We start from the raw sequence: 70,282 nt of genomic DNA, 5'->3' as shown, positions 1-70,282 counted from the left end.
AGCTTCTTCTCCGTTTGTTATGATAACATAGGTATCGTCTATGTCATCGTCAAATAATTCAGATACATATTCCTGCCATCTTTTCTTGATGTCGTTTTCATTGAATAACATGTTTCCTTCTTTATCTTTAATGCATTCATTGCCTGTAGATTTCTTTTTGGTGCCCTTTATTTCTTTGATTTTCTCGTGCATTTCTTGATGTCTGTTCATTGCTTCCAGTCTATATCATCGCATTTATTGTTCCACTATTTCTCTTTAGCTAGTTTGCATTTTTTAGAGATATCACGATCAATTTCTGCATGAAGCACATCATTATTCTTCGCCTGCTTTCTTTCATCCATCATGTCTAGAAATTCGTTCGTCATCCAACTTTGTAATGCTTTTCTCTGTTTAGCTGGCACTGAATTCTTCCCAGCTTCAGTTAGAGCGTTAGAGCAGTCTTCACATCTTTCCATTCTTCCTCTAGGTTTTGAAGCTCTTCAACATTAAGACTTTGAAATCTGTTGTTAACTTCGATATTATATTTTCTCTAATCTGTGCGTCTTTCAGCATGTTCCAGTCGTATTGCTCTTTGTACTTGGACTTTGGTTTACGTTTGAGTTTCACTCTGATTTTCATCACTACTGGGTTGTGATCTGATTCAGCATCAGCTCCAGGATATGTTTTAACATTTAATACAAAATTTGTATGCATGTTGTTAATCATGATGTAATCTTTCTGGTTGCGCACTATGTCCCCGGGGCTCTTCCATGTGTATAGGTTTCTGCGGGATGTTGGTACATGGTGTTCATTATGATAAGTTCTTTGCCTTTACAGAATTCCACTAATCTATTCCCTCTTTCATTTCTAACACCAATGCCGTATTTTCCATTTATGGGATATTCTTTCATATTTCCAACCTTTGCATTGAAATCGCCCATCAACATTGTTATTTCACTGGACTTCGTATATTTGAGAATGGCTTCAATTTCATCATAAAATGCTTCTATCTAATTGTCACTGTGGTCCGACGTTGGGGCATAGACTTGAATTAAGTGGATATCGAAGGGTTTTGCTTGTATTTTAACCATCAAAACTCTTTCTGACATTTGCCAGAAGCCTATCATAGAGTTTGCCTCTTTCTTCGAGAGGAAGCATCCGACGCCATATTGATGTTTTTTACCTCCACAATATACAATAGTGAAGTCTCCTTCTTTTATCTTTCCACTTCTTGTCCATCTCGTTTCGCTTATTCCGAAGACATCAAGGTTCATATTCTTCATTTCTTTACTAATATTATCAAGCTTTCCTGCTTTAAACATTATCCTCACATTCCAAGTTGCAAATTTGAACACCATTCCCCTGGCTTTCAGGTGACTCGCAACAGCTGCTGGCCTCCCAGGTGGGTTTTGGCCAGCAGTTTCATAATGAGTATTCCTATTTGCAGGTTCTTGGGCTCCTTCCCTGTAATTGTTTTAGCGTCCCATCGCAGGGATGCCAATGGGGTGGCTCATATCATTGTCTCTTCTATTTTCACACATTCTACTATATCTGACTATGGGATAATTCTTGGTAGGGCCCCAATCCTTTCCAAGTTGGCTGATCACCACCTTTTTATGCATCCTGGTGTGCCCTTCCGCGCGCCACACACGTTGCTTGGATGCCTTTGAAGTCGTTGTCCTGTAAGAGATCTTCCGCCTTCTCTACCACTCAAGACTTTTCCTTGGTTGGATGTACCTTTTGGATTGGTAATTTTTCAGTGTTACCTTCACCCCTGGATTAGTCTAAATGACTTTTTTACAGCTCTTGTTTTATTGCTGCTGGGTATCCAGGAACCCCTCCTCATCAGCTTAACCCGGCGACGACCCGGTCATGATACAGGTAGCATGGTTTACATGGTAACCATGGCATCAATAATTGATGACCTGACGAAACTAAATTTGATTTTAACAACAATCCCTTATGGTTTTTAATGTATATTAACAAAATCAGACAGCTGTAAAACTATAACTGCAACATATTGCTTACTTCACAACATTGTGTTAGATGTTTTATGAAGACATAGAAAAGTTGTGTCCCTGCAATGAGTACATGCTAGCAGTAAAGGGTCTTTAAACAAAGACCTTAATTTCTTATCTAGGATTAGAACAAAATAGAAGAGTAGATGCTAAATTTGTTGTACTTTAGCATAATTCCTGCCCTTTTGTGTTTCCTCTGACTGATTAAAAAAGCAATCCTATTTTCAAGATTCTATGTCCCCGAGTTCTAGTTTACAGACCACCTTTTCTCAGAGTTTTTCGGAACTCACATGTAGACCAACTGACTGAGCCCGCCGGGATCAAATCTAAGGAGAGTTAAAAACTTGTTTCATTCATAAGACTGATGAGATAAACCTAATCAATGTCGCAGAATGAATTTTCTATGGCAGTGAAAATGTGTCAGCACCTTCCGCCGATTGCGTAAAGATGACTTAAACACAAAATTTTGTAGCTTTTAAAAAATACTCCATGGAGGCAAACAAATTTATGTGTATAAGTGGCAATGGGAAGGCGCGACTACCAAGGGGGACTAAATTGTATATAAAAGTAAGAAAATTAAAATCATTATTGGAAAGGGCTTTTGATAATCATAGAGACTGAAACTTTGCTTTGAAAGGAAGAGGGATTGGAATTGACTTTGATATATGAATAAGAATTCGAAAATTCCATTTAGTTCATATTTTGGGTCGGATTCGTTAGTATTTATTGGTATAATGCGCCTGCCACGATGTGTGCCTGCTTCTTACCCTGGGCGTAATCCACCTACAATATGCAAATTATGAGAAAAATAAGTACAGTGTGTTGAAATAGAGGTATATCATCATAGATAGAAGTAAGATTTACAATCTAAAAAAAATTGAAGGCCATGAGATGGGAAGCTATACAAATAATTATGATCAAGAGTGCGTGGTCCCTAAATGGAGTAAATAGCCATGTCTGCTTTCAGCGAAGATAGTTCTCATTATGTCCAGCGTGTGTCATTATTTTTATAAATTTCTAAATTACCATTAAATCTGTAACATTTTTTGCACTTACTAATGTTTCGGAAAAAGATATTCGTGCCCCTTTTGTTCGTTTTGCCCCCCCCCTTCAAACCTGCGTCTGGCGGCCCTGAATTTTACTTACTTTTTTAATTGCAACCTTCTCCCAAACGACGACTTCTTCTTCTTTCAAGTTTTCGATCTCCGTTTTATCCTTTGTCATCTTATATTCCTTTGTACTTTTGTATCTTATCACATGAGTGCAAGTTTCATCCATGCTGCATATATGGAAAATTGTAGAACATCCAGCCTCAAGAAGAATGTCGCTTTCCTCTCCGATGATCAATGTGTAACTTGATGCAAACATTTCGATTGCAAGGCAGAAGTTTGCCAACGCCTGCAGTAAGCATAGGAATTTGCAAGTGCGCATCGTGTTTTTTACACTGGCAAGAAAATTATGCGACAGTTTTATATTGATGAAGATTTAATTCCAATTGTCAATTTCCTGTGTGTATTGCTTTGACACAAAAATGACTAATATCTCAGGAAGGATTCATAAATATTAATGCTGTTAGAAGCATACCAGTTTTGAATTACTTTCATGACATCTAAAGACGAACCACACCGCAAATTGTATTTTGAAGCTATGTCAGAAAGGATTTGATTCAATGTTGCTATAAAATCAAAACGCAATGTGCACCTGTCCAAGCGTCTTTTGAGCAATGATTTTGATTAAAAATTTACAATATCCAGAGATTTATTCAGAGATGTATTGGTCAGAACATAACATATACTTTTATTTTAGCTTATATTGTACTCTTTGTGATAATTTTGTTCCTAAGAAAGGCTTTCTATTGTTCCTTGGATAAGTTCGCAACTTCTTTCACATTAAAAGCAACCGCCTTCCTTTTTACTATTGAAATTCTAGATCACATATACATCTTGGACAGCTGTGTCATTAAACTCAGCAAACACTCTTTCTCAAGGAGATCTTTCAAAGCCAGGAGATGGTATCTTGAGCTTGAGAAGGCTAAGCTTATCAAACTGGTGTGCCTCTAGAAAGTATAAAGTTTCTCGTTTGCAATAAATTCTGCATAACCTTTTTGAAAAAGTTGTCTTTGCTTGAAGTGTATTCATAGTCTTCTAGCATGCGATTTTATTTCTTTCCTGTTGGCACGGTTGCTTGTTGTAATAATATTATTTTGGCAGTTAGTCTGAAAAATCTTCTAAAGGCTGTTTCTGCCAGTGTTGTTGTAATATCAACCGCATTCTTTGGACATTCTTGTTACCAAGTCAGAAATAAAAAATGACATGCTGATTAGATTTCCCATTGATAACAGCAAATTTTTTTCATACAGAACCTTTCTTTTGCAATATTCAAAAACGTAGGCAATTTTCTCGCTATGAATTTCCCTTCCATCTGTTTGCATGTACAGTATCTATCATTGGAAAGCGATTGCCTCTATTTCACAAAATAAGCAAACAAATTATAAGTAAATAAATGATCTTTTAGGTCTAAAGACACCGTTAAAACAAGCGATTCTGCCATCGGACACTTTTAGATAACCCAGATTGTGCCAAAGTCTATAATGAGGATATGCTTCAGATAATTGACAGAGCCCGATCGTCTTCTCATCTAGCACTAGCCGTTTTTGGAAACGATCTGCATACAAAGAAAGAAGCAGTAGCGTTGCGCCCGCCATCGCCCCCCCCCCTCCAATGCTAAGAAAAATGACTTGATTCTTTGTTCCTATTGTTATCAAAAAATGGTAGCCACTATAGTTAGTGTATAAACTGATATATCGATCGAAGTTATTTTTTCTATCTTCTGATACAACTATATTTCTTTTAAAAGTTTAACAATTTTTTCTCTATATGACGAAACTAAATTCAGTAACATGACATAATTAAAATTTCTATGCAGCCCTCGAAGTAATTTTTTTATCATCTCATGGTTAACCGGTCAAGGATGACACCAATACCTATCGGAGTCTTTTATACCCTCAGAGCATGAGCAAAGGTTTTCCCTGAATGATTGCCCTTACTTTACAACCCCTCCTCCGATGTGTGGTAAGGAAGGGCAACGATAATATAGTTAGCAAATAAATTTAGTGCCAGAATGAGAATATAATAGTTTGATTGTTAAAAACACGTCACTTGATAACGAGTACATGCTCGAAACGTCGTGTTTTTAACAATCAAACTATTATATTTTCATTCTGGTACTAAATTTATTTTCTAACTATATTATCGTTATTCTGGATGAAGTACCACACGCAACGTACACATTTAATTGGATTTTTTAAGGAAGGGCACTACACAAAATCAGTACCGTAGGAAGAATAGAATTATTGGAAGGGTAATAGGGACAAAAGGGATTGTTTGTTGAAAACAAATGATTTAAATGATAATTTTTGGATAAAAATTTTCATTATTTTTACATGAAGAACAATATTCGCTATTAAATAGTCTATAGATTGTACCCGATTTCGATATTTCAAAAAACGAAATAAAGGTCGCAGCAGAACTATTGTGTCATAAAAATTTTAATATAATGCTGGAAGTTTTAACTTTTACCACATAGATGAGTACCCTGGGTACCAGACTCAATATAGTGAGTCTGGTACCCAGGGTAATAGATGAGGGAACACTATCAAAAACAACTGATAAATTAAAACCAGTTAAAAATTTAGATTTCAGATGAGTCGTGGTTAGCTGATTAAACAAATTTGGAGAATCTTTTTGTGGTTTCCTTTCAGACTATTTGGTCCAAATTCAAAGATTCTAAAGATACATACTTTATGACGTCATCATGTAAAAATTTTTTAAAATTTTCACGTGAATAGATTGTGAAGATTCACGTTAGAAGAACTTCAAAAATTTTACAGCATATATTTTACAAAATTTAAGGGTGGAACATTTTTTTTTTAAATTTGGGCGTTACAATGGGAATGCAGGCTGGGGACCCCCTTTGATGCGGCTACAACAAGACTCTCTTTGATGCAAAAAACCGCTGACCATAAGGTGTGTCTTCTCTAATTTGCATTGCAAGGAAAAGAGTTGTTGTCCTTGCGTATTGAAATTTCTGCCTAAAAGAGGAAACGCTAATAGTATTTGACATTTACATTGAAATATCGCTCAGATAAAATATTCAAAATGTAAGTATTGTGACTTTAACTGAAGTATGTAAGCACCCGTTCAGATGAATGCCTCACTACTATGTATTAGCTGTCGTGTTCCTTGAATGAATGTTTGAGGCCCGTCCCTCCTACATTCGAAGCTGCCCCCTCGATAGGCCTAGGCTATCTTAAATGCGACATACGAACTTATTGGCTTTTTAGCATTTATTTATCATTCAGAGACATGTAGTTTTGGTACATGGTGCAAATAATAGAGGCTTTTGTTCCTTATCTGGAAAGGTTACTTGATATACACCAACCAGTGTGAGGTTTACCAGTCGACTATAATGAAATCGAAATCAGACAGTCTTTTACAAATACAATGTAAACATTTTTACTCTGTCTATCATTTAAGCTTAGAATATAGATGTGTTGATTATTTGTTGAGTGATCACATTATAAGTTATCACAGTGCAGCCTACAGGATATTCTTTGATAAGCTAAATACACCCATTCATATACAGACAGACATACTTTATTTGATAAGCATGTCTTACTAAAATGGTTGCATGAAGCGTATGTGGGCCTGCTTCTTTAGCCCATTTAAAGCCAAGGGCTATCTTGTCCTTGGCCTTCATTAAAATGCCCGATTTCTGGTGCAGACAAATTTAACATGTTGCATTGGAAGCTCGGTGCAAACGATGCACTGATAGTTGCCCTCACTGTGTTATAAATGAAAAGTCACTTGCTCCTTTCTAGCCAATAGCCAACATAACTTAAAGCAGTAAAGGCACACTCGGTTATGGAGTTTTGTGACAGTGCTTTAGTTGTTGAAGATTTGAATTGAACAATCACACTCTTTAAATGGCAATCAGTGGCGGTTTTAAGGGGGTCCAGGGGTGCAATGGCCCCAGGCCCCGTGCTTATGGTAGCCAAAAGGGGCCCCACACCTAACAAAAAAGATGGAAATTGTAAAGAACAAAGGCGCTGCAAATGTTTTTGGCCCTTGGCCCTGCAGTCCCTAAAACTGCCACTGATGGCAATGGATACAACCAGTAAGAAATTTGCCAAAATAATACAAACACCACTTTAGTTGGGCCCTGTCTGTACAAGATAAGATCTTTTTTATATGCTTGTTAGCATTCCTTTCACCAAGAGATGACCAACACCATTTCTATCCTAGAAAAATTGGTACTGGAAAGCTTCAATTGCCATTGTTGCAGATCATGCAATGACCTTTTCTTGATAGCTTATGTCCATTGGATATGTTTCAGTCAGTAAAACATTGATTTTTTGTTTGATCAATGTTCTACTTTGTGTTTTTTTGACTAGCTATATTCCTATTGTAAGGTTTAGGGATAATTGAAATATTCATAACATCGATATATTTGAAAATTATGGTTTTTTCAAGGTCCAACCAGAAATTAGTAACAACCCAGAAGCAGGTGGATGAGGTAGGTTGAAAACAGAGTACCTACCTTTTATGCATAATTATAATCAGAACTACCTTTGCACTGTAATAAATACTCTTTTTTATAAAAAACACTCATTGCTAAAACTTGTGATAAGGTTTCCTGCACTTGTCTATGATTATAGACATCTTAGATTTATTTGAGTTTGTTTAAAGCTACTTAAAAAATTGTTTTCTTGGCTTCCAAATTGAAAAATGTGCCCTTTTGTGATTGAAACCTCTGACTTCTCTTGTGCAACTTTACTTGTCCTTTTTTGAAAATTGCTCCACAGTTACAAGAGCAGCATTTCAAGACGTTTGAAGAGTCTTTCATATTTTTAAAAAAATTTATTTATTTTTGAGTCATTAAGGTTTCCATTTGAAGTCCTTGCTGGACAAAGAGTTTTGAACCCATTTATTGATTCAATTCAGACCAAATATATTCTTTTGAAGTGAAGCATTTACATTTTGCAAAACATGTTAGCATTTTCTAGGATTAAACCTTTACTATAATTGCTTTAATATAATCTGGTTATCAAGAGTTTGTACTTTTGAGATTGAGAAAGGAACTACTAGGTGATCTAAAAATTTCTTTTATTTTCAGATAAATGCTGCAAATATTTGTTACATTGTTTAGCATTTCAACATTTTATTTCATTTCATTCCATCAATCATTCAAGAATTCCTCTGTAGTATTCCTTTGTAGTGTAGTATTGCAGCTTAGGAATGCTACTTGGATCAAGTCTGTGAAACATGTGGTGAACAAAAATGATGTTTCTATGGTTAAAACACCTTTCTGCTGCTAGATAATTGATTCAATCTATAAAAATGCAAAGCTGGCGGTATTTCTTTTTGGGGTTATTCATCTATTTTTTGGTAATTTTAAGTGGGCTCCCCATTTATTGTTATGGATTTTCCATCATTTGTAATAAGAGTGCATCAATTCTAGGTGGTGGGTATTATGAGACAAAACATGGACAAAGTTTTGGAAAGGGACAACAAACTTTCAGATCTAGATAACAGGGCAGGTGAGCCTCAAGTCATATATAACATTATAAGTGTTTGAATACATAGCCAGCCAACAGATGTAGTATTTTGTTAATGTTACATCTGACTTTTTGTGAAGAGTGAAGTATATTTTTGTCTGTGCAAGGACTTTTTAGTCTTTAGATATATAGCCCAATTCCCACTCTAAGAAATGAAGTTTCAAAGTCTTTGGATATACATTAGGGTATCAAAAGTATTGCACCACCTCAAAGGAGGAGAAATGGCGCATTAATGATCAAAAGCTATTGTTATGCAAATTAATTCTGCTTTTAATTGGCGAATGGCAATTGGTCGAAAGCAAAACAACCACCAATCAAAGCTTCAATTTATTAACAGCATTCGTTTGAAAAATGACAGTACCAAATGTCTTTTAACAGTTTCAAATTGCAATATTTTGCCGGGCAGCTGCAAACTTTTAAAACCACAATAAGCCTCCTTGAAATTGATGCATACATTTGGTCAATGTATCAAAAGCCATGTGGATCATGGTTTGTAACATTTTTCACTTGAAGTCAAACTTTTTTAGTGATGATAAAATCATGATTTGATTCTGCCTACGTCAAGGCTTTTATTCCTTTTGTTTGGAAACAAATCTTTTTGTAAAAATGGTTTCTGTTTTTTCAGGTAACTTTTTATTTTGTGTTTCTGCATTCTGGACAGATTTTGAGCTACAAAACCTTGCTCATCGTTGAGTTTCATTTCTTTTACTGCTTCTAGGTATAAATGCAGTGAAATACAACCGACAATTTCTCTCCCCTCTAACATCAATCTTTTTGGTTGCCCAGTTCTTGGTTTCTTTGCTACTGTAGCACTCTCCGGAAATCTTTTTTTGTTTTCTCGCAGCTGTTGTGTGGCTGTATCTAGCTTGGTCAACATTTTTTTAAAAATAAAAGACCACTTCCCTGTAAATATTTTGTAGAGACTGGTCTCTCATTTCTCTCTTCGGCATGGTCTACATTTTTACAACAAAAATGTTTTCACGTAATTCATGCATTTCTAACTAAATTTTCTATGACATCAGCAAAAGTTTCAAAACTTTTCCTGCTGAAATTTGCTATAAAATACGCCTATTTCAACTGATTCATGCACTCAAATGTTTTGTATTGTCAACAAAGATGAAAAAAGTGTTGCCATTTTGAGCAAGGTGGTGCAATCCATGTAAAGTCTTTGTAAGTTGCTTGATGTTCATCTGAAAATAAAGACAGGAAAAATAAATCCTTGTAGATGGCATTCAAAATGTGTTTAATTTCTTGGGACTTTTAGGCCTCGTTTGGATACAAGTGCTTGTATTAATAATATAGTTATATAAAATATAAAGCGACAGCCACAAAATGCAGCAAGCTTGTTGTAACATTGCATTTTTGCTGTGTCTAGAATCGTTGCAAGCTGGTGCTTCACAATTTGAATCCAATGCTGGTCGGTTGAAGAGAAAAATGTGGTGGCAGAATTGTAAGGTAAGAAAAATTCACTAAAGATATACCAATACCTGAATTACAAACATGCTCAAGTTCGTGTTTCACAGCACATAAATTGGCTCATAGTTTTCTGGCTTTTGCTAATTATTCAGGCAACTGGCCTGGCCATGCTCCCCTCCAGGCGCCCTTCAAATGATGGAGGGGAGCTACATATTGCTCTCTTAAAATGCTCTAAAAAGCAAATTTCTCTTCTTGAAATCAATTTATCATTTCTTTCTTTTTATATTTATCTACAAACAGCTGATCTGGAAATTACTGTGAGAGCTGTTTACTGCTCCACTGCTAAAAGTCTTATGGCCAGGCCTGAGTCAATTTGTGTTCCTTGAAGCTCAGATAATCTGAACTGTTAATAATTTCAAATATTGTCTTGTATTTTCTCTTTTGTAACATGGAAATGTATTCATTTTAGATGTGGGTGATCTTGATTGTTGTTATCCTTGTCATTATAGCTGTCATTGTCAGTGAGTATTGCTCATTTTGAATCTTCTTCAGAGTTGAAAGTGTTCCCTTCATCAAAGAAACATAAATTTTTGAAAACTGAATATGGTCTCTAAAAGCATCAAGGATTAGTAATTAATCCTTGGTTGCTTTTTAATCTGCATAGTCTGAATTACCAAACTCTGGCAACAGGGGTGGATAATTCCAAAAAAAGTTGATCGGCTGGTTGTTACCCTGTGTAGTGATAAGTGGTCTCCTGCAGATAAAAACCTGTCGTCCCAGGTGCAGGGGAGCCTGAATTTTCCATCCCTGCTAGTATTTTATTGGAAAACTTAGAATGCTGATTTGTCACTGCTAGTTTTGTTTGTGAATCCAGTCACTAATTTTTCATACAAGATAACCAAACTGGCTGTGCTTTCTTAGATACAGACAAAATATCTTCCCCATTACAGATATCATTAATATTTTTACAAACATTTACACTTTTTATTAACTTTTCAGTTTGGGCAGTTGCTGATAACAGTTCGAAAAAATCATAGATCTACAAAGAAGATTCAAAATTCCATGACAGTTGAATCAGCTCATGACAATGCAATATTTCTTGTTATAATTTAATTTCATAGTAAACCACCAAAAAGTTTTTTCAATATGCTTAATTTAAGTACAAGTTTTGATGGGTCTTGGTAAGTTGTACAGGGGTCTTTGTTCTTCATCTTTACTGAAGGATTCTAAATGCAGTAAAGGCTAACTAAATTCTACATACAGTTGTGATTTGCCTTTTTCTTTTTATTATTTTTGTGTCACTAAGCCCTCAACAGATGCATAAGAAAGGCACATTAAAATGCTCATTTGATTGCAGTAGTGTTATATATTTTGGAACACAGCACCTGAAAATTGTATTTTTATGTATGTCTGTGAAACAGTCTCTGCCCTACATTGATACAAAATTTTATTCTTTGGGCCAGTTTCTCTTTTGATGGCACTGTTATAGTAGATGTTTACTTAAAAGCTTTACATCATTGTTGTTCTAGGATAACATAAACATGCTTTGCTCAATTTGGCTGCACTGCATATTGATTTTCCTCTATATTTAGCTACATTTCAGGACTTGCTTTTGCATGTAGTGATTAGCTATTTTTTGCAACATTTCTTTGTTGTAATTATGTTAAGTAATGTAATTCTTGATTTATACATTTGATCAAATTAAACCACTCTCTTAGTTACCAGACATTGTCTGTATGCAATTTTTGACAGTATGCACTGCTTTACATCAAATCAAAAGTTAGTGTGCCATCAGCTAAGAAAGAAATTTAAAATTCACTTGGTTAATAGTAACAATGAGATAGAAGTGAAGATTAAAAGTAGAGTAAAATGGAAAACCATGTTTCATTGTTGTCATAAGGATTGATGGACAAAATGGATGATTTTAATGAAGCAATTTTAGCTATAAAATTTGTAGAGAGGGCATGTAGCCTATCAATTTATCATGCAAATGTTTGCTTTCTCAAGGGATTCATGTAGAAGGGGGTCCAGGCTGTCATAATCTGCCAGTTGACTATTCGAAACCCCTCAGATTGATGACATCTTTATACGGTAAAAAACCGACAAAATAGTCACAATCCTTTGTTCGTTATTCTATGCCGCTTATCACATCTTCTGTGCCATGTTCGTTCTTCTGTGCCACTTATCACATCTTCTGTGTCATGCTCGTTTCCTTGTGCTTGAAAAGAAGCCTCCGCTGTATATCTAACAGATCTTTTTGACTTCATCAGAGTTGTGAGAAATTCTTTTCCTGTGAACCATTCAGGCGTCAAAGGGTCAAGTTTATCTTCGTAATTCCAACTACAGGCTGTTGGGTCAGGTCTTATAGTACTTACATGTGAACAGCGAAGCTAAATAAAGGATGTTGAGTTTACACGCTTCAACTCTTTGACTTCAAGACAGAGTCCAGAAAAGTCCTCAACCTACCTCCGGTCAAATTTTTCCCCGTCAAAACTTTCCTCCAATTTTTCAAGCAATCGACTTGGACAGGGCGTGGCTGGGGAGTGGCTACGGAATAAGGGGTGACAGACACAATGAATCGAGACAAAGTTATGCCTTTGGGTCGATGGTAATTATCGCATACGATAAAACTTTGCTAGAATGCCAATCACATTACAGCTCAAGAATAAGTTTTCCTTTTAAAATGTCGAATAATGAAAATCGATGAAAACATGATATGATATACATTGAAAAATTTCACAACTATGAAACACGAACAGCATTTTCTTTTCAGATGCGTTGTCTGGCAGTAAAAGGGCGTGGCCTAGAAATTTTGCGTCTGTTCGTGCCACCACTATTCAACTGTGCAAACAGGGCTGCCAGGTCTCAAAATTGGCCAAAGCCAAATCTTGTGTGTCAAAAATTCAAATTAAGCCAAATATGAAAACGAGGTTTTAGAACAATAGAATCGAAGAAATGAAAACGAGGCATTTAAAGGTTTTGCAAGTTAATGTTAATTTGACAGTATCCGACAATTGCTCTCGAAAATAAGGTATAGTTAATAGAATTCATATTCTTTGCATCTCTTTCTGATTTCTCGTGCTTCGACAGATTAGATGCTTTTGGAGCAATTGCTTGGTGATATAACTTGCAAAAAGTGTTTCGTGTTCAATCAGAAGCTTGTTTAACCCATGAATATTTGTCTTCCTATGACTTAGCGTAACGCCGCCCATTCTCGTACAAAGATTTCCATTTAGACATGATTGCAAGAGAACAAGAAACAGCGACGATTACCCTATGCTAAAGGCTGGTTTTCATATCGTAATTCCTCGGCGATGGAAACCCGAAAGTCTCAAAGAAATGGACTAAAATGTGTTATCCTATTAAATTGAAACAGCTGTTAACCGAAATATCTGTTTAAAATTCAAAGGTTCAGAAAATTTTGAGAATTTTTCATATAAATCCAAAATAAGCCAAATTTTTGGCCAAATCCAAATCATATTTTGAAAGCCAAACAAGTTTTCATAAATCCAAATTTCTGGAATCCAAATCCAAATAAGAAAAATCCAAACTGGCAACCCTGTGTGCAAAATTAAAAAACAAGACCGCAACAAAGAAACAAGTGCAAAATAAGTTGTTTTATTTGTCTTTTGAAACTCTATTTTACGAAAACCTTCCTCCAAATATCTATTGTTTCTCAAACCTTCCTCCGGTCAATGACCGTGCAACCGTAATGACCGTGGGACCGACATCGTGTAAACGGGGTCTTAGGTTCCATTCACCATACGCCCTATACCCTATACCACTCTTGTCAACGCATGATCGAAATAGTTCTTCTTAAATTTGCTAAAACTGTAGTCGGTTTTCAAGATTTTTCCCTGTCGAAAATATCACCATTGCACCAAAATAAGGCAAAAAGGAGTTGTTCATGGGTTACGCTCAGGGGCGGATCCAGACAAAAATTTGACATTCTCAAAATCCATTATGACCGACGGACCACGCCCATTTCTCAGATTTGTCGGATTTCTGTCTTTTATGGATGCAATGATTAAATAAAATTATCGTAATTTTAAAAGGAGAATAGAAACAACCAATAACCAATAAAAAGTGGCAGACACCCAGAGGGGATGAAGGGAGGCAGTTGTGCCCAAACATTTTTGGAAGACAGTGGTTTTATATTCTAAAAAGAATGGACAAATGTGATGTCATCTTATCAAAATAATAGGCTTGCCCCCTCAAAATATTGCCCGAAAATAATGATGCAACATTAAAGAATTTCTCAATAAGCATAGCAACACTAGTAATTGAACATTGGATAATGCAGCAAAAAATAACACAAAGATCAAGACAAAATGTGTGTGGCAAATTGAAATTGGTTTTCTAATGGTTTAAGATGTATAATTTTATAGAAAGAAGTTTGTGGACATCCAAATTTTTGATAAAAACTTAAGGGCACAAGACTAATCATAGAAAAGAGTTATTAACGAAAGTTGACCAATGAAATTACTAAAAATACAGGCACTTTTCAGAGTAAACAAGCCATAGAAACTTGGACAAAGAATTGGGTAAAAACCTTTTCTAGTAACAAAAATAGACTGCTAAGGCTAGTCAACTTCTTTCTGGATTTAGCTCCATTACTGTTTAGAATGTAGGAAATTACCATTAAATTAGTACAGATTTTCTGACCATTATTCTTCTTGTATGTCATGCGCGGAGACGTTTATACTCTTCCAAAATTCCCTATCTTGCATCTTAAAATGTATTTATTCCCATCTGTTTCGATTTTTCAGTAGAAAATTCTTATTTTCTATGGTATATGTTCTAACAAGATAAAAAGATTTTTGTTTCATGGCACAGAAAGGGTGTTTCTTCTTAAAAGGTCAATAAATTTTCTCTAAGTATGCTTTGATTTTTTCAAGTGCTCAGCAATTAGGGCCATATACCGTAAATCCTCGAACTAGCCCCCTGGGGCTTATTTATTTTTTATATTTTTGGATTGGGGCTTATTCGAAGGGGGGGGGGGGCTTATACGAGGGGGACTTATAAAATTATTGTAGACATTAAGAAGACATTATTAAAAGATCTCGTTTATTTTAGCAGGAATTTCTTTATGAGCATTAATTAGTTTTCATGCAAAGTATAAGTTTTGAGGTAATTCAATAAAACGCAAAAGACAACCTCAGATGCCCAAAAGTCATCAGATTTAGGGGGGTCAATTCAAGGATTTACAGAAGCAGTAGGGCTTATTCGAGGATGGGGCTTAATAAAAATTTTTAATTCTAGGGTGGGGGATTATTCGAGGGGGGGGGGCAAATTCGAGGATTTACGGTACGGGGCTGGCGAAACGTATTTGAAAGTGGCGGGGCCAAAATGTGAGGACTGTAGATGGGTTTAGTGATGGCCAATGGCTGGTTGCCAGTAGCGGAAGCTCATTTTTCAAGTAAGGGGGGGGGGCAATGCCCACAAAGCAAGCAAATTTGCTGACAGATGACATAATGTTACCAACAAAACCGACAATTTCTCCATTGCAATTTCCGCCACTGCTGGTGGCAGAAAAATCTTGTTCTAGAAATAATTTATTTAATGATGCTCTTTCAGGTTATGGGATTGAAATTCAAAAATTCCAAAAATACTATTTTTGTGACGTCATATCTTTGGTACTCTATATAGCCTGTGTATGGGTCTGGACACACCGGCTATACTCTATATAGAATCTCAATTTCATGGTTTCATCCTACATTTACCACAAACAATTTCGTCAAATAAATTTTCGGCGGATAAATTTCGTCGAAAATGTTTTCGGACAGCTTTTCAAAATTTCGTCGTGACAAAATTTCGTCGTGGATTTTTAACACAATGATAGCAACTTTTTACCAAAATCTTCAGAGGCAAAACAATACAGGTTGCTTTGGTTCAACACACCAGGCTGCTTTTTTACACAGAACAGCATGTCAGAAAAATCAAATTAAAGCGGTCAAAAGAGACGCTTTCAGCATTCAAAGATTCTCTACTCCATATTTATACGGCATGAAAGTTTATAAACAGAGTATAATTAAAAGCATTAGTGTGAATATAAGTATAAGATTCGGAAAGCATAAGACCATCTCCAACAGGAAAAGTTGGTCTCGTAATTTTGTTTTCTGTAGAGTTCAAAATTTGGGTTGAAATATGCAAATACCTTGAACGAATGAAAGAAATAGTACAGTTGAGCATAAAAAGACAGTGGGCGACAAAAGACAGTTCTAGAACAGGTAGCCAGGGTGGTAAGATTTGAGGGGGAGGGGGGGGGCAAAAGCGAGTTGATCAAAGGAAAATTGGAGTCCACACGCTTTTGAACGCCAAAAACGCCTTTTTCAAAGATATTTTTTGCTATGGGGGGCACCCGCCCCTCTTGCCTCCCTCTCGCTACCCCACTAAGTTAGAACTATTTTTATTGAACAATAGTTATAATGAAGATAATTCAAGAACCGACAATGATGATGATGATCATAATAAGAATAATCATGAAGACGATGTAAATGAGGAAAAGACATTGAAGAGATAAAAAGGATACAATAATTTGATTCGTCACCTCATGTAAGAGTTTTTCTATGCGAATTCTCAAATATCTTAAATGCAAAAAATTTCGTCGTGACCAAATTTCGTCTCATTTTGAATTTCGTCGACGAAAATTTCGTCAAAATATTTGTCCGAAATTTTGTCACGACGAAATTTTTTGTAGTTAATTTTGTCAATCTTTTTGTTGTTGCTGTTGTTTTGGTGGGAAACGCGAACGCGATTTCAAAGATGAGTCTATTCATAAACATATGGCAGGAAGCTTCGAAGCGAATTGAGAGCAAACAAATTCAAATGAAGGATTCTATGCTTGAAAATACGGAAAATGAGAAGAGCAAAGCTCAGGTATGGTGATGGAAGTCTGGAGAAAAATACATCACCATACAAAGCTAGAGTTATGTCCAATCTGGGGAAGCTGGTTAGGCCGAAATGCGGCTTGACGATGACATTTATTTTGTGCATTTTCTCAACAGCAACGTTGTTCTTAATTGGGACCTATTACAGAGGCTCATTTTGGAAAGAAGAGGCTTTCAAAAATGTTGAATTTGATGTTAAAGAGGTTAAACAAACTGAGGAATTTCGAGATGTTTTGAGCGATTCAAACAGAATGCCTTCAATCAAAAGTGGTAGGTTTCAAGATAGGATACCCCAGAAGTTATCTCAAGAAAATGATAAAGCTAAATCTTTTGAAAAAACGTCCGAAGTGGAGAAGGATAAACAAAAGATCGTAGTTGCGAAAAGGAAAACAGAAAATGGAGAACAGAAAGTTAACACTGCAACTGAAAATGCAGAATATTTTGTTTTGCTTCAACTTGTCAATGCTCATAGTGGAAGTAAATTTGCGGATAATTTCTACAATTGTATTAAATCAATAATGAAAAGAACAAAGCTAGATTTGAAATTTTTGCTGACTGTTGACGATGTTAGCAAAGCTACAGCAGAGAAAGTGTTTCAAGAAGTTGCCCATGACCTGAACCTGAAGAAAGAGAAAATGCCAAACAGGACATACTTCCCAATTGAACAAGTGAATGAAAAAGTTTTCCCATACACAAAGGCATTGCAGGTAACAGGTTTTGAATTCAGCAGTATATCTGACAGGAGTAAAGGGTGTATGAAATCCAAATTGTTCTGACATTTTGCTTGCACCATCTGTTGTTGGTTGACAACAATCATTGGTCTGGATTTCATGCCAGTTTTCGACGAGATCTCGGGAGTGCACAAGCTATTACCTGGGAGTGCAAGAGGGCATTTGTGATAAGTGTACACATTTCAGTGTGCATCAAATTTCTCAGTGATTCTTGAGTGTGTGCATATTTTGTGCGGCACTTTTCCTGTTTACATCCATTTCACATCTCTGGGAAATCCTGATTTAAAATTGAACTATGCTTACCTATCACCACCATCAATGGCTGTTATTAAAATTCCTAAAGATTTGGCAAGTAAAGAGATAACTTAAAAAAATAATCATTATTTTTTAGAATAATCATAAAAAGGCATTATGTTTAAAAGGGCCAAAAACATGATCTCACAAGCAAAGCCACGGAGAGGGGGGGCAAGGGGGCAAATTGCCCAAGGTCCTTGATGTCTAGGGAACCTCATAAAAAAGGAATTCAATTTTAAGAATGGAATTCATTTGTTTATAGTTGAAAAATAGTAATCTGTTTATAGAATGGAAATAATAGTAAAATATGACAATGAAACAATTGAAACAAAGTAATATTGAAACAATTGCAAGAAAATGACTGCAAATGATATTCTGCAGTGTATTCTGCAGCCAATCTAAAGAAAGTCGCAAAAATTTTCTGCTCGCTTTGCTTGCAAAGGGGCCTTTCTTTTTCAGTTTTGCCTCAGCCCCACTGAAAAGTTTTTGCAGTTTTTCCAGCTCACTCAATTTAGAATGACACATTCTTGTCCAAGCTCAGTTGTGGAAAAATTTACAAAGTCATTTTGCCAAATTTGAAAAAACTTTCTAATTTGAACCACATCCAAAAACACGCCCAAATCACGCCCTTCTTTTGGGTGTGCAGGAGTGCACCCATTATTTTACAAAAATCTCTCGGGAGTGCAGCTGCCATGGAATCCATACTGGATCCTTGAGCGTTGATAAACGCCAACAGTCACACCAGAAAGTCACATGAGGTTTCTACGTAATGGTTTCATCTGTCACCAAGGCTAGAATGTGCTACTTATTATAAATTACAGTATATGTAATTATAAAATGAGTGCAACTTTATAGTAAATGTGTATGCAAGAAAGCATCTCTCTTTGTTGTGATTGGTTTGCTTTTTCATTGAAAATAAAACAATGGTTTTATTCTTGAGAAGGCTGCCAGTGTTCAAAGATGCCCCCTTTTCATCATGTCTCTTTCCCATACACCAATATTTTGATATATTCTGCTAAATCTGCTTTAAGTCATGTTGCTAGTGTATTAGTAAAGACCTGATCTTCTATGGGGGTGGAGGACCATCAATAGGAAAATTTACCAACAAAGCCATAGATCAAGAAAATTTTGGGTTTCATTTCAACTATATATATTGTAGACCTACTGAAGGGCAATGACATGTTGAACAAGGGGAAAATGGAGGTCCCACTCTTTGGAATGCCAGAAAGTTTTTCAAAGAGGTTTTTTGCCATTTCAGGGTTGTTTGCCATTTTAAGGTACCATATTCATTCTATTATAAACTGGCCTTGATTATAAGCCCTAGAAAATTAGGTTCATAAAAAAAGAATGTAAGCTGTTATGTAGGGGTTATTTATAGTTCAATGTAAAAGTATGATAGAAATCCCCTTATGCATTTCTGTTATGAAAATGTCATACAATTGTTCTCAAAAACTTTGCTAGCTGCTTCAAAAATTTCTAAAAACCTATCAATGAATCACCAGGATCGATTGATTTCCCCTGGGACATCTTTTAAAAAAATTTCAACTGACTTCTAAGGTGCACAAATGAATATTTACATGGGCTGTATTTAATGCACACAATCCACACCTGTCAAGAGACCCACCCAATGCACATGTTTTCTTTGTTTGACATTAAGTACTTAAGAGGGAGTGGCTTATTTTGAATTTGTGCTTGATAAGGGGATCTTAATAGAGAGGGGGCTTAGAAGAGAGGGGGCTTAATTGAGCTTTTATGGTACTTGTTTTTTGATGACAGATGAAAAGCTTCCTACATGTTCAAAAACTACCTTTGTGTAAAAATAGACATTGAAAGACATATTCAAGTAGCAGCAATATCATCCAGCAAAATTATCCAACAAAATAAAACACACATAGCAAAACTTGTCAAAAAATAATTATAAGTGGGGGTTTCTCAACTGCTAAATACAGTCTATTTGTTGTATCAGCTGATAGCTTTGAGTTTTTTACTTAAGCTGTTTTATTAAGTTTTCAAGTGAAAAAATTTCACTTTTGCCAGATTTTTCATTTTAGTTTCCAAGAGACATCCTATGCATATTTAAGAAAGTTAGATAGTTCCCAAGGATATCCATGAACCTTTTGGCAATGATGTAATAATAGCTGTATTGATAAAGGTCATATTTTCATTTTCACAGCAACTATTCAGCAGCGGAGAAGGAGCATATTATAGTCATGCTATATTCTTCATTGCACCAGTAATACACAAGATTTTGCCAAAAAATATTAAACGTGTTGTTATGCTTGATACAGACCTGCAGTTCCGGGCAGACATTAAGGACCTTTTTCGATTGTTTGACAGCATGTCTGAAAGGGCCATAATGGCTCTTGCAACCGATCAGCAACCTGTTTATAGGTTTGTTGGTTTTATATTTAATCAGTATTTCAATATTGTACATGCCAATTTGATGTATAGAGTTCCTTAACATGAATTTTGCTGATTTTAAATGCAAAATATTCCAGGCAATCCCTATTAGTTTGAATCTGGCAGGTAGTTGCTAATCAAAATAGTTTAGTTGTTTATAAATTTTTATGTTGATGTGAAGCTCGGTTTCTAGAGCCCACTAGTCAGAAATTAATGGATAGAGTAAAACAGCATGTTCTCGCCAGCAGCAGGCAAAAAACGGTTCAAAAAAGAGAACAGCCATGGTGTATTTGCAGAAGCTAAAATCCCCAAATAAAATGTAATTCTGCAATTGGTCAACACTTATTTACAAATCTAGAATGTGCCAAAACAGATAGTGACAACAATTTAAAAATCATTGGGCAAACAAAGTCATTGTTTCATTTAGGAGTTTTGAAATCTGTTTAATATATAAATTGATTTGAGATTTTGATTTAAGAGGATCCTGGTTTGTGTAAAAAGAGTTCATTCCATACAGGTGTGACAGAAAGTGTTTTGACATTCTTTTAAAAATAAATCTATCAATGGGTATCACTACATTAAAAAAATCCTTTAGGTCTAGAAAAAAAAGCTAATTGTTTTTTTTGCGCTGTGTTGAATTAATGCAACTTTTCTCTAAGATATTTTGATTTTTTAGACATGTCCTTTGGAGCTATCGGAACAAGAATCCTGGAACCAAAGTTGGTGGTCCTCCACCAGATGGTCTAACTGGTTTCAACAGTGGTGTGAAGCTGGTAAATGTAGAAGAAATGAGAAACAGCAAGCTTTACAATCAGTTGATTCAAGGACAAAATGCCTCTAGGCTGGCCAAAAAATATGATTTCAAAGGACACCTTGGTGACCAAGATTTTTACTCATTAATCAGCTTTGATTATCCACATTTGTTTTACAACCTTCCTTGCCAATGGAACAGACAGTTATGCACCTGGTGGAAAAACCATGGCTACCAACATGTATTTGACATGTACTTTAAATGTGATGCCCCATACTATGTCTTGCATGGCAACTGCAACACACCAATCCCAAGTGAATAGCAAAGCTTAAAAAAAGTTGCCAGGCAGATTATCCAGCACGATTCATCTGTTCAATATGACCAAAGTTAGAACATATTTCAATTATTTATTTATTCTAAATAAATCTTATTGATCACAATTAACAAGGAGAATTTCAATATCAATATTACAATTTCAAATATTTTTGTCTGTATTTAAGTGAGAAGTGTCTCTTTTCCTGCAACTATGGTGAAAAAATAACAGGAAACATACAATCATATCAGATTGTATACTCTTGGTTATCAATTTGGAATTTCAAAGCAGAACAATTTTTAAAGAAAGCCAAGATAAGCAAAAAGCTGTTTAATATGTTCCAGCCAATTCAATTTTTAAAGCTAAAAATTTTATAAGTTTAATTTCTGTAATTTGGCTTTAGAAAAAATGCCATTTTTGAGTCCTGTTTGCCTTGCTGAGAGAATCAACAGCTTTTCTGATAGCACTTTTTGTTTTTGATATATTAATATTAAAGTCTGGAGGCTTGACATAATTCCATTGAAACAGAAGCAATAGTTTTAAATGAAAGTTGCATTTTCTCAGATTATACAACATGACTGACAATTATCAAGCTTGGGAATTGATGCAAATACACAAAAAGTGACATCCATTTTCTTGCCATGTAGGTAAACTTTTCACAAGAGCTCTTACTGTGAATTTTTTGCATCCTATTTCAATTTGTTTCAAAGAAACAGCAAAAAAGGAAATACAGTTTTTATCGCTAGTAGATTAATGATAAACTATATCACAAGTCATTTGATCATTCAAGTCATTTAAAATATGCAAGATACTACTGGTGATCATTTTCAAGAAATTCCCCTTCTTTTATACAGAATAAGGCTTTTGTTACTTTAAAGAAATGTCTAATTCAAGGTGAAGTTACAGAGACACTCGAGGCTCTACACTAGCTTAAATATCCACAATTGTTGTTTTACTTAATTTTGGCTTCTCTGAGAAAGAAAAGAAAATCAAGATCAAACTGGGAAATAAATCTATTTTATTATCTCTGTTTACCAAGTTTCTCATCCTATTATTTTAGCATGTGCTTCAATTGTCCTTCAGCCAAATATGCAAGCAGTGCATCAGAAGATTTTCGATAGAAATTTCCTATTGAATCACTTTTTATTGGTTTGCCAATTGCAGCTCTATTTCATCCATTTCAATCTGTGTGCAAGTTAACATTCATCAGATAAGCGCAAGTTCAGCCATGCATAAAGACTGAAACAAAGTTTACATTCTGCATCAGCAAAGATGCCATACTAGTAGCACCATTTTAATAAAATATATAAACAACAACAAGTATTTTAGGCCTTTTCATGCGTAACTACGCCATACAAAAAGCATTATCAAAATGCAATACTATATGTACACAAAATTAAAGGACTGTTGTTTAGCAAGCCTATGAACACATGCATATTAAACAAGTTTAGCCTCAGGGCCCTCACCACAGGAGGAAGATTTCTCTGCTAAATGAAAGACTATTTATATAGGAATATTTACATAGATAAACCTGTAAATTAAAACAGATGTATTGAATCAAAATACACAAGAGATAGCGTCAGCAAAAACATTCCTATGATGGGGGTTAGGGGCAACATGACATTTTATTTACATTGCTGCTATCCCCGTTTGGTATTGTTGGGGCGTGCCCTGAGAAATAGGATAGCCGAATGGTGTCTGTGGATGCTAAAAGGTTTGTAACGAGAAAAAATAACGCCTAACATCAAAATTGAAGCACGAAAAAACAAAGCAGGCTGTTTTTCCTAAAACACCAAAACATGTCGAAATATGAACTAATATTAACACAACCTTAATTTTTTTTTCTAGCATGCGAGTCCTTGCAGGTGAACCGATGGTTGTTAACTCTAGCGATTTAGGTATCAACTTTCCTCTAAGGCATATCTAGGGTGGTGAGAATTTGATATTTTTAAAGAATTGTGGCCAATGAATTAGTTCTGTCATAGGCTTTTGCAGATTTGCTAAAACTGATTCAGTTCTATAGCAGTCCGTCAAATCTAAGATAACGAATTAAATGGCTTGGCAAAGGCAATTCGTCGATGGATTTGCCATTTGAAGGTCCAATTGTCCTTCGGACCATAACACGACAATGTGTCTGTAGAGACCTTGGTTTTCCTGTAAAAAATGTTTTATTCGAAATTATGGATCATTGCCGAAATTGACTGAAAACTAAAGCTGCTTAAAAACAAATTGCTGCAAATAATTACGGAGTTAGAATCTCAAAAGAGCACCAATCAAGAGGAAAAGCTTTCATATTGTATTATTAGCCCACATCGGTTCTCATTGGTTCTCAAAAAGTATAAACAGACTGGTTCACATTCTCGTGAGTCGTTGAAAAACATTCTTCTGAATAAAGGAACTATTTCTCCCTACAAGTAAATGTTCTCATTCTAGGTCTTCCATGATCAGCTCCAGAGATAGCAAGAACAAGTCTGTAGTAAACCAATAATTTTATGGGCCAGCCAAACTCTTGCCTAAAAGGCCAGTACGTCGAAAAATATTTTCTACCAGACATTCCATACAATGTTCTACGATTCAGCTCAATCCAATGACAATGTCAATTGAAATTGTTTTCAGAATAACAGAGTTGACGTTCGCTTATTCTCTTTGAGATCACTGTGAGTTAAACAGGAAGCTGCTTGGCTAAATTTCATATTGAAAGCTCTGGTGAACTTTGTAAAGTCTAATAAATAGAAATTTGAGAACAAAGAACCTAAAGTTATACAACACGTAGCACGCCTTCAATGGTAAAATTTTGGGTTACCTTCAGAAAATTTGAGATTGTTCTCTAAAGCATCTTTGGTACTCGATGAAACATTTCTATTCTTTGGGTTAGACAGCATTTCCAGAGCAGTTTCTTTGTTTTTGTCCATCAAGCAAGGGTTAGCACCATATTCCAGTAAAATTGGCACCATGGAATCGGCCTTCTCATTTCTGCATGCTAGTGGAGATGAAAGAAGGTACAATGAATATGTAGACAAACAAAATATCTTTATAATAAACATATCTCCTTGCCGATTCATAAGTATTTTCCTTCCAGTAGGAACAAAGCACAGAATGAATTAGGCTTTCCTTACGAAAAGCAGGATTGTGTATAGAATATGAAGAAAATGGTTTTGAAAGCTGACACCCTTCAGCAGAGTATAAAACTTCAGAATAAGGGCAATAAAGATCATGAAAGAAAATATCTGCCCAGTTGTTGATCGAAAAAGGCAAATCAGAAGAACGTGTGCACATGACCGGTATAGTTACCCAATCAGTGCCGCGTGCCTGTAGGAAATTACCATTGGATTCCAGGGATGAAAACGAACTTAATCTATCTTCTTTTTCGGTTTAATGTGGGTCGCTACCAAAACCGCTAGAAGAAGAAAATACCGGGCTCTGCCAATTATCTGAAACATGTCGTCGTCATTATAGACCTTGGCACAATCTGGGTTATCTAAAAGATGTTGCCCGAAAGAAGTTTAACAGTGTTTTTTGAGTTGACCTACAAGCTTTAGGAGGCTGTTCTCTTTAAGGGACATTTTTGTTTCTTATGCCAGAAGGAACATGTTGTTTTATCCTATCCCACTTCCATTGAGTTGTGAGTCCTACCGTCTAAATTTTTTGAACCATCTATGGGACTATTCAAATAGGCAAATAAGCCTTTGGTACCGCAAACTTTGAAAATAGCACGATCCACATGTTTCCACTTTTCCACTTTCAATATTTCTTTAATTTTTGACAGCCTCTTCGATAGAGTTCCACAGTGTGATGCTACGTAAACTATTTTAAGAATTGTTTAACTTTTGAATGCATAACTTTAAAAAGCATTGTGGGGAAACCTTGAAATATGAAAAATTCAGTTAAGTATGATGATAACTTGGTGACATACGGCCAATGAAAGATCTGAAGCTTGCTAACGCGGATAACTGTTCTAACAGATTCTCCTTTAAGTTATGCGGTCAAAATTCAAATATTCTAAAATTTGATTTTTGACACCATCTTTTTAAAGCACTATGGAATGAAAAAAAATCTACATACTGCAGTTAAGGCTTTGGTTTTGCAAGTTTTTTGCTATAAAATAGCTTCTATGTAGCAAAACGGAAAGGACTGGAGAGATGTAAGTCTTTGCTAAGAGCAGAAATTGAAAGCGTTGAGACTCACCATAGTGCAATGTAGTTTGTCCGGTGCTGTCTTGGATATTAGGGTCAGCCCCTGCATCAAGAAGTGCCAATGCACAATCAATATAATTGTTCTCTATGCAAATATGAAGTGGAGTCTTTCCATCGAGTTTTCCTCGCAGGCCTGTTGATGCATTCTTGGAAAGAAGCATTTTCACCATTTCGCTTGAAAAATACATAAAAAAGACACTTAAAAATCTAAACATCACTTAAAAGACTTGCATCAATATTCACAAAAACACAATTTCACAAATCTTCAATTTGGACAGGAATATTGTAGCCATCATTTCCTAATTATCTGGATTGTCTTTACTACACGAATTCATTTGTTGATTAAATAAAACGAAATTACTTTTCGACGCTTTGAAACATGCAGGCACCGTGCAGCCATTGGGCTAGCAGGGGCTATAGCCCCCCCCCCACTTTTTTCCAATAGAAGGTTAGACAATTTGCGGAAAGCTTACTTTAATGCATTTTGGAAAGTTTACTCTAACAAATCCTGAGTAGTAGTAGTTCTTCTTGACTGGGAACCCTTTTTTGTTCCTGTTCTTGGTGTCTTGTTTTGCGAAATCTATTTTTATAGTAACTGGTATCTTCTCTTGATCGCACTGTTTTTAAATAACAAGTGGAAGGAAGGAAGTACTTTCTAAAAGGGGCATTTTTGGCGTTCTTAAAAAAGCTCAAAAATTTTCGATCACGCCCTTTTCAGCCTGCCCACTTCTAGACTGGTGCGCGATGCCTGTATAAATGTGCATGATATAACAAAAACTACCACACTCTAATTAGCAAGGCTTTTTTAGCCAGGCTTTTTAGCAAGGCTTTTTAGCAAGACTTTTTCAGCAAGGCTTTTTAGCAAGCCTTTTTTAGCAAGGCTTTTTAGCAAGGCTTTTTTAGCAAAGCTAACACAAAATAACTGGTATCGTTAGGTACATCATAGCAGTGAGACTTGTTTTTTATGTTCATAACTTTTAAGTTATAGTAGAAGTTTGGCTAAAATTGAGACATGTTTGCTGTTACTCTGAGTTTCATACTTGCACACTCATCAGGCAGTTTTTTTCAAATTTATCATTGGCACATATTACAATGTAAGTGTACTCACTTACACCATCAAATGTTAATATACAAAATTTTTGAGAGAAAATTGAACAGAATAAAATAATAAAGAAGATAGTAGGTTACTGAACCTTTATCTGAACCATTGATATTAGACTACTTTGAAATCAAATTAAAGTCAATAAACATATTTAACCAACAAGCTTAATAAAAAGAAGAGTCTTGCCCCCCTTTTCATTTTGAGGGGGAGGTTGAGGCTCTTTTTGCTCTTTCTACTTTTGGATTTCCATATGAATTTTTAACATGCCAACAGCCTCTTATTTAGCTCTAGAAACACTAATTTCAATAATGTTCACTCACAAGCATTTCATCATTTTAAAATGCTATCTATAATACCTTTTGACCAATCCATGGCCATTATATATACATTGCCTATAAAAGTAATAATAGCTGATCAGTCTTGTTATGCAGACATTGCAAATATGAAATTTAAATTCAGATTCATGTTTGCAAGAAAATTTGAAGAATTCTAACATCTTCAAAAATTTCAAATTATTTGTGCAAGCTTTGTGAGGAGAGGGAGGCATACGAGCTAAATCAAGCTCGTTCAAACAAGCATCTACTAAGCGTTTGCTGTCTAAAACTAAATTCAAAAGATTGAATTTGTAATTGATGGTATTTGATAATATATTATCAAATATATTTGATAATATCTCTGTTTTGGATAGGCCTACTTTTGTGCTCCTTACAAGGTCTGTAAGGATATCTTAAACTTTCTCTTCATATAGATTCAAAATAAATTGCAAAATGTTTGTTCAACTGTTCCTTCATATACCGCCTTTGGATAAAGTGTATGAATAAAATAAAGAAGTATACTGCTTTATACTACTACTAAAATCAACCACAATACTTTATAACTGAATATAAAAATGTTTTAACATTTCATACCTGTTCCCTTTCTGTGATGCGATTGCTAGAGGTGTGAGACCCCAATTTTCTTGTGTATTTATGCCACCTCCATTTTCTAAAATAATTTCGACACATTTATGCCTATTGAAAAATACAGCCTGGTGCAAAGCAGTACAACCAAATCTAGAAAAAAATAAAGAAACTTCCAGACATCGCACTTGAACCTTTGCTAATTTTAAACAACCTTTTTGAAGAAAATCTATAAACCATAAGTTGCTTTTGTAGAACAATAGATAGATTTTAGATATTTTGCTTCTGTTTCATTGAATTGAGAACTTACCGATTAAAAGCATTTCATATAGAAAAACTTTACATAATTTGTAACCATTGCAATCTAGCATATATTATGGGATTTATAAGTAAGATTATACAAGTCTTGGATGATGTTTGCTTTCTGATCAATAATACATATATTCAAACTCATTTGCAAAATAAAAGTAGAATTATCTTCTATTTTCTCAAACCTTGTAGTAGCATGCACATCAGCTTTGGCTTTTAACAGAATACGAACACATTCAACATGGCCTCCATATGTTGCAAAATGCAAAGGAGTCATCCCCTCTGTTGTTCTACAATTTACATGGGCACCTAAGGAAATGTATTCACTCCTGATTAAAAGATATATTGAAGAATTTTTCATCTGAGAACAAAACAGCAAGCATACAGAGTATGGCAAAACCACACAAGAGATCAGTTTATTACAATTTTTCAAAAACTTGAAATTTCAATTAAAACTAAATATTCAATATTAGAAAATATTCTGTTTCTAGGCAATCTGGCTAATGACGAGAGTTTACAGACAGCAAATATTATTGAAATGAATGAGTCTGTCGCACGACCCTTTCTCATCTAAATCAGGCCTTTTGGTAAGGAATTGCTCATAGAGAGGACCAGAGCTTGTGTGATCTCTCTTGTGTGAATAAATTTTATATGAATAAAAACTTGTCTAAACACGCTATCCTTTATAAATTTACACCATGAATGTCATCAATGTACATCATTCTGGGATTATATTGGCAGCTTGTAGAATTTTATTGTAATAAATAACAATGTTTGTTAGCTTAGATTTCCAATATCCATTGAACAATATTTTCTCAGAGTTCACTCGCTATTGTTGAAAACTCTGAGTTTATGATCAGTTTCATTGTAACTAATTTTATTTTTCTCTTCTTGCATATTCACATCTAGGTGCAGCCTTTTGGCTGCTGGTTCATTCACTTTATTCTTTTGCTGCCTTCCGGGTAAATATCCTATGCTCTTTCAAGGATATCTACCTGCTCTTTTTGAGACCAGTTGTTGTCGCTGACCGCAAACATCAAAGCTTCTTTCTGACAAAATGTTCGTCAGCAGGCTAAACCCTCTCTTGATGGCAGAATTGGTTCTGCTCATAGATATAATTATTTCAACAAGGGCACAGAAAATTGTAAATGCCTTTCCTTTGAATGCAATAATTTTTTGTTTTTTTCTAAAAGACTGAACACCCCCAAGAACACCCTAAGAACAAGCTATAAAATCCCCATTAGGAGGCTGAACACCCTTTAAAGCATATCAAAATCAGCATATCATTCGAAAAATAATTTCGTCAATCAATTGAAATTAATTTTGGAGCAGGAAAGGGCCTGCTAAGTCTAATGCTGTTGGTGTTGTTACAACCAACTGATGTTTTGCGCGCCAAAGGTGTGAGTAGGGTTTATACATGCAGAGCAAATTTGAGTTTGACTTTCTGACGCTCCCTTTGTGCATTCAAGCGAATTGCCTTTGTTTTGAAACTCTTTCACATCCAGTGACAATAAATGACGTAAAAATACAGCATGTGACTTGACTTCCTACTGTCCTCCAGACAATTTTTTTTTCCCATCTGCTAATTTGCCCATGTGGTCACAAAATAGAAATAACTATTCTGTGGTCATGGTATGCTAATATAGCTAGTGCTAATATATCAATTGTTCACTCGTTAATGAAGATCGCTCCAGGCTTCAGTTGATGATATAACCCCCGTTCACAATTCTGAGGTATAAAACATCTCAGTTAGTTGTAACAACACCAACAGCATTAGACTTATCAGGGCCTTTCCTGCTCCAAAATCAATTTTAATTGATTGGCCAAATTATTTTTCAAATGATATGCCGATTTTGATATGTCTTAAAGGGTGTTCAGCCACTGAATGGCTTGTTCATAGGGTGTTCTTAGAGTGTTCAACCTGTTATAGGGGTGTTCAGTCTTTTAGAAACAACAAAGAATTTTTTCCCAAAGGCCCAAGCCTGATAATATTAGGTGTGCAAACACCTGTACGCTTCCAAACATTCAAGAAACTCCTCAGAAATGCTTTTTATCATATTTGCAGTGCCACGTTTTGATTGATCTTTCTTGTTTGTTTCTTTTAATTTCTTGTTGTTTTTATCTAAATTTTTTATTTCTTTTCTGTGCATTATCTTGATGGCATTTTCTGGGAGCATAATCACTTATTAAGGCTCTGTTTCCATTACTCTGTTTTTGTATGTCTCTGTTTTCGGATCATTTTGTTTTTGAAATTTCTGCGATTCCAATTTCTCGGGGCCACTCTATTTTGGTCAAAATAAAAATGATAGTGTTCCCAATACTCTGTTTTCATCTGTTTTCATAACTTTTTCCTCTTCAACTACATTACATTTAAAAGGCAATCAAATTGTAAGGTCTTCTTTTTGTAGAAAAAAATTTCCTTCAGAGTTTTCTTCCAGCTTAAAGCAAGATGACTGTCAATTGATTTGTCATTTTCTCCTGCACCTTCACTTGCATTCATCAAGCTCCATCTGGGTCAAATCAATTGTGGGTGGTTGAGATGTTACGTGTGATATTATCTGTTGAGATGTTGCTAATTCATCTTAGTTATGTTTCCTGTGGTTTGATCTATCAGCTTTGTACTGTTTATGTAGCTTGCTTGGGCCACAACAGGAAATATGTTTGTTGATGAAATATTCGCACTACTCGACAAGAAAGTGAATGAGTTTTTCAAAAACACAGTGCAAAATTCCACATAAATTATCTTTTTGCATGAGCAATGAAAAGCTCACAGAGATAGATTTGTGCAAGTGTCTATCAAACAAAAAGGCATGATCAAAACCTATAAATGCATCTAAAAATCTTCTGAAAGGGATGGAAGGGTATAAAGGCTAACCTGCTTTAATGAGAATATCAGCACATCTTGCATGGCCCCTTGCAGATGTAAAATGCAGCGCAGTCGACTGATCTTCTCCATCTCGAATGTTTGGTGATGCATTCTTTTGGTTTAGCACCCAGACCAAGTCACTTAGACGCCCTTCCTTGGCAGCAAAGAAAAAGGTGTACTTCTGCCCCATCATAAAGTTACCTGGAGCAAAAATTCATCAATATACAACCTTGTGTGTGCAAAAGCAAACAAAATGTGTGACATAATGCTGACATAGTATGCAATATGTGCATGCTATTTGGTTTTGGCAGCAAGCTTCCAAGGGGCAAAATGAAGACTAAGAATGGCTCTCACAGTGTGTTACAGCACTTATTAAAGGCTCTGGGAGTACTTCACAAAATTTACTTAGGGTCAGTTATATTTTTTTGAACTTAAATCATGATTATTTTGAAACAATTCCCTGGCCATACTGTGGTAGCCTATAGGATGGGGACCTCTAAATTTTTTTGGGGGGAGTGCTTCCTTAACCCCCTTCCTCCTTTCTCCCATCTCACATACCCTAGTTACCTTCATTCCACCTAAAAGGGCTTTCTTAAACATTTTTGGGTACTAAAGCACATAAAATTTGGAAGGGGGTAGCTGCTAGCATCTATGAAAGCTAAACCGATATTTGTTTTTCAAATTTTTTAACCCTTCTCCATAACCTTACAAGACATGATTGGAGCATTACCGAAATTATTTTGACAGCAAGTTTTTCAACTTCTGACAGTACGATGGTTCTCATGCTGTTTATTTAGGTGATCAACTCGCAACAAGTCATAATGTTTATTAAACGCTGAAAATCCTAATCAATTGGCATTTTTTCAAAAGACAAACTTGATTTTTAGCAAGATTTATATATTGTAGTTACGCACGAGCTTCAATGTGTTAAAAGAACATGTTGTATGTAAACAAATTGGAATAACTATATTGAAATAAAGGGTAAATGTTACATCAACACAAAGATAGATCACGACCAGTTTAAATACCGAACAGAATAGGTCAAAACGAAATATGGAGCATTTTCATTTGAATGATTTGACATATTGGCCTTTTCAAGCCAGACACTGCTCTCTAGACAAGACAAGAACGTTTCAATGATAATGTAGCAAATAAGAAACACCGCAATACGCCGAGAATAAACAACAATAAATACACGTAAATCAGTGAAGGCTAATTTCGCCCAAGCATACGGGGCTTCATCATTGCAATGATAGTCTGTAAAGAGAACCAGATGATACTTTAAGACAAAATAAACAAATACCTGTATCCACAACCATTTGGAAATATTATTCACACCACCCTCTATTGAAACGTGCATGAATCTATCTAGACGTGTATCAATGCTCGCATATCGCCACCATTATTATTTTTGTTTGAGAAAAACAACTTCTCGAAGCTCCTTCCTAGTGAAAACGCAGTCATATGATCCGCTCCGCAGAGGCAGTTCTAAATTTCCTCTTTTCGTTTTTCGTACTCTGGGTCCAAGGCGGTAAGTGTGTGATTGGGCAGCCCGTAACTTTTTTAACATGGACATTTTATACTTTTGCATACTTTTGTATATATAAGACCTCTTGTGACTGTAAGCTTTCTGAAGAAAATATCCTGTGGAAAAAATATAATTTGATATCTAGAAACGTTTCGGAGTTCCTGGGGCAAAAGCGAAAGACGTGGCCCACTGCGAGCAGAAAACTTTTGCAACCAGTCCCTTAAAATTAGCTTAAAATGCATTTTTGAATAATTATTGCAGTCATTTCTTACAATCTTTTCAAGTATTTTACTTTCTTAGAAACACGTTTACTACTATTGATATATTATTTATTCCTGGCACAATTTACTTATGTAGCAACTATGAAACACCGCAATACGCCGAGAATAAACAACAATAAAACACGTAAGTCAGTAAAGGCTAATATTTCGCCCCGGCATACGGGACAATTTACTTAAATTCATATTTATTTTTTACACTTTTGCTACGTTTGATTAGGTCCATTCCTTAAATGGAATTTATTACTCTATGAGGCTCCCTAGAAGTGACGGCCCTAGATAAATGTTCCCCCTTCTCCCCCCTCTGGGTGGCACTTCTTATAAAGGACATTATTAACAAAACTTTTTCAAAAGGCAAGCAAATTGGAAATATTGTCATTCGTGTATAATTGATAATATTGTAATGATTCATAAACACGGGCACCGGAGGTACGGAGGCAACGGGGGCAGTTGCCCCCTGCCCTGACTCTACGGGAGCAGCGGGGGCAACATTGTGCCCTTGTGAAAATGGTACTGTGTTTATGCGAATGGAATAAATATATAAATTCCCGAGTTCTTGGGAGAGATAAAGCATTAGTGCGGCTAGGAACAAAATGAAGGCAATTAAAACATTGGATTCATTTGCTATGAACTTATATGCAATAATGCTATTTCTTTTGGCGACAATCTAAAATGTAGGAAGTTACTGTAGAAAAAGGTGAGTGGCGTAACGGAGAAATCTGGGTGAGATGGGGGACCTATTAACGGACTATAGCACAGCACGTGAAACACTAATGCAATACGTAACACTAATCCAAGTTTGTTGGGGAGATGAGATGCAGCAAGTTCTTGAGTATGAAATGAGTACCCCCGTTTTGGGGCCATTGCACATGCGTATTATATATTCTGAATCAAAGAGGCATAGAACCCCCCGAGAAAGGAACAAACAGAACTTTGCGATCGAATTTCAAAACTAAGTGAGCGGTCGGAGCTTATCATTCACATTGACATGGGAGTTTGATCATAGCAGAAATATCTTTCATACTGAAAAACCTGCCTGGATTTTCTGTTGTTTTATGTTTTTTGTTTGTATTAAGGCTCACTTTACTTCCAAAGGTAAGCAAAAACATCGAGAATTTTATGACGCGGCCTAAGTGTTTACAGAGAGTAGACATTCGATGTAAACAATACAACCTGATTTTAACTGACCTCCGACACTAGAGCCAGGCCAAGGCAACTAAAACAACAGACAACGTACCTTCAATTCAATTATTCAAATTTTTAAGGCGGAAAGCTTCGAATTTTGATCTTCCCCTTTTGACTACATCTACAAAAAGTTCCGAGGAAACCCCTAAATGAAAAATAAACAAAAATACGTCCTTAAATTATATGCGTAAAACTCCTCAGAAATTACTAAAATTACTGTTCTCGACATGTTTGCGAGATCTCGTTGTGTTCCCTGGCTTTTGGTGTTGAGGATGGCCCGGGATTTTGTAGGGATAATTCGTTAGAATACGCATGCGTCCCTGCCCCTCGACGTTGATTGGCTCGAACAAATCATTAAGCCTTTTGTCTCAAACAATAGGAGTGAGATCTCATCTCCCCAACAAAAGTTGACTAGTAGAATATTCAATTGTTGTAATCTAAAAGCTTTTTGAAATGAGGGGAACTTTAGCAAAGTCATTAGAATGAGATAAGATAGGCATGCATATTATTTCGTGCCTGCCTGTTTTCACAAAGGTTTTGTAACTTGATGTTTCTTGCACCAGGCTGAGTCAGAAAAACCTTCTATGCTATTTTTAGGCCAGAAGGTTAATCGTTCGTTACTCTCTTGTTGGGTAGGTTTGAAGCACCTGGAGTCAGGTCGAGAGACTGCACAGCGTATTTTAAAGAAAGGCCAAAATCTTATGTATAACACTTATCCAAGTTGACTAGTAGAAGATTCAATTGGAATAATCTAAAAGCTTTTTAAAATGAAGGCAACTTTAGCAAAGTCATCAGAGTTTATTAAAAAGAAGTTGCCATACCAATAAAAAAGGTAACAAAGATGGAAACCCTTTGATCAATAATGACTTCAATTGAATGGCATAAAGAATGTTTGCCAGAGCTCACAAGTCATTGCAATGCAATTGTACAATTCATTTGCACTTTTATCTGCAACTGCAGAACGCACTTTTAGCATAATGCATCGTGATAGGACACGACAGCCAACAGTCTGAGCCTGAAAATGGCACGTCCCCCTAACTTCAAACATGTTAAGGTACTCCCCCCCCCTCAGCGAAAGATTAAACAACAGAATAGGAAACTTTCGACTGGCCTTTTAAATTAAACGTTTTATCGGTACCAAAGGATTATGTTATATCATTTTTTTGTTACAATGCTAATATAAGTCATTGAAAATGTGCCCTTTTTGAATAGCTGCCCCGCCGTCTCAAAATACTTTCGGCACCCCTGTTCATAAATAAGCGAACATTAAAATGGCAATTCCTGCATCTTGATGAATGTAGGGATTTTATAAAAGACCTGCATTATAAAAATACCCCAGACATTCATATCAATCAGAAGTAATTTGTTACATTTTGAAAGGGAAGCTTGGGCTCCCCTAACACAACATCACTATGCTAAACATAGTTTTGCAGTGAAAGGGGGTAATTTCCTACAAACCTTTTTTTTCCTTTAAAACTGTTTACCATTTTGCAAAGTGTATAAAACTGTTAAAATATCAATCCATGATTGAAAATTTTCAATGAGAAAAATTTCTTAACTTTGATTTTTTTTGTGACCACACGGCGTCTCCCGCAACATTTATGCTCAATTTATGGAAACAATCTCCCCCTCACAGCCACCGATTTGAAACGAAGTGAAGTCAGCCAGCTGGTCAGATATTTTCTTCAGCTTACGTTGCGATCCAACAATCATTGCCTTGGTTTTAATAATGTAAAAGAAATGCCTATTGCCCTCTACCCAGTCCCTGAGGCAATATAAATCTCTATCAAAAGCTTGATTAAGATTGCATATATCCTTTGAAGCGTACCAGAGATTGGTATCATCTGCATACCTAGTCAACTGGCTATTCGGAAGGCATAAGGACAGATCGTTTATCATAGTATGTCTACTATGTATATGTACATTATATGTTATATGTATATTAGGAACAAAAACCAGTCAAGAAAAGAGCCTTTTGGGTCACTATAAGTTTCATTTTCTACAATGCCTGCCAAAAGTCTTGGAACACTGACATCAATTTCCAAGGTCAAAACCAATCATCCCCCCCTCCCCCACGGAACAATGTTGGTTTACTATCAAACGGATTAGGATTTTAGGAAGCACTTTCTTTTGCGCTTCTTTTATGATATTTCTCTAAATCATCAACATTGTTTGAGGGGGAAGGGGGCGGAAGTAGCAAATTTTTTTCATGAAAGGAATGAAAGATATCAAATGCAGCGTAAATTGGTGGGTGTTCCAAGTACTTTTGGCAGGCATTGTAGTTTAGATGGTACACTATTTTAATTGCATAAATATTTTCTATTTGCCAATATGACATGAAACCAATACATTTTTGGTCCATCAGCTCCACATACTCCTTTAGTAAGATCACGGAACAGAGTTCATATGTAATTTCTATTCTGTGGTTAAGGTATTATGGTCAACTGTATCAAGAGCTTTCTTGAGATACATTAAAACAAGTCCCACGTAGTTCCTGCTGTCCATAATCACATACCAGTCATTGCCAGGAAGACTGATGTGTCAAAAACCTACTGAAATGTGCAGCCTAAATTTTTTTGATGCGAGGAGCTACCGGAGCAAAAATCTTTACAGTCATTCCTTCCCGCTATATAATGATTCTCAGTTAATTGCAATCAACGCTGAGAGCGGTAAAAACAAACTTTTTTATTGGACATTAGAAACCTGGAGATTAGTGACAAGACCTTTTGGACTGTATCTAGGAAAAACCATGTTTTTAAGGGAATTAGCCAAAGAGAAAGCAAATAGATGAGAAATGCAGTAGTTAGAGAGAGCCCAGTCTGCTGACCCAAGATGCAGCCATGGTAGCATCTAAAGCTGTAATGTGGGTGCACCCAAAAAATAGATGTATTGAATTTAAACCTGCTTAAGTTGATAGTGCTGGCATACCTGTCAACGTAGATAATTTCAACGCACCTGCACATGAGGAACGCGGCTGTTGGAGCATAGCATCATATTTTGAATATCAATTTAATGAATCCCGGGTGCCACAAACAATAACAATACCCGAGGGTACTGTAGGATAGAAACACTTTCAGCATGTATTTCCAGGTTCCCTTTGCGCTTTGGAAGGTATAGCTGTTGAATAAAAATTGTGGGACAAGAAGCATTTAAGGAACCTGAGCTTGTGTTTATCAAAGTTAAAGTATTTCTTCCGTCCTAGCACTAGTTATCGGGTAGTGTATTCTGAAATTTATTGCTACGGTCACAACGATCTTGCAAGAAAGCGACTGTAACCAGGCAGGTGTTTATGCAGATGCTGGGACAACGCAAGAATGCATTGTAGGTTAAGGGACAGATGAGGCTTAGGAAATGACGTCTAGTGGAGACGTTTAACTTCGTGTAAATCATCGTGATCGTGCAAATGGATGTCACCGCTCAATCAATCGAGCTCAGATACTTCGAAATCAATACTAACTATGCATTCATTGATCATCCCATCAAGTGACAGAGCTAGAAACAAGATTTGATCTTTCAATTATGAAAGGGATAATGTAACAGGACTCCTGGTTACCAAAACACATACTTCTATCACGTGCAAAATCATTTTCTATCGTAAATTCTATCACGGGATCCCTCCTGAAAGGAACATTTGCAAAACCTTGGGGAGGGTACAGAAAGTCTCTTGAGCTAGTTGAAACTTAATGTTAAAACATAACGCCAAAAAATAATAAGTGCGATGTCTGTCGTAAACTCCTGTTGATAAGAATATTTAAGAACGATGTAGGTCCCCTTTTGAGTCGATTTTACATACTGGAAGGAGAAATGAAGTGACAATAAGAGATCATTTGAGAACAAATATTATTTAACTAACAAAACGCTTTCTCTTAAGAATGGTGAAACAATATTAAAAACAGTTTTCTTCACTGGCCTTCATAAAACCTCGGTATCTCGTTGCCAGTGAGAACTCTTCTCTCGACGCCATCTTTGTTAACAGCAGCCATCCTGATAACACCTCCAGATGAGCCATCTCGGAACATCGCTAAAGCAACAGCTGCAACAAAAAATTAAAATATTTGAAGCTTAGTTTAGTTGAAATGTTAACAAAATGGGGAAAGTTAGGGTGTTCGTTATAAAGGAATATTTCTTACAATGCAATGACTTTTGAGACAGCCAATTAAATCAACTTTAAGTTCAAAATATTATATTTAGTCAAGTTTAAATTCAAAATATTATATTAAGACAAGCTTAATTGTTTTGAAATTCTATTACACAACATTGGATTCTGGTTGTCGTTATCGCAAAAAGTGACACGAATACTTGAAAAGGTCCCTCAGCAGAAGCTGATCAGCGCCATTGTATCAGTGCCTTTGTAACTGCTGCAAGACAGGAAACAAACTTTGTTCGCCTTCACCAAGAATCAAACTTATCAAAGCGGCCATATTTGACAAAACGGGCGCTGTTTTCTTAGATTTGGCCCTTTTTCGAAATACTAACATCAACAATTGGCTTTGTATTTTCAATTTCTCTTCCCAAACATTACTACTCCTGCCCCTCCCCTCCACCCCCAGAACAACGTTTGTAGTTTAGGCGAAGTTCAAACAAGTCGCACGATAAACCTTCCAATGTCAATTATTTGTGGTCATAAAGTTTTCACATTGGAGCAATATTTGGGGAAATTAATCTGAAAGAAATTAAAACCTGGGTTATTCCATAATCATAGAGCTATTAATTATCGGGTAATCAAAACATAGAACCAACATCTAGTCTTATTTACCTTGGCAAAGAAATAAAAAAGCCACCAAATAAAACTTCATGAAAATGTCGATAAATTGAAAAAAGTTGAAAACACATTGCAAATAGGCATAGCATGAAGATAGGAAAAACATGATAATGACCATTGGCAACAAATCTGTAGCATTCTTCTTTTGTCATGTTGTGCTTGTATGTTGCATCACAATGCCCATAAATGTAAGTACTCCCAGATCCTGAAAGATCGATTTAGTCTTACAGTATACATACATGTATATTACTCAAGCCACAGGTTCTGCATAAGTTGCGCTGGGAAGGTTTAGAGGGTTGAAAAAATTTGTCATTATACTTTAAGCTATTAAGCTTTTAATATATTATATCATACTTTTATTTTTTTTCCTATCCCAATGCAATAAAGTCAGTGCTTTAGTTGCTCAACAGTTTTTCTGAGGGACCCATAATATTGCCTAAACTTGCCTGACCATCTAGAGGCACTATTACCTTACCTTACCTATTTTATTGTATTAATATATACCTTTAAGTTAAAATGAATAAACTAATGTGAAAGATTATTTTGAACCTAAAACAACTGGCCACAAACTTGAACTCAAAAACTATTTTGACATTTCAAAAGCCGGATCCACCAACAATGGCATCAGATCATTAAGTTTTCAAGGGCCAAAAATCTGAAATTCATGCCTAGAATCAATAAAACAGCCTTAAATACTACACAATTCAAGAATTCGATGGAAATCGGGTTCCTTGAAAACAAGTGTGCGTGCTTGTTTTGCAGTAAGTGCAACATATGATGCAACATAGTAAGTGATCTGTCTTTTGAATCCTTGAAACTGCTTTATGTTAATCTTGATCTGTGTATGTTCACTATTCTAAAAACTAACATTCAATAAACTAATACAATAACAAAAAATGTATAGAAATAATATTGATAAGCCAAAATCTCTAAGCAGTTTATTCATATTAAACAGGAAACCTCACTAATTAATCAAAACTACAAACTTGCTATGCTCAAAATGTATCTGCAAGCACATAAGCAAATCTTTCAGTCAAATACATGAAACCTTCAAGCAATGAATAATTACCAGATAAGGTATTAGATTAGACTGTTACATATCAACAAACTGTTAAAATGTTAAAATGACTGTGGCAAAAATATAGGATGTAGTGTAGATGTTTGAAACTGACTTAAAAACTGGATAGGTAGGTTGATAATTTTATAAGGCATTTCTTATTTCATTACAAGACATTGAAAGCTTGCTGTAGATTGTGGAATATCAAGCATGAAGCAACACATACCTCCAATTGAAAATGGTTGCCGAACACACATGCCACCAAGAGGCACAGTAAATACCTGCAAAGTATTGTACAAATGCCAAATGAATAACAAGGCTAGACATTTATATCACTGCTAATTGGTTGGATTGAATTTTCAATGAGAGGTAACTTGCCGAATCAGAAAAATAAACCAAAATTTACAGGCTGTCTTTTTGCAGAGCTATATGAAGCAAACATGTCATCTTTTGAGCTTTGAGTACGTACGTTTACAAATAGTTCTAGCAGTACTGTATTGTAAAGAGTTCTAATGCCATTTCTATGAGAATATGATAAACAAGACACAAAGGTAAACAGATTGAAATGACCAACAACAAAATAAAGATAACATTAGCAATAATTTTGCCATCAGGATAAACTTTTCAATCATTCAGAATAAACATCAGAATGAACAAATAAACTTTTCAATAATTACTTGGCCACCAGACTTCTCATCCCAGCCTGCAACAATTATTCCAGCAACAGCACTGTCTCTTTTAGCATAACATATTTCTTTGAATAAATTAGCCGCAGTCTTTACTGTAGTCTGCTCACCCAACTCCATTCTACAGAAAAATACATTAAATCTTTAAAGTGGGACTGAATGGCAATGAGAATAAAGAAAGGTATTTTTATAGAATTTTATCTAGTCAAACATGTACACACAAGGATCAAGGACCCTTTAAAATGAAGCAAAGTTTCTAAGAAATTATGTATGATCAGTGTGGGGAAAAAATGCGCATGGCAATTTTGGGAGTAAAAAATGCACACCTATTTCTACGCCACTGTGGAGGAGTAACAAGCAGTTTGAGATATGGTATGATAAACCAAACCTTTGATGATAGTTTCAATGAATTCCAAATCCAAAGATAGAGAGCTTTTGTTTTTCATTGTGTACTTGAAAAGTGGAAGCTGCAATTCATGAAAATATCGAGTTTTCCATGACAACAGTAAAATTTTCAATTTCTCAGCTCATTGACTGAATTCCAAAGGTATTGTCACAGCATAACATTACTTCAGTGTTGAGGTGGTTGCCCATAAACAAATATTGTTGCTCCTCCCAAGTGACATGCTTAGAGGGGTCTGCGCATTTTTTAACCACAGAATTTCATAAGTGAGGGGAAAAAATGCGCACCATAAAATTATGTTTTTCCTTAGAAAATAGACTGTGTCTGTTCTTGTAATAAGTGGCACATGCAAGACTGAATTAAAACTCCACAACCATGTGGATTTGGGAAGTATTTGGATAAATTTCTCTTTATAAAACCCGGTTTTTTCATGAAGAGGCAAGCTATAAAAGACACTGACTCTTTAGAGCCCCCTTAGAGCAATTTGCCTTTCTAAAAATTCCTTTAAAAATACAGATCAAAAGATGACTTTCATGGAATATACTAATGAGTCAACTTAATTAATGATTCAATTCAATTTAGTTACAGCAATTTACAGGAGGGGGGAAACCGGAGAAAGTAGCTATCAGAAAAAGAAGAAAACTAAGTAATCTCTTATGACGAAGATATTTCCGAGAGTTCGATGAATTCTAACAGCAATAAAAAATAAACAAATAATGGGGAGGGGAAGTTGAAAAAATTCAGCAAGCCAGGAAGCCAAGGTGATGACAAGAGATATCTTTTCTATAGCGTGTACTACGGGGACCAGTTTTATTGAGAAAAGGGACAGAAAGACATTGGCACAGATCTTGATGAAAATGGCAACACATTGGGGATGAACTACCTTTGTGGATTTTAGGATTTTTCTAAGATACTTGATATGGAAATCATTGATTTTAAGTACCTGTTCCTGGGAGCTTGTATTTGTAATTCAACAAAGCTCTGCACAATCATGATTCAGTACAATACAGAAACATGACCTCTGTGGATGTTGAATCTATTAGCTGTATTCATATCGTATTGACCGATATATTCTTCTTGTAATTATGATGTATCTTAATTTCAGAAATCATTTCAAAGAAGTATTAACCAATTTATTGAATCAAATTAACACTCTTTGGTAATTGAGAGGTGCACAGTTTTTTGACCACATATGTGCATTTCCCCCTTTTTATAGTTAAAAAATGTGAACTAGATTGTCATTCTTAAAAAATAATCGCTTTATGAATGGATGGCCATCTATGGTTGTTAATGGAAGATATCTGGGCTACTCTGTAACTATACAAGATTTTTTCCAAAAAATGTGAATTGTGAGGGAGGAAAGGAAATTTTTGAAAAAAATCTGCATTTTTCCCCTCACTATTCAAATAAGCAAAGAGTGTGTTCAATATTCATTTCAAAAGTTAAAAAACATTTGTTTTTTGAAAAAAAAATTAGTCAAGAAAGGTGTAAGCATACCTGAGTAGATAAAGATTATATTTTACTTGGTCTGCTATGGCTTGAGTGTCTGCAGCTGATCCAGATCGACAGCAAAATATGTTTTCAGTAACTGGAGTCAACTTGTCTGTTACCCTATTCACTATATATGCCCTAGTTAAAAAAAGAAATACAACTTTGAACACATAATGAAAACATTTTTCCAATTGAAATTATAATCAGAGCAAAAGACATAAAACAAAAATCGATTCAATACCAAATAGTGTTATAAGTTCAAAACCAGTATTATGACAAAAGGGTAAAATTTATATCCCCTGTATGTAGGCCTATACATTCAAACATAAGAGTTAAGGGCACAACATTTCATCATTCAAATATGTGGTTGTTTTATTTCATCATGCAGAGAGGCAGCAAGGCATTACTAGGGGAAAGGAATATATTCAACATGGGTTTAAGTTTTGATTCAAGAGTCATTGAAAGTTGCACACTGCAAAAACTTTTCCAAAGAGGTTATCAAAGTCAGGAGGGAGCTTTCTCAAAAAATCTATCTATCTATTAAAAAATCTAGACATCTTTTTTCAAAATTCATATAAAATGCGAAATTGGGTACATTGCTTCTAAGGTTAAAAATTCATCGAATAATTGTTCACTTGAAACCAATGCTAAATTGAAATTAAATCAAATCATTTCTGGTGTTCAAACTTTAAACTGCAGTAAAAATTCTTAGAAAATTTTGCTCAGAACAAAGCATGTCCAAGTTACCTCAATCAGTATTGCTAATATTTATCAGATAGTCATTAGAGTAATGGATGCACACAATAACAGCATATCTGGTGAGCGATGGAGCTAAAGTGAGTGTGGACAGCAAAAAGCAAAGTTTATGATGAGAAATATTTTGACAAGACACTAGCAAGTCAGATCTTGGATACAAAGAGAGACTAAAGAGATTAAGTCTTCCAAGCTTAGTTTACCAAAGGTTCCGTGGGGACATGATTGTGACATACAAAAATATATACACGCCTGTTATGACATAAAGTCTGTGTTGAAAATGGACAACTATGGGAAAACGAGGGGAAATGAAGCGCATATACAGTGTCAGGGTTGGGCATGAATGGAACCGTATTCCAAGAGATGTAGTAGATGCCAAATCATTGAACTTATTCAAACAGAAACTGGACAATTATTGTGGAGACAGAAAATTCTTATGTGATCCAGTATTTGTTAAGTCAGTGTTTTTAGATAGTACTTGGGCATATTTTAGGGTTTTCTGTTTCTGTTTTTAACTACATAAAGGTTTTTTGAGACCATCTTCTACAAAAAAAACAACAGGTATTCAGATTAACAATTTGTAAGGCTCTTAGCCTACATTGCAGTATTTTGTTATGCTTGTTATGTTATGTTAAGGTGAAAGAAAAGAAGTTGTTGGGATTATGATGATTATATTTACATTGCTAAGTTTTAGTTACCCCGCCACAGGAACAATGGACACCTATCTGTTTAGTTGATTGACATGTTGTTGTGATCAGTAACACCTCTTTTGTTTTATCTTTTAGCACATTGTTTAGCAGTAAAGTCTTGCTTTTGTTGTTATCATATTTTTCTGTAGTGAAAAGGTTTCGTTCGTTTATTCCATTTCTTATTAGAGCCATAGGTCTGCAGAATTCTAACAATAATTCAGTTCCAACATTGGAGTTGAATCCAGATTGGTAAAAGGTATCTTTTGAAGAAAAATGTTTAAAGAAAACCAAACCAAGTATCACCAAAGCTAATATTGCACACTGTGGCTTATTACAATGACAATAATTAAAAAAAAGACTGGAAGACATACCCTGTTGTTGTTCTAGAATCTGCACCAAAAACCACTCCTCCATCATATTCAACTGCCATAATGGTAGTCTAAAAATGTTCGAACGAACATAAAATATGAATATAAAGGATTAAAACTGATTTACTGATAATTTGCCAAAACATTACAAAATTTTAATAATCATTTGAAATGGCTTAGGTATGGAACTGGAAGAAGCATTTTTAGCAGAGAGGTAAGGTAATTAGTCCACAATTAAGGATTTGTATGACATTTATGCATTCCTACTTTCTATCCAGATTCTTTGCAACTACTTTTTGACATAGGTACTCACCCCAGTCTTGTGTTCAGCATTATACCAATCTGGATAGATATCTGAATCCGCACCTATTGAGTTCATTCTAACAGTTGCTTGCATCGTCATGGCCATCTTGAAAGTTTTCTGACTACACGAGCTAGAGGCTGCAAGTACAGGGGTACGAGGGTTTTAGGCCTTGAATGAAGGCCACAGTCAGCCAAAGTCATGACGACACCATAATCCTATTTTTCTGTCGCAAGCTTTTGTCTTGCATTCATTAAAACTAGATTTTACATCTTTTTGTTTTTTCCCATGTATGCTTCCCAATATTGATATTTGTGCCAAAATGCAAAAAATGTGATTATTTCTTTTGAAACTGTTTTTGAAAAAGAGGTCGATGAACTGAACCGAGGTCACACAAAAAACAATGGCGCCAGTAAGGAAAAGTGGAAAACGTGCACCTTGGAAGCAATATTTTAAGGGATTGACAGTACAAGATTTGTTGAATATCACCAAGGATGTATTATTTGAACCAAAGCTCGCATGGATTCTTGCATGCTGCCTTTTATTTGCCGAGATCTTCGTGAATATTATTGTAATAAGAAATGTAAAATGTAAGTTTTCCCAGCCCCAGACTGGAGAGTATGGCAAGTGCACACCGGAGATATTTTTTTCTAAAATGTTCCTGCACGCCTGCTAAAGGGTGTAGTATTTAGAGATCTGGGCGTTACATGGGTGTGTCCTCTTATTTTTATGTACTTCACCGGACATAGGTATGTCGATAATCCATGAAGTATACCAGACTGGAAACTTTGCTTCTTGCGCGGGCAAGTTTATTTTGAAAATTTGAGACTGCGCGCCTGAAATCATGCACTCTTAGTTATTTTTATTGTTAATAATGTTAAATCCTATTGTCAAGGGATCTAGGGGATTTTGCGCGGCCAATATGCAAAAGCGCGCAGAGGTGTGCGCGGGCAATATATTGCGGGCGCGCAGCAAAGTTTCCAGTCTGGGAAGTATATGCATGGACCACTTTTCATTAAATTGAATGTCGCCAAAATCTAGATTTAAAGCATAGCTAAGTCTAAAGAGAGGAGCTGTAGGGGAGTAGCGAAATCGTCAAATCTGCTATTTTTTATCGCATAGTTTGCAAATCCGCTACTTTTGCTAAATTAGGGATCAAAATGAAAATCTTGTTCACAACACTAAATGTTCCTTAAAGAATTCAAATACAAAAATGTCTCCTATAGTCTTCTGTGTTTGGATTTGTTCACTGAAATGTCATAAAGCCTTGAAAAGGGGTCAACTTTTGCACAAATCTCTTCTCCAATTTTTGCATCATAGAAAGTGCATGTTTGCCAATGTATGTTTTGTCACTGACAATTATAATTCCCCTGAGAAATAGTGATAAATATTCACAGGGAAAAAATAGACCAAAAAACAGTGAATCTTTTTAGAGAAGTTTGTCATATCGAGGAAAATTATGATAAAGGGACCTACAATTAGGTTCGTAATAACGAGAGTTAGTTAAATGCGGATTCAATGTATACTGAGGGAATTTATATGGAGTTAGGCAGAATCCAAGGGACCAGACATTTGTTTGCTGATCTCCTTGTAAACTGCCAAACTCTGCAGACCAGTTCTAGCCATAAATAAGGAATAAATTTACTTCTTGTACCAGGGGAAAAGTTTGGCTACTGACTTGCCAACCATACTGCATTCTCTGTGTTTTGCGTGGGGCAGATGTGATTAATGATACTTCTGTATGACAAGATTTTTTAAAAACCACTATTAGTTTAGAATCCTGAATTAGCAATAAAAATAACATAACAAAAACAAGAATAATCACTAAAAGACTAAGATTAACAGCAACTTACTGACAAGAATTAGCTAAAACAAGCATGAAACTATTTAAATATTATTTTTTGCTATTTTTAGAATGTCTTCACATATAGATGTTTTCAGAACCACCTTAGGTTGCGCAGAGAATATGTTCTTAGTGCATTACAAAGAATGCAGTCTGGCTTGCCAGTTTGTGGATAAGATATATTTTGTTTAAATAAAACTCTCATGGGTTAGGTTTAAGATGTGCCAAACCAAAGAGACAAGAGGGCCTCTTGACACTGACTCATTCAGGAAGAAGTAAAACCACAATTGATACAGATATGTAACTATAATATGATGCAGAATATTCTATATTTTATACTGCAGTCAAATGAATAAATTGTGCTGCTTTTTATCACATGAGCAATGCACACAAAATAAAAATTTAATTGCAATCATTTGTTGATGTTGTTATGGTAATTTCAAATTTCCCCAAGACTGATATTGTGTCTGCATTTGATCTCAGACGAATTGAAAATAATGACACACTTCACTGTTTATTGGGGGGTGTAAGAGGTTGTAATGCTCAGGAAAAGAGGGAACAGGGTCAGAAAGTTAATGGCCAAGACTGGTTTAAAGATGTTTTGATGGCTCCTACACACAAGCCTAACAGTACAGATCCAACCAACAGGCCAAAATCTTCTTATTACCAAAAGGATCAAAATATTATGCTGGCATGCTATTTTCATGCTATTTTCAACTCGCATTACTTGCAGCTACACATAGCCAAGTCATTATACATGTTCTCAAATTTGAGTATGAAAAGGTTCTGTATGGTTGAAGATTACTCAGTATAACATATCCACACAAAAAACTATTCTTATTTTCATTTAGAAGAAGATTTTAGTGGAGAAGGGAGGGCTATCGCTTTTATCATTATGCCCATATAATTTATAACTATTATGTCCTATCTTCTCTTTAGATACAGAGATTGATTGGGAAGCCTACATGGAAGAGGTTGAAGGTTTTTTGAATGGAACATATGACTATTACCAATTAAAAGGAGCAACTGGTCCCTTAGTGTAAGTAGTAAATGTTGAATCACATGACTTTTTACCTCAAATGAAACTTGTTTGCAAAGAAATAAGACATACTTTGAACTGCCATCTATGAACTACATCAGTCACACTTTTTTGCTCATTTTACTAGTATGCATTTTGCAAGTTATTTTTGACTAATTTATCGCATTTATTCAGACAAAGGCCTTTTTGCAATGTCTAATTATTGCTTAACTTGGCTTCGTTTTTAAATTTTGGTTTTAAATTATATATATATATATATATATATATATATATATAGATAGACTAAAATAAACAGACTATTGTGACACAACTCTGAGTTTCATGTGTAAACAATCATCAGGTGTATAAAAGAACACAAGCTAACGGCAAGCAAGATATAACGGTGAAAACGAATAATCGAACACAATCAAACGAAGTTAATTGTGCAGAGTGATAAATCATAACAACTACATTCTAAGATCGAAAATTGCTAATCAAAAGTTTGTTTTGGTGTAATCATCTTTATTAGATTTTTCTGTCAATTGTCTATCATTAATATTATATATTTCAAGAGTAAAAAATCTGGCAGACTGCCAAACCAGCCTATATTCCTTCTGGCATATCTAACAAGAAATGACTTCACTTGCAGTTTGTGAGGTATTTTTTTTCTATATTAAGTTAAGGTTTTGTGATGATGCAATTTGTTTAGGTATCCTGCTGGTTTTGTCTACATCTTCAGTGGATTCTATTTCCTAACTTCACATGGCTTGAATATAAGACTTGCTCAATACGTGTTTGCAGTGCTATACATAGCATTTCTGGTTGCTGTTTTCTATTTGTATCACAGAAGCAAAACAGTAAGACATTGTTATTGCTGCATATGTATTGAATTTATCTGTTATTTGCTGCTTATTTATGTCCAGACATTTTTTCCATCTCTTTTTAAGGTAGCATGTATTTATTTTCCTTAAGTGTTTTCTGCACTGAATAGATTCCACATTTTACAATCCTTTTCATCTCAAAATGACCAGGAGGTGACGTAAAACTTATCTTCAAATGCAAAGTTACATAGTTTGAGTGTTATCAGGGTGTGTTTGATTGGTTCCATTTTTACATTTCTACAAAATGTTAACCTATCACCTAGAAAGTTTAAGAAAAGGAGAACAAATGTTTGCAAATCAGGATTTATTTAGAAATGTTCAAATAAGGATCAATGTAGATTATTCTCAATACCTCTAAATGAGGCAGCCTTTCTTGACAAGTGATATTTAGATAATTCTTTGTAAGCTGTGTTGGGCATTTTGGGCTTTTTGATTACTCTTGGGGCCATATGAAGGACTTTTTATTTGCAGTTTTTGTTCCTGCTATCCAAAATTATTCAGTACTGCTTTAAATGATACCATTTGTATTATAATAAACTGAACAGAAATCAAGAAAATTGAAGGAGAAACTGTTCTTATCATAGCAGCTGTTCATAAAAAAAATATCTTACCATTTGATCTGGCAGCTACATTCCATGATAATACAGAAATTGTAGAGTATGTCACTAAATTGTGACGTTGCTGTTAAATTACTTTATGTAATTTGCTGCTTATTTATGTCCAGACATTTTTCCATCTCTTTTTGAGGTAGCATGTTTATTCAATTACGCATTTTACAATTATTAATTAAATATTATAAGAATACTTTACACCTTGCAGAGCTGCCCTTAAATTGAATATGGCCTCCCACTGCTTTACAAATGTTTTTTAAAATCTTAGGCTGTTGAATTTTCAATAATTTTTTGTCACAATTTTTTTGTTTTTTTTATGTGCAATATTTGCACATCTTGGGCAATTTGGGCCTACTGTATTTACTGGTAAAAGATTTTCAAATGATCTTTTTTAATGAATGGGCCACTTTTCAGGACCAAAATAAATTCAAAATTAAAGAACCCGTTCTAAAGAAAAACTGGAAAGATGCCTTCTTAATTTTCCATTTTAATGAAGGATCTGCTTCATTTTGTACAGTTTTGAGCCCACCTTGATAAAAGGAATTCTGAATTTGTGTTTCAAAAAGATACATTCCTGATTTTTATGGACAGAATAAATTGCAGAGTAAGTAGACGTTCTTGTCATATACTCTGTTTAAATTTTAGGTTCCACCTTATGCCTTCTTTTTCTTATGCTGTGCATCCTATCGTATCCATTCAATTTTCATCCTGAGACTCTTCAATGATCCAGTTGCAATGTTTCTGTTCTATGTTTCACTTTGCTGCATGTTTAAGGAACACTGGAATGTTGGCTGCATTTTGTACAGGTGACTAAATGATCTTTCATTTATTTTAGTAGGTTGGTCAGATTTTAGATAAATGCTTATGGTTGAGATAAAGTTACGGTTGCCTTTTCACCAACTAAATGAATTAAATTCTTGTGTTTTATAATTCATATTCTCAGTTCATTCATCCATATGCACCTGCTTTTTAAACATTATTACTCTTTCCTTCTGTTCATATTAATTACATCTTTATTTACACACATATTTTTTTATGTTGATGTTCATGAATTTTCTGTTTAAAAGCACTTGTTGAATTTAAAATGCGTTGGTCATTTACAGGCACATGTTTACATTTGCATACATGTATTGGTACAAAAAGTTCCCATCTCAACCCAAAATTATGTCCTAGCCTTTTCCGAAAATGTTCTACCTTTCCATGTGCTGTTGTGGCCCTTTGAAGAATTGAAACACTTTCAGAAGAGGGGACTTATCTTTTCTTACATCTCAAGCTCGCTTGCTCAATCTGTATGCTGTGTTTTGACCAACTGGTGAATTATGTGCATTGAAATATTAAATGATAAACAGAAACAAAAATGTTATGAAAATATGAAGGAGTGAAATTTTAAATGTAAATTCAAAGCAGGTACATATATCAAATGAATGTAAAAAGTAAGAATTTGGATGATTTTACACATGAGTGTATGTTATTTAATTTTACTACAAATAAGCAACTGTTTTTTGCTTATTAAAAGAATTTGAAAATATTGTACTGTTTGTTAAGGATTTTTCTCAAACACTCTATCTACACATCCACTTGAGAGTAAGAGCCCAATGCCATTCCAAACTTTGTTTTCAAAGTTCATTTGACATTTATGGCATTCTATTTTTTAGGTATTATATGCTAGGGGTGACTCATTGTCAGTTTGAAAGTCTCTATTCTGCAGCAGGGTCTTGTAAACAACCCGTAAACAACAAGTTATCATTTTCTCCTTCACATTATTTTTATACAGCTTTTTTTACTACATAATTTCAAAATAGCATAAAGAAGCATTTTCGTTTTTGCAGTTTGGCTGTAAGTGTTAAAATGAACATTCTCCTGTTTGCTCCTGGCTTGCTTTTGGTGCTTCTCACCACATTTGGTCTGCCTCAGGCAGTCCTCAAAATTTCACTATGTGCCCTTGTGCAGGTAAGAAAACAATTTATTGCATTCGTCCTTGGGTGATTAAATTACAGTTTCCAAGTCTGCTGTTTACTGCCTGATGCTGTTCAAGGCATCTCCACGTGATTTGTTTATAACTTACTTCTATAAGCTCTTTGAGTGTGACACACGGTTTCCGATCATGCCTTTTTTAAGGAGTCACAAATGAGTAACTAACAAGGTCTTGAAAAGAAGATTATGTTTTACAATTGGTTAACTACGCACGACGACAGGCACCGCGGAGCAAGGGGGGCATTGTGGAGCTTTAGCCACTTTTTGCAAAAAACGTTAATTCACGTACATGAAACAATAGCAACAGGTTTATAACATCCCTTTCTCGTGCTTCCCTCGCTTTGTCGAGCTCGATCTTAAATGCCCTGCTTTTCTGCAATATGCGTATCTCGTTATCATTCTGCGTTCCAGATTCTTCTTGGTCTACCGTTTTTGCTTACAAATCCTGTTGCTTACGTTGCCCGCTCATTCGACCTTGGAAGACAGTTCTTCTTCACGTGGACAGTCAACTGGAGATTTTTACCTGAATGGCTTTTTCTGAACAGATACTTTCATTTTGTACTTCTCCTGCTGCACATCATAACTCTGATAACATTTTGGATTAAGAAATGGCCGAGGTAGGCGGTGCAATTTGTTAGCTTTTATTCTTTCAGGAAGAGGGATATCAGGTCAGGTTTGCCTTGAAGAAAACAACTATTATATTTCAAGCTGAATTTCCTTGCCAATCAACAGACCTGTTTTGCAAACGTTGTTTATTACCATTCGGCAGGAGGCCTAGCCCTATACACTTATCTTCGAAAAGTATTGCATCACCTGCCGCAAAATTCCAGTAGAGCTGCCAATTTTTTTTAATAACCGAAAATTCAAAAAACTGTAGCAAGTTTTTTTATGGTTTTATAAATATTCTAAGATGACTGTTCCGGTGCAAAATAAGAGAAAATTTATCAAGTTAATAAAGATATAAATTGCAGAAAAACTGAAGTTTTTTCTATTTCTAAACAATATCAACGATTGCCGTTAACTTAGAGTTGTTCATTTTTATTTTCCACATGTCTGCCTTGCTTTCGTCTTGGTACACCTTGATAGCACTCTCTTGTTAGTCGTTAATTTGGAAAAGACACTGTAATAGGCACGGTAGAATTTATAGCAACGAATTTTGAAATCAGTAATTCTATTTTGCCGATACTTTTGTTCGATCTTTGTTAAAATCTTGTTGTCTTTTGGCAGACCGGCTAGTGGCTGGTCTTCATTGTTAACAAGAGACTTTGTAGGAACGAAGCTGGACGCGACAAGTATCCTTATACAATATAATTTCTTCTCTTTTCTCTTGGATGTATGTCCTTTGATTATGTGACTCGATGCTCTCATTTTACACTAGATAACTTTAGTTTCGTAAAGACATATAACTGATTATAAGCTGGTATTTCATGCCCTTCTGACTGCAGTTTTTATATCTAATCTTCAGCATGTCAAATCCTGTATCTTACTAACGTATAATACAATCTATTCAGATTTACTTATTTCCCACTTCATTTTATGCAAAAATCAGGTATTTTTAGAATCACAAGTTCTACATTAAATTGTTTCGCTCTCAAAATTACTAGAGATGGTTTATTTTCAAGTGACAATTTTCCTTAGCTGCAAAAAGGTATGTTAGAGATTCTATTTGCTTCCAACTTTATTGGGATGTGCTTTTCAAGGTCACTTCATTACCAATTCTATGTGTGGTATTTCCATACTTTGCCATTTTTACTATGGAGGACAGATTTGATCACACCAGTCAAGTAAGTTATTTTTATTGCTTCTTGGTGTCCTATCTTCAGTTTTGTTTAACTTTTAGTTGGTTAAATAATGTATCTCTTGTTATTCATATATTTTTTTAAGATAAAACCCATTGGCGTTATTTAAAATTGTGTTTTTCTTGAACACCGCGACGGACCATTTTTTGTATTATCAAGATAAATTCATTTTCCTGGTGTCTTTTTAATGTCAGCTATACCCCAGAATATTCATTGAAAACAATGATTAATGCGATTCTGAACAATTATTCTGTTTTCTGATTAACATTATGAACTTTCCTTTTCCAGAATACTTATCTTGGGTCTTCTTGAATTATGCTGGAACACCTATCCATCGACAAGCGCCAGTTCCTTGACGATCCATGCCTGCCATCTCATTATTATCATCGGTCTCTATGTGTCGAAGCAAAAGCAGAAGAAAACGTAATTCTGACAGCATTGGCCGTATATTCCCAATACATTCCGAAGATCAAAATTGTGACTTGCCAAGTCCTCTTTGTTTTAGAGGACCTAGCAATAATTTTGGAAAGCTTTTTATGCCGTTAAGATTAAATATACTTCTCAATAAAATTTTTCTCAATAAAAATTGTATAATCCTGGAAATTATTCTATTTACCGACTTCTGTCAGTATATCTAGCCCGATAGTATAAGAATTTGTTATGATTTAAAATTATATTTAAATCTGTGCGCAAGTCATGCTTTTACACTCTCAGGTACCATTCTGCTTCGGAAATGCCAGGGCCCTAGCCTACTCCCCCTGCCCAATAATCTATGGGTTTTGAGTTCATTTACCTCCAGCTGCAGCCCTGAATATTTTACGTTCAACCATGTAACAGGCGGAACAGCCGTCTTAAAGCAACATATTCCTCAAATATCCCTCCCACTCCCTGTATCACCTGCATCTTTGCGCAGTTTCATAAAAAAGCGATCCGGTTCTCAGAGTTCTTTTAGTGAGCAGGGTAATGGGACTTTACACCCTGGCAGGAAAATTTATTAAGGAGGGCGCCCCAATTTTGGCAAAACAAACTAAAGAGCTATGCAATCTTTCCGTCTCTCTTTCACGTTTCCCAGATGATTGCAGGCAAGCTAAATTGAAGACGCCTTTTAAAAAAAGATAGCAAAGATGGCCACAAAATTTTTAGGCCAATCTCATTTTTACCGCAAATTTCTAAGATAATTAAGATGGCTGTCCATGAACAGGTACAAGAATACCTGGGTACAAACGAAATTCTTTATTGATACCAATCCGGCTTTCGTCTATACCACTCAACAGATACTTGCTTATCATATTTAAGTGACAAAATCATACAAGGATTTGCAAGCAATATGTTTACCGGCATGATAATGATCGATTTGCAAATTGCTTTTGACACAATTGATCACAAAATTTCCCTTAAAAAATGACTCACCTTCGCCGATTCAGTAATATTTTGGTTTAGATTTACCTAGCAAACCGAATCTTCTTTGTAAACATAAGAAAATTGTCTTTATTGTCTGGAGAATTAACATGTGGAGTCCCGCAAGGCTCCATTCTTGGCCCGTTCATTTTCTTTGTCAGTGATGTGCTTCAGCATAGGCAGTTGGCTGTGACCTTATTTTTTATGCAGATTACTCCTGTCTTGTGTTCAGAAATGGGTAATAGGTTTTATTTCCCATTGTGATTGGTTTGTTGACAACAAGCTAAGCATCCACTTTGAAAAAGATACAACAAAATCTATACCTTTTGGCATAAAATAGACAATAGTCGGCTGTAGAAAACTGGACATAAGAAGAGGTAGCATACAACCAACTTCAGTGACGTATCTAGGCTGTAGTCATAAGAGCTGTCTGGTGAATCCATGGCTACACGATCCTCGGTAAAACAATGGCAGGCTAAGGTTTATTTTACAGAAAGTAAAATTTTCTGGACTTTTCGTAAGTTACAAGCAAACAGTGGCATTACTACGGAGCGGCAAGGGAGGTCATGGCCCGCTCAGAAAAATTTTGGCCCCTTGCTTGCCCCCCTCCCAAGTTTTTACAAAAGCTAATATTAGAAACTTGATGTTTTCTTCTATAGCTGTTCAATCATTATTTGGCTTTGTTAGGGTTGCCCTTCTCTATTTTGCTCAATGCGATTCTTAATTCCATTTAATTAACAAGCAGGGGGCCCTGACACTGGGGTGCGCAGGATAAGTCCAAAGCAAGCTTCTCTGCATCCCATTGAAAACCCTTTCGCTCTAGAACCCAGCGTAGGGAAATACCAACACCATCCCAGTATACCTTGGCAATCTACGATTGAATATTGAAATTCTGAATTCTATGATTGCTTGATCTCATAATCCAAATTTTAAAGAACATTTAATTTTTTACATATGGCAAGCCGAAAAGGTCTATACACATACAACCTATAAGCCTCGGGAAAATGGCGATTTGATTCAACCACCAATATCGCTTACAACCGCTCGCCACTTGATTGGTCATAACCAGTCAGGTAACCATGGTCATAACTGAGGGGTGCGTTTCTATTCGATTGCATCATGTTGTGCAATAGAAGCTTATGAGTCATCAATGTCAAGTAGCTGGTTGGTTCTGTGGCTCGTTTTCGGTTAAATTAATATATCACCCAACATCTATATAATTCAAAGCAAATAGTTTTTTAAGCAAGATATACTATTTGCACCCAATACCTGTGAAATTTCTGGAAGATATTTTGGTTTTATAACTGGTTGGCCAATCCTGTAGGCCCTACTAGCGCCTTTCAAAGTAATGACACCTAAGCCATTTGATCCCTATCAGAAAAGTCTGGAAACTTTGGTGGCAAGGCGCTACTGTCAGTACTGCAGTGATTTATAAAAATAATGGCAGGCAAGTCCAGCCTTAAGAATCCGGGCACAGTTCTTTTCCTCATTTTACCGGTAAGTAGTTTCTCGTGATTTGGATCTGTTATGATTTCCATGGCCAAAACGGGAAATCTCATTTTACATTCCTTAATCTGATAATCTACAAACGCTTTGGCAAAGTAATATTTCAATCCCGTTATTAATGTAATGCTATTCAGGCCACTGCTATTCAGGTCACTAGACATGTATACAAATTTTAAGTTTGATTTCATTTCTTGACAGTTTTCTTTGATAGCACATGTGAATGATTGGGATATGGAAAAATTACACTGACATCAAAATATAGTTCCAATGTTAAAAAAAATTATGTGGAACTCCTAATAATTCGCGTTGTGCTTTTTAATTTTTAATTTCTTTTCTCGAATACTACTACTTCCAATAATCCCCTGTCCTCCCAGAACAATGCTTATGTTATAAAAAAATATCATAAGACTACAAGCCGCAAGAAATTTGCTTTTGAAAACTGACGTTCATGTTTCACATTAGACTTCGCCTAGGTAAGAATTGTATGATCTAGGCCTATCTAATAAATTCTTTTCTTTAAGTGAATTTCTCAGTTCTATGCACCATAGTAGTTTTCAGAATGTAAGTTTTCAAGTTTTCAATTTATTAATTTGTAACTTTTGGGTGATGCGATGGCGTCTGCTTTCCCATGATCTTTTGCATTAATTTTTACATTTATCATTCTATTGTTCAAGGTAGCATATGCATGTCCTGAGGGACAATTTCTACCAAAAAATGGTACCTGCAGACCGTAAGTCTCATTTTACTCAAGTACAAATCTTATAAATTTTGGCTCATTTGAGCTAACTCAAATTGGATCCCTGATTGTGTCACAAAAACCTTTCAGATTTTTTAAATAGGCAGTAACAGCCCGAAACAACAAGGACCATTAAAAAAAAATTTCTGGAAAAATTAAAATTTAAAAGTAAAATTATGTTTATTTATAAATGATCTTTTATATTTGTACTATATTATCAAATAACTAGTATTAAATATACATTTCATTTGATGCCAAATTTATTTTGTTGAATAACAACATCATTATCAATTTCCAAAGGTGTTTTGTGCATATAGAGTTCCTAGAATGTTGTTGTTTCAAATATATTTTACAATTTATAGATGTGATACAAAGTGTATTGGTGGACAGGTTATTGTTGCAAATTGCTCCAAACATGAGAACCTGCGGTGTGAATGCCCGGGTAAAGAATATTTCATTGAGTTGAAACATCAATGTTTTCCCTGCAAGATTACTGGGGATGGAGAGTATTATCGAAGAAACTGCTCCAAATATGAAAATGCAGATGTTTCCAAGTGTCCACTGGTAATGTTCTACTCTCATTGTAGTTTATTATCTATTAGAAAAAAACTTTCTGTAAAATTTGGAAATTTGCACATCCTCCTCTTCTCATGGAACCCATTCTCTAGATTACATCTCATTCTGACAGCCCTGAAGGATTTTTTCAAGCTTGTAATAAATAAAATGTAATTCATAAAAAGAGTTTGAGAACTGTTTTATTCAGTGGCATTAATTCTTTTTTTCAACTTACCTTTGTTGTGAAGCAAAATCTGGTTTTGCAGGGCATGTTTACACTTGATCATTATCAGTGCCACAATTGCTCAAAATGCTCAGCTGGACATAAGGTTGTCTTCAAGTGTGATGGGTCTAGAAATACAGAGTGCAAGGAGATTTCAGGTTGGTATTTAAAATGCCTTATTGTTGAAATGTAATGATAAAATTAGTGAAATGCAATATTTCTAAAGTTGAGTACAAAATTGAAAGTATACATACAGGTATATTCTTTTGTGTGTATAACATGATGTTTCTTAGTTGCAACTTTCCTTTCAAATACAAGCTCATTTACTTGACAGTCATCTGTAATCCTTTGAATCTCATCAGATTTGCTTCCAATTTCTAATTTTTTAACAACATCTTATAACCTGTTTTTCTTCAAAACAAAACTCATCAAACTTGATTTTACTTCTATTACCTCTTAATCTCTCCTTCCTCCTTGTTAGGGCTTAGTGTAAGAATGCATTAATTTTCCTAACTTGAGACAGATGTTACAATGCAAGTTGTAGATCAAAGGTGTTCCCTCAGAAAAAACCTTCCATAGAAATCAGAAAGTCATTTTTGAGGGTACTTTCCCACCACAACAAGAGAGAATTAGGCTGTCGTTGCATAGGTGCAAGTTGCTCAACCTGCCATTAGCGTCTCATTGGAAAAGATTTCTAAGGGAGGTTACAAAAACCCCAAATATAAATGATATTGTGGAGGGAATGGACAAGAAAGTTACAGTTTCTCTCTATAGGCCAATGCACCAGTCCTTCCAAAAAGCATCAAAATGTCAATAGCATAGAATATTCTCAAAAGGTATGAGAATTTTTTATGATGCTGACAAAAAGAGATTAAAACTGTTAGGGTTATACCAAAGAAAGTAAATTCTCTTTTTATGAATCAAAATGATAATTAATCTTAATAAGGCTTTGCCAAGCAAAAAAGGTCCATTGTATGTCAAGCCAATAAATACCCCTAGGTCAACCAGTAAAATTGCTACCAAGGCGCACACCTACCCTAGTATTCTAAACCAATGAGCCCCAGGAGGACCCCGGAGGACTCCACAGCATTTCACATATTCTTGTGGAATGGGTACAAGTAAAACATCAAGAAGCATGTCACAAAAGACCATAATGAACAGCAATCGGATACCAACTTAGAGTGAAGCAAATAAAGGATAAACACCCTTGTGAAATTAACCTCTTTCATGAAATGCAGCTTATTTTTTTTCTGTTCACCAGAAAAACAGTTTTCTTTGAATTTTTGTTTACGTTAGAGCCTGGAAGCCTGTCAAAAGGAGAAATTGCAGGTGCAGTTTTGGGACCATTGCTGCTATTGGTGTCTATTGTTATTGCAATATTGCTCTGTAGAAGAAAACATGCTCACCGAAGCTCTGTAGAAGGAAATGCCAAAGTGAATGGTCTAAGTTCAGTAGCAATTGATAATAAAGGTATGCATTTGTTGTTTTGCATTGTGTCTTTGAGTTTATAACATAAGGCATCAAAGCAAAGTTGCTTTGTTAACCATTCCAAGACAGGTCATCTTGATCTTCCATGAATGTGTATTTTTAAAAAGAAAAGGATTTGGAAGCAAAAGACCATAAAGAATTTGCAACCAGTTGAGAAAATTTGAAATAAGTTATTTCCTGCCCAGCAACTCCTTAAGGGTTTTCCATAGAGATAGCAGGGTGTTTGGTTCATACTCTACTTTCCTGACATGTTTGTTTTGAGGGTGTACTGAATATTCAGTAGGCTTGATTATCTGGTTAGTATTGCCAATTTATGAATCTTCTCAAAATGTAATTTATGAAGTAACACAAACAATTTAAAGGGCCGTCAATCAGAATGATATTAAATGTTATTTGAAAAGATACAAAAATAGTTGCTCATTTGTTCATGTAAATAGTTGCTCATTTAAATGTATGCCCTTATTCTATGTTAGGTCCTCTCATAATTCCAGAATCACATTAATGGCAAAGTAATTATAAAATCATACTAAGTCCCTGCAAAGTATCAGACTTTAATTTTAAAACCTAGAATTAACACAATTATCCTAGTTGGAAATTCCAAGCTTTTACCTTTATTATACTAGGATTTTTTAAAAGAGGATCTTGGCTTCAAATTGTATATTATTTGCTTTCCTTCTTTTAATTTTAAAATTTAACAAATGCCTTGAAAATTAAAGGAAATGTGCATCCTGCTAGTTCATTGTGTATTACATCTTGGAGTAACATTTTTCACAAAGGTATGACATGTGGACCATCTATTTTATAAAGAATGTCTAAGATTGGGAACAGAAGGTATTTGTCAGGTTTCACTTTCAACTATCCAGGGAAATCAGGTCCTGGCTCCATTTTAGAACCATTGATCAAATAAAGCCGCCCGAGTTTTTATGGTCATGCATAAGCAGCAAGATTGACAAAGGCTGAAAATCTATTCAAAATTCTTCTTTTCTGAATGCCTATTTTCCTTTTGCTTCTCATTTGCCATCACCTTAAAACGTTGTTTCTCTTTTTGTAGATGTAGAGAAAGTGAGTGATGATGTTGTCTGTGATCTAAAAAAGCCAGGTAAGAAATAAATTAGAGTATGATAATTATAGTGCAGCAAATCACATCTAAAAGTATTAAAACAAATTAAACAGAGCCATAAGTATCGACCAAAATACAATATCTTGTTGCTGAAAAAATAATAAACTATTAGTTATAGTAACTAAGACTGTTTCCTTTGATTATCAGTCTAAATAACATCTATTTCATGACCTCAGACGTTTGAAGAGGGAAACAGAATAGTATGCACATCCAACTGATGCAGCCCCTCTCCCTTCCTAATCAGACAAATTTTATCACATTTCAGGCTAGCCCCCTCCCCTCCTAATCATTTTGTCGCATTTCAGGCTCCATTGGGGCAATTCTATTTCACAATAATATTTGAATGTTACTTGAATTATTAAAGAAGCACAATGAGTATATCACTCTTTCCAAACACCGTACAAGATTTCTTAGAACAACTGAGTTTTTAAGGATTTTTAAGGATTTTTCTCTTGAAAAATATAAACAGATAAATTAATAGAGAGAAATAGAGAAGATTAAAAAAGTAAAGAGAATAGGGAGATAAGGAGACAAGAAATAGAGAGAACGAGACAAGCACTCAATTCGATATCAGCTATTGAGAATGATTTAATTAAGACATTGAAGTAACGATTTGGGCATGATTGTAAAATCATAAAGATAAATGATCAATTTAGAAGTGTATGCAGAAATTGGGAGAATGGACTTCAGGCCTGGCCGTTTGTATTTTTATAGGTGAGCTGTGAATCGCTCTCCTCATTTGCTGAGGCGATCTAAATCAGTAACACATAGAATGTAATTTAAAGACAATCGACAGATGACTTAATAAGCCCCTTTAGTATCTGTCGGTTGCCTTAATGTAATTGCCTCAGTCAGGAGTGTTATGTTTTACTTCTTTCAATTTGTATTTGCTTTAACCGTGACTTAGGCACCCCCTTTACTTGAAGTATTTGAAAGAACAGACTCTCTCCGTTTTATGTAAAGCTGGCACAACACAAATGCAAGTATATTGTAGTATATTGAAATACTGATTTGTCTAAAAATCTTTTAATATAAGTCAGATCAGTTTTTGTCTGTTAAGGCGCTTTTAGATTTTCTCTTTCAAGGTTGAAATTTCGTTTTTCTTCTTATGCAGAGGAATCAAATCACAGGCAAACGAAAGCGGATTACCACAGAGCTTGTTGTAAGTTTATTTCTGGGAGTGTTGTCTTCTACAAATTTTACTCTCATCCTACCATCATCTTCATCTTATACAGTGATTTATACTGTACATTATATCTGAAAATTTAACTGTTAGCTATCACAAATTTCAGCTTTGGTTCTTACGATTTCGTTTATGTTTTCACTTAAAACTGTTTCCTCTTTGTTAATTTCAACTTTTTTTATCCCAGCGCAAATATCACAAAATGGAGTAGTGAACCCTCTTACTGACCAAAGTGAGTACTTGATGTTTGCTGTATGCTTGTCAATGACAGCGATTCATCAGCTCCATTAAGGATTGCATAAGCCAATCATTTACATAATCATTTAGATCAATCCATATACATCATTCATTTTAAAACATAATTTGGCAAACTTTCGACAGGTTTTTATAAGATTTTTCCATATAAGTGTGACCACAACCCTTTGAATTTTACTCCAACTTGGTCACAACTCAGAATTGATTCGTCATTGAATTGTACTTTAGTTACACAAGGATTTGATTTTTGTACAAGAAGTTAACAAACATTCCTGAAAACGTCGATTCAGAATAAGTTGTTTAAGCAACAAAGAGAAAAATATAAATGTTTTCTAACATAGGTGTGGTCCTTGTTCTTATCGATGTTTTATCATTCTTCAATTTTTTTTCAGTTGATGGACCTGCAACATTGCAAGGTATCTTTTAATGCTATATTAAATTCCCCTTTTGATGCTATTTATCTAAAAGTTATGAAATATTTGATTTAAGGAGTCATCAACTATCAATGCGAGTCAGCTTCAAATTCACACTTTTCCTATTCAACTGCGTTTTATCATTTAAAACGGTGGGTTGAAAAACGTATATAGACTAAGAGCAATCACCTTCTCATCGTTACTTATCATTTTCCTGTTCATTTGATTACCTCTGTTTTGGGATGATTCAAGTTTGGGATGGAACAATCCAATAGATTTGTGTTTTAAAGTCTCTTTTATATTTGTTACATGAACAAACACTATCAGAGTTTTAATTGCTTGAAAGAATGAACCTCACGCGCCAACATCGGATTAAAATGAAAAAAAAAACAGATAAAAAGTTTCCTTACTCAAAACTTCTGAATAGATATCTAGCAATATTTATTTGTTTCTTTCTTGCTTTGTTTTTTCGTTATTTTTCTTTTCCTTATTTATGATTAACATCAGTTCAATATATACGTTTTGATAAGTCTTGAGAAGCGAATGCATTTAAGCCATATGTTGAATTCGCTTCCCAGGCTTAAAAGTTCCTTATTCTTATTCATTAGAAGCTATTTCTGATACAGAGGACAGAATTTAAAATCTGTTCTTCTGAATTTGAAATCTGCTCTACTGGATTTGAAATCTGTTCTACTGGATTTGAAATCTGTTCTACTGAATTTGAAATCTGTTCTATTCTAGTTGAAAGTTTCAGTTGGAGTGCAACTACAATCGAGGAACTGGAATATGCAGATTTAGACCAATTGGCCATGATTCTAAACATCAAAGTCAATAATGACTGGCATAATGTTGCTTGTGGGCTTGGGTTCAGTGTGAACGAAATTTTTTTTCTGGAGAGCCAAAGTTACCCTGCTTTTGCAATGCTCAAACAGTATCGTGGCTTCAAAAATGCCTCTGTTCCTGCATTGTACGAGGTCTTAAAAGAGAAAAAAAGATATGATGGGGCCAAAATTCTTGAGAAGTACAAAATCCGAGCCTCTACCTGATTATTCATGATTCATGCGTATCGTAACCCAACGGTAACCTGTTGGGGAAGTGAAAGAACATAACATGGCACGAACTGAATACATACAATTGCTGCCAAAAGTGTTGAAACGCTATCGTTAGTTTTCAAGGGCAAATTCAGCCATCCCTTCCCCCTTTGAGCAAGGTTCGTTTACTACAAAACGATATGGAGTTTAGAAAGTTCGTTTTCCCTATGACTTGTATGATATTGTAAAAGGGGGTGCGGAAGTATTCGGAAAAGATTTTAAAAATATATAAACACATCATACACTGTCAATTGTTCCAAGTACTTTTGGCAGGCATTGTATCATAACGGGAAGAAATCAAGTTTAGTAAAATTTCACACACTGGAAATATTATGCAGCGTTTAGTACTACTTATTTATGGTAGTGGTTTTTTTGAGTTAAACGTAATAACAGTTTGATTTAAATTAGTCATTGAGACCAGAAGTTAATGGATGACATTTTGAAAAGCAGGGCTTTATTCTCCCCGTGGCCCTATGGCCACTGCTCACTGGAAATCACATGAAAATAATTTTTCTCGCGGGAAATCTCCAGTCATGAATTAAGAGTTCACCATTGTTTCTGTTTCATTTTGCTCCAAAATTCTATGATAGTTTAGATATGATAGTTAAGCAGTTGCCAGGGGATACAAATAGTGGAGTGTTAACGGAGAACGGTGATAAATGTACAAAACAAAAGTCCCTAAGAAAGAAATCGATAGAACCCAAGTTGTCACAGTACGTGCAAAAACACGATGTTTAGGTGATCGTTATAGTTAGGTGAGGGTTAGGCTTTTTGCTGTGCATATTAGGCCACTTGACACATCTTCAGCTTGTTGACTAGACTGATGGATTTGGGTGTCATCTCCTTCTTTGACCTCATTCTTGTGTACGATCATGTTTGAATACACTTTTATAACTGGATCTCACATCAAATGACCAACTTTGAAATTTATCCCCACGTTTTTGATAATAATTGGTTTCACAGGCTCGGTTTATATGCTCTCAAGAGTAAAAGGTTGTTGCTTTCAACGTCATTTTTTTCGATGATTTTCTACAACTAATTTGATAGCGTAGAATTGTTCAGGGGTAAAAACTGTTGTTATCGCTGGTCAAATTCTAAAAATCTTTAAAGTTTTTGTCGGACTTTGTTGATAATTTTGTAGCATTTAATATTCTTTGACTCTTCATATTTTTTAATGTAAGTAACAGTTTTGAACAACAAAATGTATCGAGGAACTGTAGTAAAGACAGCATCCACTGGCACTGCCGGCACACAGATCTGCCAGTAGTGTACAGCTCTGTACAACACTGCTTAGCCACATATATATACGGGGTTAAAGTCGTGCATAGGAGAGATCAAAGATGTGGGTGGAAAAGGATACTTCACTAACTACTCATATGTTGAAATCATGAGAAATATTGTGTGAACGATACAACATGTGAATTGTCTTCATTAATCCCACCCAACCCGCAACCCATCGCAGCCCCCTATTTTGATCTGTTTCAATGTTCTACCTTCTTTAGGCAAGGCTTCGAGCTAGTTTTGAATGGCCGGAGGGTTGCAATAAAATTCAATGCTACCTGGGGTATCGTTATTGTAAAGTGGTTGTATTCTATACCTCTGTTGTAATTTTAGTATTGCCGTAAATTTTCATGAGGACATAGAAAAGTATTTATCAAAGTTCATTTTTTCCTTTATGTCAAACCCTATTCGTAGTTTAATGCAGAAATTTTAAAATGAAAAAAATCGTTGTTTTATAATATAATATCATTGATTAATTTGAACATAGTTAAATATGCTTTTGCAGCATCTCATTTCTAACTAAAATTTATAAAGCCAATTAACATATATTGATATAATACATGTTTTATTTCTTACACGGAATATTTTTCTCTTCGCAGAGTTTATTTAAGATTCCATAGAAATTAAGGCCCTTCTGAAATTGCAATTTTCTTTGTTTTACGAGTTTTCTCTATTAGTTTGATTCAGATTGAGAACTTTGCCACTATTTTTGTTAGTTGGTAGTGCAGGGGAAAAGCTCAAGTGACTATAGCTAAGCCCTAACACGGGAAAGGAAGGAGGGAGTATAGTAGTGTATAGCAGGGAGCCATCTGTGGTAGTTTAAACCTAAAGCTCCTGCACAGCGCCGCGCGGAGGTTGAGATTGCTCCGCAGCGGCTAAGCGAAAAATTAAAGATATAAAATTAATTGACTTTTTAAATTATTATTTTTTGTGTTCGTTTATTAATATATATATATTTACAGTTTTTGACAATTCTCTTTAAACTTTTTCCATTTCTCGAAAAATCTTTTGACTCCTTAGTTTTTTCTCATTTTCAAGAAACTTTGCTATTATTTTCGAAATGGGTAATTTTCTATTTGGAACAAAAGTGGTTAAACATGCTCTAAGTGATGAAGAAATTGACTACCAAAAAGAAACAGACATGGCGAAAGAAAAACTTTTAACAAGATTTACGCTACAGCAAGATTTGCCAGATATACTACAATTAAAGTTAAATAAGTTGTTACATGTAACAAAGATAAACGAATTAATAAGAGACAATCATGAAGTTCTAAATCAAGTTGATCAATACGGTAATACTATACTACATAGGATAATTTCAAATATTGATGAGGATGATATTTTTGTATGGTTAAATCATAAATGGTTACTAAATTGTATTATAAAAAAGGGAGCAAATGTAAATGCTGAAAATATAAGTTGTGAGACACCGGTAAAGGTGCTTCAAGATATGGGAAGTATAAAGCTGTTCAATTATTGATTGAAAATAAATGCGATTTGAATAGAAAAAATTATCAAAGTAATTCAGCACTACAAATTGCTGTAATATATGGAGATTATCATACAGTTTCTTTATTGCATGGCTATGGGGATTCGATTTTAGATGAAAGTTTAAAAAACAACGGAGTGACTGTTTTAGAGTTGTTGACCAAAAATATAGTTGTTGACTAAAAAAGCTAAACTAATTGATGTATTAAAAACACCAGTAAAACTTTACAATGAACGAAGATATTCAAAAAATCCATAATGGAAAAACTTACGAAAAACTATACTAATTTATCAATCTAATAACGTGTAAAAGTTAGATGTCAAAAAGCGGATCGACATATACAATTCTAGAACGGATTTCTATCAAGTGTGGGACTAGGTGTAAAATTTCCTTTTGGTTTGCCTGTTTTGTTTGGCTTTGAGGGATTTGTAGGTTGCACCTCTCTCAATACTCCATACTGCATACTCCAGTGACGCCCTTATTGGTTTCATAGTTTGAGAATCGTTTTCATAATTTGCGAGTAAGTCACTCAGAACAAAAGAGGCGAAGTTAACTATATCGAAGATGAAGCTGTTAATGGTGTAAATGATTAACATTTTCTTATTATTATGAAGAACATTATGTTTTTGAATAGTAAATTCATTAATTAGAGCTGGAATAACAGAAGTTAATTTGTCTATAAAATCGTTAAAAGTGGTGTTATTAAACGCTTCCGCAAATTGGAAGTACGGTAGGTGTGGGTTTTGTGGGGGGTGATGGAGTCAGGCACCGCGCAGCCATTGGGCTAGCAGGGGCTATAGCCCCTCCACTTTTTTGCAATAAAAGGTTAGAAAATATTTTGGACAATTTACTCCAACTATGCTCTAGCGCAAAATTGGATAGAATATCCCAAAGAAACAGCAGTTCTTCTTCACTGGAGAACCCATTTTGTTCAATTTCTGGGTGTTTTTCTTGTTATTTTATTATCCCCAAGCTAATTTTATCTATCTTTATAGCTATTGATATCTTCTCTGAACCAGACTGTTTACACTCTATTTTTATAAGAACCAGTAAATTTAAGTTCAGGCTGACTGTTCTTAATATTTTCGAAAATCTGAGGCTGGATTGTTCTTATTTTGTTCTTAAATCAAGAGGGTGTAAGCAGTGGTATTGCTAGCTTTTTCGCTCTAAGGAGGTGTTCAGGCCCCATTTGCCAACAAAGTGAGTGAGACAGCCTTAATTTGCTGACAATTTGAATATTCACCGAAAAAGCACCCAGACATCGCTAAAAATCCTCGATTTTGAGAAAAAAACGTTGTTCACAATTGCATTTTGCAGAAGCTCAGCCTCAGCTTGTTCTTAATTTGTTCTTAACTTTTGACCAGTTTTGAGGCTCGTGTTCTTATAAAATTGTTCTTATAAAAAAAGAGTGTATAAAACTTCAGTAGAAATAGGCAAGTATTATCTAAAAGAGGGGTTTCCGGCGTTTTAGAGGGCGCGGCCTCAAAAAATTTTCGGTCACGCCTTTTCAGCCCTTCCCGTATTTGGACTGGTGCGCGGTCCCTGGATGGAGTTACTGATGGTTCTCGTTGTTCGTTGCTTTCTCGAGTTTCGGGTGCAGGTGCAGTTTGTAATGGTTGAGATTCCGGTACAGGTGCAGGTTGTGCAGATTGTTGTGTTTTAGATGCGGGAGAGGTTGATCTTGCTTTGGTGTTTACTGTGCGGAATGTTGGTGGTTAAGGAAAATCAGGTTCTAGAATTGCTTATATTCTCATGAATTCTCGTTGTCTTTCCCATCACTGAGGGGTGGTTCCGCTGCCGACTTTTTACTAGGGAAAGCTTCAGTCTTATCACCAGTTTTCAGTTTCCTCGCCATCGTAGTATTGGCTCAAGGCTCGTTTAGTTGGACGTCCAAAAAATGAAAAAAATGTCAAATAATTTACGAAAAAATTAAAAGAATTAATGATTAAAAAAATGAAATAAACAGTAGAAAATAGATAAATAATATATTTAGTACTTACGGTCGTAGAAGTCTCTTAGAAGTTAGCTTAATCAATGGTTGATTGTCTTCTTCGTCAGTGAAAGCGTTATCAATCATTTGTCCACAACACTGACGGTGGTAGTGGTTTTTGTCAATGTGATTTTGTTAATCATTGCTTCAGCCATTATTTTGTAAAAAATGTATCTTTATGAGCGATAACTTTTCGATAGCTAATAGTTTGATGATTGACGAACTTTTGGAAATTGAGCTTATTTTTTGGGAAAAGTCTAGATAATAATAAAATATATGTTTTCATTCATTTGATTGGTTACCCGCTAATCGTATTGGTTAAAGGTTAGTCTCTGTTGACCAAAGGTTAGCGTCTATTGTTAAAGAATGTTTGATTAAAGACTAAGTGATGAAAATAACCGAATTCGATATTTTTGTTATTTTGAATTATTGCCATTTGAATGGAAACTACCAAAAGCTTCCATTTTTTACTTTGAATTAGACTTTGTAATTTTTTTTATTAAAACTACAAGTTAATTGAAGCAACTATTTTTTATTAGTAGCTTGTACATTTTTCTATTGGTAGCTACCATTTTACACTTCTACACGTTCATTTGCAATTCTAGACTTAGTCATTTTTCTCTTAACAGCTACTGATTTTTCTAAAAATAAAATGGAATTTGATCTTGGACTTTGATATTATAAATTTGAATACAATAAAGACATTTTTTCTGCAATAGTATAAAAGGCGAAGGTTAAGACCGTTTGCTGAAAATTTTTGGAGTTGGATTGTCGCTGACAAAGACGAAAGACGTGCGAAAGATAAAGACGAAAGACGTGCGAAAGATAAAGACGAAAGACGTGCGAAAGATAAAGACGAAAGACTTGCAAAAGATAAAGACGAAAGACGTGCGAAAGATAAAGACGAAAGACGTGTGAAAGATAAAGACGAAAGACTTGCGAAAGATAGAGGCGAAAGACTTGCGAAAGATAAAGACGAAAGACGTGCGAAAGATAGAGGCGAAGGGCTTGCGAAAGATAAAGACGAAAGACGTGCGAAAGATAAAGACGAAAGACGTGCGAAAGATAAAGACAAAAGACTTGCGAAAGATAAAGACGAAAGACGTGCGAATGATAGAGGCGAAGGGCTTGCGAAAGATAAAGACGAAAGACGTGCGAAAGATAAAGACAAAAGACTTGCGAAAGATAAAGACGAAAGACGTGCGAAAGATAGAGGCGAAAGACGTGCGAAAGATAAAGACTCATCTCAAAGGTACACGGATATGGTTTTTTGCACATTGTGTTCTTTAGAATTTTCTAATAAAGATGCATTTTCGGATCATGTAAAGGAAAATCACTTTCCTTGCGATGAATGTTCTAGTGTTCTTAAAACTCAAAATACGTTTAGAAAACACAAAAGGGTGTATCATAAAGAGGAAAGAAACTTTTAATGTAAATACTGTGATAAACCATATGTTACAGTTCATTCTCTAGCCTTGCATAGATCGGTATATCACAATAACAGCGAAGAACACATTTGCGATTCTTGTGGAAAAGTTTTTTATAAAATTTCTCACTTAAGGAAACATAAGACAAAGGTTCACAGCAATCCGCTTAAATGTGGTATGTGTGATAAAGAATATAAATCAAAATACAAACTTCGAAGCCACGTGGCTAAGGATCATTCTGAAAACGTATCATAAATATCTGCTAAAAGAGCATGAACGTTTGGGATTTCAAATCGAAGCTATACCTACTCAATGCTCTGTTCGCATTGAAATATTTGTACGAACCGTAGATTCAAGATATTAATCTAATTTGTGAAGAACATTTGTTTATTAACGCTGTGAATAAAGAACTTCGATTGATTGATTTGTGTGATGAAGATGATGATGATTTAATTGGTAGAGGAAAAAGAAAAAAAATCAACCATCGTGAAATCGACGAAGATGAACAATAGGAAATATAAACAAATGCTGTAAAAAAGTTATAGTCGAGTGGCAAAATCTCGTTAAGCAAGCTTATTTGGATAATGCATCAGAAATTATGTTACATTCTATGAAAGGAGAGAAGGGTGATATTTTATAGTACATAGAAAAAGTCTCTCAATTACATTTATAACGCTGCTGTACATTAAATGCCGTATAAAATCGGCATTGTTTTTGGTTTTATGTTATTGGATACGGAAAAGACTACTGTAAAACATTGGTATGTTGATGAACATTTAGCAAGAACTCCACAATATAAAGTATATTACATCAAGTACCGAATTTGTATACAAACAAAAACAAAAACGATGCAAATGATGTTATAGAGCAGTTATACAAACAAAATTATTCCGATCTTGTGCGAAGAACTTTTTCATCTTATCATGTACACATATTAAGAATTACTAATATGAAAGTTACCATTTTTAAAATAAACGATGACAAAATGGATGATATTGGTGGTAAAAGTGATGAGGAAAGTTCTGATGACAGTGATGAGAAAAGTGATGGTGAATTTGAAGATAGTTTTAGTCCAGAAAGTGGGTTTATTTTATCTGAAGCAAAAGACGAACAGATAGATGAATCTGGAAGTAGTACAGAGGATGAAGATTTGGATGATGTTATCAAAAATGTTGATTTAAAAAATAAATCAATTTTTAAAGAAAAAGAGACTGAAAAAGAATTGACTAAGATACGTAATTTTTTAAAGGCTGCTTTACGGATGAATATAATTTTTAAAGGATTGAAAAAAGAATTTATCTGGTGAAGAGATTATAAATGAAAATAAATGTTTTTTTCGAATGATTGCTCTGTCTTCATTGCTACTTGATAAAAAATCACACTTAAAGATTTGGTTAGGAGAAAGATTGATAAAGAACAAACATAAAATTTAATTGAGAATAAAACTGCAGAACTATTTACAATGTTTGCTGATATTTACAAATTCTTACTTTTCAGGGCGTTTCGGTAAAGATTATGCCCGCGATGGAATTTTTATATAAGTGTAAAATTATGGTCTTCATCCCGAAAGTGACAAAAGAAGGAAAAGTTAAGTTGACTTTGTTAGCAAAATCATCAAGTCGGCTTGTTTTTGAAAAGAAAATGAACGTAAATCTGATGTTATTTAACAATCACTACTATCTGGTTTTGAAAAAAAGAGTTTTAATGGATAAATTGAGTTGTC

General features: G+C 35.0%; 8 protein-coding genes across 10 annotated transcripts in view; 5 read left to right on the top strand and 3 right to left on the bottom strand.

The window, feature by feature from the left end:
* LOC135688015 (uncharacterized) overlaps positions 1-4,708 on the bottom strand; it is an 8,403-nt gene extending 3,695 nt beyond the window's left edge. For both annotated transcript variants that reach the window (XM_065204689.2, XM_065204690.2), the window contains exon 1: positions 3,144-4,708. In XM_065204689.2, the coding sequence (XP_065060761.2) occupies positions 3,144-3,428 (285 nt within the window). In that variant the 5' untranslated portion in view covers positions 3,429-4,708. The remainder of the gene's footprint in view (positions 1-3,143) is intronic.
* A 1,318-nt stretch (positions 4,709-6,026) lies between these two features.
* Positions 6,027-11,755, top strand: LOC148957197 (vesicle-associated membrane protein 3-like). The gene is made up of 6 exons (XM_089115690.1): positions 6,027-6,156; positions 7,529-7,571; positions 8,517-8,595; positions 9,989-10,068; positions 10,499-10,550; positions 11,029-11,755. Coding segments are annotated over exons 1-6 (294 nt in total). The 5' UTR covers positions 6,027-6,154; the 3' UTR covers positions 11,067-11,755.
* A 5,002-nt stretch (positions 11,756-16,757) lies between these two features.
* On the top strand, positions 16,758-22,982 carry LOC135687942 (xyloside xylosyltransferase 1). The gene is made up of 3 exons (XM_065204574.2): positions 16,758-17,626; positions 20,118-20,335; positions 21,021-22,982. Exons 1-3 carry the CDS (start codon positions 16,889-16,891, stop codon positions 21,415-21,417), a joined length of 1,353 nt encoding a protein of 450 aa, XP_065060646.2. The 5' UTR covers positions 16,758-16,888; the 3' UTR covers positions 21,418-22,982.
* Positions 22,730-32,220, bottom strand: LOC148957196 (uncharacterized). Of its 2 annotated transcripts, XM_089115688.1 has the most exons (8): positions 32,081-32,220; positions 30,787-30,978; positions 28,097-28,220; positions 27,612-27,755; positions 27,060-27,095; positions 25,594-25,775; positions 24,212-24,388; positions 22,730-23,562 (listed from the first exon to the last, which is right to left on the bottom strand). In XM_089115688.1, the coding sequence occupies exons 1-8, from the start codon at positions 32,094-32,096 to the stop codon at positions 23,426-23,428; spliced, it is 1,008 nt and encodes a 335-aa protein (XP_088971814.1). In that variant the 5' UTR covers positions 32,097-32,220; the 3' UTR covers positions 22,730-23,425. The 2 variants fall into 2 exon arrangements, with proteins under 2 accessions (XP_088971814.1, XP_088971815.1); XM_089115689.1 differs by lacking the exon at positions 27,060-27,095.
* A 5,374-nt stretch (positions 32,221-37,594) lies between these two features.
* On the bottom strand, positions 37,595-44,438 carry LOC148957195 (proteasome subunit beta type-6-like). The gene is made up of 7 exons (XM_089115693.1): positions 44,291-44,438; positions 43,981-44,048; positions 42,174-42,305; positions 40,265-40,394; positions 39,814-39,868; positions 38,646-38,735; positions 37,595-37,801 (listed from the first exon to the last, which is right to left on the bottom strand). Exons 1-7 carry the CDS (start codon positions 44,384-44,386, stop codon positions 37,671-37,673), a joined length of 702 nt encoding a protein of 233 aa, XP_088971819.1. The 5' UTR covers positions 44,387-44,438; the 3' UTR covers positions 37,595-37,670.
* Positions 44,439-44,662: 224 nt separating this feature from the next.
* On the top strand, positions 44,663-53,112 carry LOC148957194 (dol-P-Man:Man(5)GlcNAc(2)-PP-Dol alpha-1,3-mannosyltransferase-like). The gene is made up of 9 exons (XM_089115691.1): positions 44,663-44,868; positions 47,061-47,160; positions 47,849-47,996; positions 49,277-49,437; positions 50,461-50,581; positions 51,017-51,222; positions 51,833-51,897; positions 52,254-52,389; positions 52,693-53,112. The coding sequence occupies exons 1-9, from the start codon at positions 44,682-44,684 to the stop codon at positions 52,829-52,831; spliced, it is 1,263 nt and encodes a 420-aa protein (XP_088971817.1). The 5' UTR covers positions 44,663-44,681; the 3' UTR covers positions 52,832-53,112.
* Positions 53,113-54,937: 1,825 nt separating this feature from the next.
* On the top strand, positions 54,938-65,921 carry LOC135687941 (uncharacterized). Its single transcript, XM_089115692.1, has 10 exons — positions 54,938-55,299; positions 55,983-56,038; positions 56,407-56,608; positions 56,866-56,980; positions 58,119-58,292; positions 59,362-59,409; positions 60,545-60,592; positions 60,801-60,845; positions 61,261-61,284; positions 62,023-65,921. The coding sequence occupies exons 1-10, from the start codon at positions 55,243-55,245 to the stop codon at positions 62,325-62,327; spliced, it is 1,074 nt and encodes a 357-aa protein (XP_088971818.1). The 5' UTR covers positions 54,938-55,242; the 3' UTR covers positions 62,328-65,921.
* A 779-nt stretch (positions 65,922-66,700) lies between these two features.
* Positions 66,701-69,887, top strand: LOC135688369 (uncharacterized). Its single transcript, XM_089115775.1, has 2 exons — positions 66,701-66,769; positions 67,852-69,887. The coding sequence occupies exons 1-2, from the start codon at positions 66,701-66,703 to the stop codon at positions 68,560-68,562; spliced, it is 780 nt and encodes a 259-aa protein (XP_088971901.1). The 3' UTR covers positions 68,563-69,887.
* The last annotated feature ends 395 nt before the right edge of the window (positions 69,888-70,282 follow it).

The sequence above is a fragment of the Rhopilema esculentum genome, unplaced genomic scaffold, assembly GCF_057945365.1.
Source record: "Rhopilema esculentum isolate cy_ngs unplaced genomic scaffold, ASM5794536v1 HiC_scaffold_36, whole genome shotgun sequence".
Classification (NCBI taxonomy): domain Eukaryota; kingdom Metazoa; phylum Cnidaria; class Scyphozoa; order Rhizostomeae; family Rhizostomatidae; genus Rhopilema; species Rhopilema esculentum.
This window is presented reverse-complemented; position numbering and strand designations above follow the sequence as displayed.

Excerpts from the sequence above, each read along its gene's own strand:
- LOC148957197 (XM_089115690.1), top strand. Across the intron at positions 8,596-9,988 it reads AGATCTAGATAACAGGGCAG|AATCGTTGCAAGCTGGTGCT; the intron begins GTGAGCCTCAAG and ends TGCTGTGTCTAG. Across the intron at positions 10,069-10,498 it reads TGTGGTGGCAGAATTGTAAG|ATGTGGGTGATCTTGATTGT; the intron begins GTAAGAAAAATT and ends TATTCATTTTAG.
- LOC135687942 (XM_065204574.2), top strand. The coding sequence starts at position 16,889 with ATGAGAAGAGCAAAGCTCAGGTATGGTGATGGAAGTCTGGAGAAAAAT. Across the intron at positions 17,627-20,117 it reads CATACACAAAGGCATTGCAG|CAACTATTCAGCAGCGGAGA; the intron begins GTAACAGGTTTT and ends TCATTTTCACAG. Across the intron at positions 20,336-21,020 it reads GATCAGCAACCTGTTTATAG|ACATGTCCTTTGGAGCTATC; the intron begins GTTTGTTGGTTT and ends TTGATTTTTTAG.
- LOC148957196 (XM_089115688.1), bottom strand. Across the intron at positions 27,756-28,096 it reads GATGTGCATGCTACTACAAG|ATTTGGTTGTACTGCTTTGC; the intron begins GTTTGAGAAAAT and ends ATTTTTTTCTAG. Across the intron at positions 27,096-27,611 it reads GCATCACAGAAAGGGAACAG|GCAATGTATATATAATGGCC; the intron begins GTATGAAATGTT and ends TTACTTTTATAG.
- LOC148957195 (XM_089115693.1), bottom strand. The coding sequence starts at position 44,386 with ATGGCCATGACGATGCAAGCAACTGTTAGAATGAACTCAATAGGTGCG. Across the intron at positions 42,306-43,980 it reads GATTCTAGAACAACAACAGG|GGCATATATAGTGAATAGGG; the intron begins GTATGTCTTCCA and ends TTTTTTAACTAG. Across the intron at positions 38,736-39,813 it reads GCAACCATTTTCAATTGGAG|GATCTGGGAGTACTTACATT; the intron begins GTATGTGTTGCT and ends TCGATCTTTCAG.
- LOC148957194 (XM_089115691.1), top strand. The coding sequence starts at position 44,682 with ATGGCGCCAGTAAGGAAAAGTGGAAAACGTGCACCTTGGAAGCAATAT. Across the intron at positions 47,161-47,848 it reads GGAGCAACTGGTCCCTTAGT|GTATCCTGCTGGTTTTGTCT; the intron begins GTAAGTAGTAAA and ends CAATTTGTTTAG. Across the intron at positions 47,997-49,276 it reads TGTATCACAGAAGCAAAACA|GTTCCACCTTATGCCTTCTT; the intron begins GTAAGACATTGT and ends TTTAAATTTTAG.
- LOC135687941 (XM_089115692.1), top strand. The coding sequence starts at position 55,243 with ATGGCAGGCAAGTCCAGCCTTAAGAATCCGGGCACAGTTCTTTTCCTC. Across the intron at positions 55,300-55,982 it reads TTCTTTTCCTCATTTTACCG|GTAGCATATGCATGTCCTGA; the intron begins GTAAGTAGTTTC and ends CTATTGTTCAAG. Across the intron at positions 61,285-62,022 it reads TGGACCTGCAACATTGCAAG|TTGAAAGTTTCAGTTGGAGT; the intron begins GTATCTTTTAAT and ends GTTCTATTCTAG.
- LOC135688369 (XM_089115775.1), top strand. The coding sequence starts at position 66,701 with ATGGTTCTCGTTGTTCGTTGCTTTCTCGAGTTTCGGGTGCAGGTGCAG. Across the intron at positions 66,770-67,851 it reads TTGTAATGGTTGAGATTCCG|TATAAAAGGCGAAGGTTAAG; the intron begins GTACAGGTGCAG and ends TTTCTGCAATAG.